Genomic DNA, 72,089 nt, shown 5'->3' on the forward strand with positions numbered 1-72,089 from the left:
TAATAGTACTTGCCTCCCAGGGTCATCGTGGAGGCTAAAATGAAATATTTGTAAAATACTTTGCAAACTTCAAAGTGCTATGTAAGTGCTAGATATTATTATAAGCCTATCTCATTCCAGTCTACCCCTTGACCATTCTGACTTCCTTTCTTTCCTTAACTGTTTTGGGTCTACAGTTAGCTATTTCAACAATGTACTGTTGTCTGCAATTGAATCTCATGCTCCCTTGTCCTTCTGCTACTCCTGCCCTGCTAGTGTTAAAGCCTGGATCACACTCACCATTCTTCTTCTTTGCTTCTACTCCCAAACAGCCAAGTGTCTGCTGAAGGAACCATGTATTTGTACTGATTTGGACCATCACAAATGTATGCTATTAGACATCAACTGGGTTCTCATCACTGCACTGTAATTCTTTATTTCATCTTAGATTCACTCCCTATCACACTTTCCACAGCTGCTGGGTCAAACCTTTTCACAATCCCCTCAACTTTACTTCATCTTCACATTTCAGCAAATAAATGTTAATGACACAGAAAACCTTTTCTTTCCCCACCCTCATACCTTTTTTCATGCCATTTCACCTGCTGGCAATGACCTACCCTCCTCTTTTCTTATCCATCCTTCAAGAACTACCTCAAACCTCATCTCTTTGACAAAGTCTTCCATGGACAGCCTTATCAGAAGTAAAATCTTTCATTGGAACTACCCTAATTATTGTTTTTATAATTCATTTGTCAATTAGTAGCATAAAACTTGTGTACTACTCTCTTATTGTTTTAGTGAGCTATTATTAAATCCTGTGCTGTTATATATTTTTTCATTCATTTATGTCTTATCTCCTCAACTAGACTATTACCTTCCTAAGGACAAGGGCCATGTATTTTTAGACCAATGTGCTTAACAGAGTACCTTGTATATGACAGATGCTGAATAAATCTTGATTGATTGTAAGTCATCATCACAGGCATCCTAATGTACGCAATTGGTATCTTGGATTTTATTCTGAGTGTTTTCTTTTTTTAAAACTGGAACATCATTTTTTTATCTGAAAGTTTGAAAATAAAACGAGAATAGAAGAGTTGGTTATGGAAGTTAAGAATCTTCTTTTCTAGGCAACAGGCACTCTTTTTCTTTTTTAAAAAAATACCACTGAGCATGTGGAGTGGAAATAATTGCTAGAGGAAGCATTGAATGTTCATTCATTTAGGTCACTCGAAGGATGCTTCTGTAATGGAAGTCTCCAGTTGCATGTACAAAGAGAATAAAGAAGATAATAATCTCAGGGACTCCCCTACCTGGATGGCTCTCCCATGTCAATCAGTCAAGAGCCTGATTGAACAGATGGGCCTTGAACTGTGCCCCAAAGGCCAGCTGACTGTGTCAGAGCTGATGGTAAAATAATCTGATCCATGTGCCTTCCACTGAAAACACTGTGTGCCTAGCAGCATGGTTAAGACAAAGGGATTCAGTCAATGAAACTGTTAAGGACACTTAGAGATTGGGGAGAAGGGAACAAAGGTACATACTTTGCATCCCAAAATTTCCTTTGCCCCGTCCCGTGATTGTAATGGTGTAATAATATATTGTACAAGTGGCAAGATTCTGTAATCACAGTGACAGAGATGTAGATACAGGGTTCCTTAAGTTATTTTGGGCCCTCTAGAGCCTCAGAGACCTCTCCAAGGCTTGAGAAGTAGGAAGAAACAAGTTTTTTCTACAGTGAACAAGAGTAACACTTTATAAAGATTTATTTTAAAATATTTTGTATAGTTTGATAGATCAAGAGAACATTAACATCTGAAAGGGCATAGTATGAGCCTAGGCAGGCTCTGGTACAGAAGTACTGGACAAACCAACTATTCTGAGTCTCCCTTAGGAGGTTAGAAACAGAAATATTGCTGTCAGGTAACCATCACAGCAAATACAGCTTCTGCTGCCCTATAACTACAGGAATTGTGGAGGGTACCACATGTCATTTCTCCATCCTTAGTCCACATCAGCTCTAAAAAATAATGGCATCTAAGTGAAGGGAAGCCAAATGTATTCCATTTTTGCTGAAATATTGGAATTAGCCTAAAGAAGAAGAAATACATCAGGCTCAACTAGTTATAACACACAGTAAAACCTTTTAACTTCAGATGAATTGGGGAGAAGGTAATACTGGAATATTTTGATATATTTAATCTATCAACAAATAGTTATTGACCATTTTTTATGCTAAGAATTCTTAATATGGAGTCTGTGAGCTTTAAAAATAATTTGATAACTGCATTTCAATGTGATTAGTTTCCTTTGTAATATTTTGTATTTTATGTATTTACAAACATCATCCTTAAAAGGGCTTCATAGGCTCCACCAGACTGCCAAAGGGGTCCATGGAGAAAAAAAAAAAAGATTAGTACTATGTGAAAGGTGCTATGGCCCCACTTACAAGATCTTATAATTTACCTAAGAGATGAAGCATGAAATGGTGAAGTATTTAAGAAGCTCAATTCAATTCTATTCAATTCAACAAGTATTTCTTAAGGACCTATTAGTTCTTAATTTAGCATGCTAGACACTGGGGATATAAATATAAGACAATCTCTGCTCTCAAGAAGCTTTCCTTCTACTGAGGGAAAACATTATTTAAATAAGATTTCAAAGCCAAGTGAATACAAAATATATATGATGTAGGTACAGAGTAATTGGGTTATGTAGAGAACATGAAAAGGGAGAAAGGTAACAAGGTACAGCCTCATGTAGGAAATGTCACTTGAGTGGAATCTTGAAGGGAGTTATGGATGCTCAGACTATGATCTCTTGAATGTTAATGTTCTCTTTATATATCAAACTATACAAAATATTTTTTTAACTTTTTTTTTTGGCTAGGCGATGGGGTTAAGTGACTTGCCCAGGGTCAAACAGCTAAAAAGTGTCAAATGTCTGAGGTCAGATTTGAACTCAAGTCCTTCTGACTTCAGGGCCTGTGCTCTATCCAATGCGCCACCTAACTGCCCCTATGCAAAATATTTTTAATAAATCCTTATAAAGTATTATTCTTGTTCACTATAGAAAAGACTTGTCTCTTTCTTCTTTCTTCTCAAGCCTTGGAGACCTCTCTGAGGGCCCAATATAACCTAGGGAACTCTGTAGCTACATTTCCAGCCCTGTGGTTAGAGAATCTTGGCACCTGTACAGTATATTCTTGCACCATTTCAATCACAGGGCCAAATTGTAAATGCCAATGTTCCAGTTTTAAATAAAAAACATTCAGAGTAAAATCCAAGATACTAATTGTGTGCATTAGACTTACAATCAATCACTGGAATCCATAATAGAGAGGTGAAGAGGGAGAGCATTCCATTCAAGGGAGGTATCCTACACAGGAACACCGAGAAAAGAAAAGAAAAAGAAAATTACTCAGTGAAGAGTAATGTGAAGTCAATTTGGAAAGAGAGACTAGAGTCAGATTGTGAAGGGTTTTTAATACCAAAGAAAACATTTTCTGTTTTGTTTTATTTTCAAATAGGGGAAAACTGAAGTTTCTTGAATGGGTAGGTCTGACATTTAATAATGTCATTTTGGCAGCTGAGTGGATGCCCTTGTTGTCCAGCCTTCATTCTCAAAGAAGACCAGTAACATCAGTAGAATGATGTCTTGACTTGCAAGTGCATTGGATTTAAGTGAGGCAGAGCTGTGCAAAGTCATCAGCCTCATTCTATCCTCTAGTCACCTGAATCCAGTGACAAGACATAGGTCAGGACAACTGGTGATGATGTCAGGTTCAAGCTAAGGTCTATTCCAGGTCTCAGTTTGTTTGAGGCAATGTCCTTTTAATAATTAAAGGCTAGGTAAGAATTGAGGCAAAAGATGACTTAGTTTGCCTTCAGAAAAGAATCATTCTGGGTGGGGAACACCCTGAGAGTTTCTGGACAGAAAAGAAACAATTACTATTTACATTCTGAGCCATCAAAACTCAAAGAACAGGTGAGATTTGGATTGTGACCTAGCATTGGTCAATCAGTGAAGCCTGAGTGAATCAGATTTAGAAGCATAGTCAAGTAGCTCCATTTGAATTCCAATGGGCTTTATCAAAGCCTGGTTTTCCAGAGCTATATTTCAAGAAATCACAAATGAAAACTACATAAGATGAAAGCGTTAATTGTCCCAGTTTTTTTTTGGGGGGGAATGATAGAATAAATAAATAGGGAAGAAAAAAAATCAATCCCACCAAACCCCAAGGACCTTACTATATCCCTTACTATATCATAGGAAACTGGTGATGTGGGACCAGAATTCAAAAGAGAAATGGGGAAATAATGAGAGGTACATGAATGATGATCCAGCAGAGGAGATGGAGAGTTATTGGTTAGACAAGTAGGGGAAGAACCAGGAAAGAGCACTGTCATAAAAGCCACAGAAGAGAAAGAATCTAATGGAAAGAAGTGGTCAACAGCATCAAACATGGCAGGGAACACAAGAAGAATGAGGACTGAGGAAAGATCATTGGATGTAAGAATTAAGAGATCATTGGTAAGTTTAGAGAGAACATTTTCAGTCAGGTGGTGAAGTTGGAAGCCTACCACTGGGACTTGACAGGGGACAAATTAGTGATGCAGACAGTAAGTGCTAATGGAGTTCAGAGTGAGAGAGAGCACTTTAGAAAGAAATGGGATTTTGTAATTTTCAAGCGCATATATTAATTCAAACTGGGTTTGCCAAGTGTCACCTCATAGAAGTCCTTAGGGAACTTGCATTAATGAATAGATAAGAATGACTCTTGCTTAGCTATGTTATTTTCATTTGAGTTGGTGTTCCTGAAATGCTTGAGGGTCCTGGAAGATAGATTGCTCCCTCACATATTTTAGGCATTTAGACTGGTCTAGTTCACAGGGTAATAGGATCATAGAATCTTAGATTTAGAGCAAGAAGGGACTTCAGAGATATTTTGGTCCCACTTCCTCATTTTACAGATGGGAAGACTTAGGTTCAGAGAAATGAAGTGACTTTTTCAAGGTCACATAACTGGTAAATGGCAGAGCTATAACTTAGGTTTCCTGATTACTAGTCCATTACTCATTCCACAACACTATATTTAACACTAATAATTGATATTTAAAGAAAAAGGGTATTTGTTAATGGTAAAATTTTACCTGTTCCCCTACAAATGACAACAACTTTTTTTAGTAAAGTTTTAAAATTTATATATATGCACACATAGGTTTAGGCCTTATAACCCACAGAAGAGATTGGCTTTAACTGGAGTTTCTTAAGCTCTTTTTTGCTGTAGACCCCCTTAGTGGTGAAGCCTTTGGCCCTCTTTTCTGAATAAACTTTTTAAATGCATAAAAGAAAATGCATAGGATTATAAAGGAAGCCAATTACATTGAAATAAAGTTATCAATATTAAAAGTTTCAAGTTTATGGGACCTATAGAAATCCAGTCATAGACTCTAAGACCCCTGGATCCCAGGTTAAGAACACTTGGCTTAAGCTTCAAAATAAATCTACATATTTGTGAACAATCATTAAGCTAAAGATGCCCTTCAGTCTATGAAATTTTAATGACTATGAGACAGAAAATTGGAAAAGCAACATTGAAACCTTTTTTGTGAAAAATAAACACTCAATTCTATAAACACTGATTGAATGAGCACTAAGGAAGAATCATCTTCATGAGTTCCTCATTTGTAAAATAAACTGGAAAAGGAAACAGCAAACTTTGTCAAGAAAATTTCAAATGTGGTCATGGAGAGTTGGATGTTACCAAACAACAACAAATTAGGTAAACAATCTCATTTGATTTTTACAATAACTTCCTGAAGTAGATAGCTCAGATATTTATTATCCTCATTTTGCAGATAAGGAAATTGCAATTCAGAAAGGTTAAGTCAGCCAATAAACATTTATTAACCACCTTTCAAATTCCAGGCACTGTGCTGAGCACCAGGAATACAAAGAAAGGGGAAAGATCATCCCTGCTCTGGAGGAGCTCACAATTTAATGGGGGAGACAAGATATGCACAACTATGTACAAACAAGCCAGACAGGATAAATTGGAAATAATAAATTGAGAGAAGGCATTGGAATTAAGAGAGATAAGGAAAGATGTCCTGTAGAAGGTGAGGTTTTAGTTGGGATTTGAAGAAAGCCAGAAGAGTCAGTAGGTGAAGATGAAGAGAGAGAACATTCCAAGTATGGGGGACAGCCAGTTTGCAAATAGTCCTGTCAATAATAAGCCATTTAGCAACAAGTCACTTAGCAATAAATTAGGTATGATAGGAGCTAGAATGATGGGGAAGGAAAATAAAGGACAGATAAGAAAAGCCATACAAAGAAGGAAATAATGGGCTGGATGGCTTGCGATGGAAGGAAAGGTTAGGGAGGAATCAGAACTGCACTTTCAGTCCTGGATAACCAGCACAATTGAAGTTGATATAAATAGAAAACATTGGTGCAAAAAGCCACTTTAAAAAAAAGGAGGAAGAGTAACTGATTTAGTTTAAGATGCTGAGTTTGAAGGACTCTCATCAATGTCTGGTAGGTATCTGAAGATATGGAAGTGAAGTGTAGCAGGGGAGAAGTCAGAATTGGAGACATAGATTCAGAAATTATCTGCATAGAAAATTACAGAATTGTAGAATTTTAGGGAAAGAGAAATGTTAGAAATGATATAGTATAATCACTTCATTTTAGAGAAGAAGATACTGAAGCAAAGAAAACTAAAATAAGTTGCCCAAGATCATTTGGCTAGTAGCTGAAACGAAAAAATGTATGAGACCTAAGAAAGAGAATGTAAAGAAAAAATGAGTAGTGGGCCAAGGACTGGACCTGGGAAAGTGTCTATGTTTAAGAGGAAAGAGGAAAAAAGGGAGCCAGAGAAGTAGACAATAAAGTCAGAGAAGCAGAAGGACTAGTAGAGAGTCAAGTAGGCCAAATGAGAAGACAATTCCAAGAAATGCAAGGTGGTCAGTAGTTTAGATAAATGTTACAGAAAGCCCTAGTTGCCAATGACTCCAGTCAAAATGGGTGACTTAAGACCCATGGACTAAGTTCAAAGATGCTCTAATTTAACTGTCTTCTCAACTTATCAGTGAGTTGGAGAAGATTGACCCACGAATCTACATGATAGCATTAGAGTTTTTTAGGATCCATTTCTACTACATATTTCTTCTTGCAAACTAACTTGACATTTCCATAGAAGTAGAAGGGTGGTGGTTGTTGTTTTTTTTAATGGTGTTAAATTCCAAGACATGCAAAGAGTGGTCAATGCTACTTCCTGAATTGAACATTAGATTGCAATCTCTTCCAGTAGATTGCTGCATTATATTGTAAGCACTTCCATTAGACTGTAAGGTCCCTAAAGGCAACTGTCTTTTGCCTTTTTTATATCCCCAGCACTTAACATAGTGCCTGCCACCTAATAAACGTTGATTGATTAATTGAATAGAGCAGATGTCCAGGAAACTTTGCCTCTATTGCTACTCCAGGATGTCTTAGTGCCAACATGCTCTTGTGTTTCAGCCTTTACCTCCCACCTGCAATCCAGTTCTTGCCCTGAGTCCCAGGGCTTCTGAATGGTGAGGAGGCACCACATATATCCCTGAACCAGATCACAACCCTATCTCATAATTTGATGCCTTCTGTTTCATGCATAACCTCTCTTTTCAGACTCTAGCTCTGAGAACAGTAATCAAATTGCAAACTGAGCCCCATAGCCCATTGGTAGGGACTTTTTTCCACATTGGTGATCAATCAATGTAATTACATTATGCCGAGATACTTTGTCTCAGTGGAATTATATTACATTGATCTCCACCAATGAGGAGAGTGTCACACACCAATGGGTTTTGGGACTCGGGTTCCAACATCAACACTATGGCACTGGTAAGGACCCTGTCTAACAATTGCCCTATGATCTTACTCACCATTCCTGTAACTTCCCTGATCAATGCCTTTCTCCCTGGCCACCATTCCCTACAGGTATTGTCTTTCACTATTAGAATGTAACCTACTTTAGGACAGGGATTGGCATGCTGATTTGTATCTATAACCCTAGAACCTATCGTAGAGTCATACACACTTATGTAAAATATGATATATAGATATAGATATATATTATATATGCACATACATATGTATTTCTTACTATATATTAATATATATTTAAGTGCTTACTATAAATATAACTACCATAAAATTAATAATACATAAAATATGTAATATATAAATAATATATCAGTAATGGTAATTACTATGTATTTATAGATATATACAATAAGCAGCACTTAACAAATGCTTATTCATCCTTTAATTCACTCACTCCTCATTCATCATTCAAGTTAACCTGGTACCAAATACAATTGAACATCTCAGAGTGCTGAGGCTACCTTTGAAATGCCCCAGAGCAGCCTGGTACAGTCATTTAGTTATCAGGATCTCCATCTAGAACTTGCCTTGGTCAGGCATCTTAGATTTCATTTGTCTTCCTTCAAAAGGGGTTCCATTTAGAGAGAAGGGTGATGCTGGATTTGAACACTTTTTCATTCCCTAGTAATCTTGAAGGCTGGAGAAGGATGTGTATTCTGAACATTCCCTAGGGGTTCATCATAACTTGGAGCAATGCCATTGTTTAGACTGTTGCTAATAATCCAGAAGTTTTTCCTCATTAGAGCAGGATTGCCAGGGCTCAGGAGGAGGAGGAGGAGAAAGAACACAGGGGAAAGACCTAGCTTTCATTTAGTTTGACCTCCCATCACACAAAAAAAGACCCAGCTTGTCTTCCTGAGCAGCTCAAACTGAGTTTTCATCCTGTCTGACCTCCCAGCACGACAGGCTTCTTGTTGAACAACTGGCCCTCAGCCCCAGTGGGTCTGGGCATCATTCCAGGCTTGGCACATCTCTCAGCTGCACTTGTCCTGTTGGAAAAGAAGAAAAAAGCAGCCATTCAAAAGAGGGCAAGTGGGGAAAAAGAGAAAAAAATAATGGGTCCATTTGGTCTGTGGTCTTTAGGATGCTTGGAGATGGTGTTTGTCCAATTAAGTCTGTCAGACTATCAATGTGGATAACCTTTGGAGCATCTTGATTTGTGTGGCAAAGTTAATGCATAGTGTGCCAGGAAAGCTTGGTCACTGGAGAAAGGTTCAGCCCCACCCAGCTGGAGCCTAACTTCCAACTATAGCTTTCTGCACTTCATCCCACACTTCTCTACTTCCTTGGTAATCCTTCTAGCAGAAACCCTGAGCACAAATTGTTAGAGCCACAAACCATAAGCAAGGCCTTTCCATTTTTTCCTTCTGGTCTAATTCCTTCTAGACTGTAGCTGGTTTCATTTGAATGAAACACGCTATCTCTGAGTATGCCAAGATTCTAAAAGAAATCATTGAGTTCCCTTTTTCCAGATGGTTAATAAAGGGGTTAAGAATCAAGTAATCCTAATGGGCACACCACTGACCATAGTACAGGACTTAGCAGTTTGATAACACTAGTGAATTGGAACTCCCAGGTCAACACCACCCCAGGATCTCACAGGCAAGTGGGCTTTTGAAAGAACATTTTGTTCTTTCTGGGTCTCATTTGTTGTTGTTTTGACCATACTGAATTCATTAAACTTCCTGGTAGCTGTCAATCCAATCAATCAATCAATCAATAAGCATTTATTAAATATTTACTGTGTTCTAGTTATTGTGCTAAGATAAAAATGAAACGGTTCCTGTCCTCAAGGAAATTACATTCTAATGGGGGGGAGAAACACACACATGCTTAACCCTCCTCCCCCAAAATATTAACATATACATATACAATGAGACAGGCAGGAGTGTGCTGTAGTCATCTTGAATGGACTCTCAAGAGCTCATTGTTAAATCATACATATGAACATTTCTACCTTGGAAATCAGCAAATGCTACAAACCAGAGATTGATTTATTGTTCTATTGATTGTCTAGACTTAAGAAAGTGACTGAGAAAATGTTAATGATGCAGATTAAATGAAAATGTGTCATTTGTACTTTTTCCAGTTACTTTAAATATTTAAATTTCTTTAGTTCTTTAAATATTTACCAGCACACCTCTGCATGCATATATATATATGTATATATATATATGTGTGTGTGTGTGTGTGTATACATATATATACATGCATATTATATGTGTATGTTTCTGTATTGTGTACATATGTGTGTATATATGAAATATTCATGATAACTCTGGAGGGGAAAAGAACTAGCACCTGGGAGTATTAGGAGAGTGTTTTTTTTCTAGCAATAAATTTATTTTTTAATATTATTTATTTATTTTAACTTCCTTTTCTTTCAAAATTGAGCTCCAGATTCTTCACCTCCCTCTCACTCTCCCCCTGCCCCTCAGCACTATGAAGGCAAACAAAATAATATCCATTATGTATGTGAAATCATGCAAAACATGTTTCCATATTAGCCATATCTCAAAAAAAGAAGAAAAAAAGCAAATATATTCATTCTAGAAAAAAATATACAAAAATATATTCAATTTGTACTAGTTCTCAGAGATGGATTACCAGGAAAGTAGTACTTGATAGAGCTCTTGAAGGAAACCAGAGAATCCCGGAGGCTAAGTTGTGGCAAGTGACATTCTGGGCTTGGAAGTCACCCAGTATAAAAGGATAGAGAAAAGAAATGGAATATTGTGTGTGAGAAGTAGCAAATAAACTAGTATTGGTGGGCTGGAAGGGACTAATATTAAGTAGAATAGAATGGTAAGAAATGGCCACAAGAATAGCTTTAAATGCCAAACAATTCAAATTAAGAAGTACTTTTTAAGCAACTTATACACAGATAAGTTTTGTTTTGTTTTTTTCTGGACCAAACTTATCTCATTGGAATAGGGATGCCTAAGTGAGAGTCTTCCTCTACCAATATAGATGGATACTTTCTGTGACTTAGAATCTTAGTGAGTTGCCTAGGGGCACTGATTGATTAAGAAAGTAGGCCAAGATCACACAGTCAGTAGAGGTCAAACCCAAGCCCAAGTCTTCCTGACTCTGAGCTCAGCTCTCTATCTACTTCATCATGCTTCCTCTCACAGACACATACACATTCATATATATGAAGAAAGAGAGAGAGAGAGAGACAGAGAAACAGAGACAGACAGAGAGACAGAGACAGATAGAGACAGAGAGACAGAGAATACAGTCTATATTTTTAATCTATTTCTTAACCTCCTGAGGGGATATGAATTTGAACTAGGGTAGTGGGGAAAAAGGGATAGGCATATGAGAGAAACTGTGGAGGTATAATATATACTTCGACAACTGATTACAAAATGAGATTTGAGAGATAAATCTGAGATTGCAAATGAGGGTGAGCAAAAGTCATTTCAACTTCCTTTTATGTGATTTCCCTCCATTAGAATGTAAGCTTCGAAAGGTCAGGAACTGCCTTTCTGCTTGCATTTCTATTCCCAGCTCCTACCACAGATTCTGGTAGTTAGTAAACACTTTATAAATGCTTCTTGACTTGTTGACCAGAAAGATCATAGTGCCTTCAACAATGGCTTTCCAACAAAGATGGGGCAGTCTACTCAAAGCTGGCTTTTGAACACCATGAGAAACCAGTGCTCTCCATAGGTATATCTTCTCAAATGTCTGTAACATGATCTTCTTAGCTAGTTAATTGCACCTTGTGTGTGGTCAAGCAGGTGGCTTGCCCCTCATCTGTAACAGTTCAACTGGCAGTTTAGCTGGCAGTCAGACTTACAGGATGGTAATGGATGGTGAACCTGTCATATCATTAGTGAGGTTAGAAACAGGTCCCTGATTAGATACAAGCCAAAGTAAGCTTTTAGTAGGAATCTGTCTCTGAGGCAAAGACATGGTAATTTGGGGGGAATTTTTCCTCTGATGATGTTAGAACATCTTGCAAAAACAGATCACATTTTCTACACACATAATCTAAGCTTTTTCTTTTAGCAAGCAATGGCTATTAACCTTCTTTTTTGATAGATTGAGAAAAAAGTAACAAGGAAACTTCAGTGAATTGCTTAGAATTATTCAGTGAAATATATGTTCAATTGAACTGAATTGTGAATTAAATTGAATTCAATTCCATTCCCTTCATGAACACATATCAGGTGCCTACTGTGTGAAAGGTGCTGTACTGGTTAGGGACTAGAAACAAAATTGAACAATAAAAAAATAAGTATGCATTCAAAGAATACAAAGAGTATACATTCATTCTACTGGAATGAAAATCTAAATGAGAGGAATGAAAGAAATAAAGAGTGACTGAGAAAGAAGAAAATTCCTCCTGCTTCCCTGTTCTAAGGTGTCTGCTAAATGTCATTCAGAACATGCAACAAAATTTACTAAGCAGAAACTTTTTTAAATAAATTTTATTCATATCTTTTGTTTTTGATTTGCTTATATTTTCCAAATGTTTCTCTCCTCATTCCAATACCAGAGAGTTCTTTATAAAAAAATTAATTAAAAAGAGGGAGAAAACACTTTAGTAAAACTAATATATCAAAAAAAAGTTTATATTGTCAGCAGTGGTCCACATTCATGACTAACTGGCAGGGGAAGACACTTTCTTGTATGAAAGCAAGTTCAGATAAAACAGAAAAGTCATAGAATCAGAAATTTAGAGTTGGAAGGGACCTCATCCATCCTCCCTTTTGTTTTATAGATGAGGAAATGAGGCCCGTAGAAAATTAGGTGGCTACCTAAGTGTATTCAATGGCAGAGCCAGAATCCAAAGTTCCTGACTCCAAATCCACATTTCTTTCTATATTATATGGCTTCAAAAAGTGGAGAATGAGCAAAATTACTAATTTAATGCAAGTTTATCAACTCTTACTTTGGCACATCCTACAATGATTAGTTGTGGGTAAAAATGAACAGTTTCTTTTAGCATTTGTCTTTGATCTCCTGTAGAAAGCGATTTTTCCCCTACACAGTACAAGCAAGCAGAATTGTATTTTCTAGCCCCACTTTGTCTTGTATCTTCTGACATCGGCTCTAAAGATATGCATCACCACCTAGTCATTCAGCATTATCACATTTCTCCATCATTACAAAAATACAAACTGGTTGCAGCTTCAAACCTCCTGAAACAGATTGGGTACAGGGAGCTCCCTGAAGTTAGTTCCTCAAGCTTCTAAATGGCACTGAGCTCATATTTCTCTTTAAGTGCTATGGCCATGAATCACCTTGGAGAACTTTTTTTTTTTAAGCAATGTACTAAAAATGAAAAATAGAGTTCCTTCTGGCTCCGAATGCCTGCAAACCAGGTCATCTTTCTCTGTTTATAGATTCAAGAAATAGGTATTTTCTAGAGTTAGCTTGACAAATATTTTTATCTAAGGCATCTATGGGACTGTTTAGTGATCAGTTCCTTTTCTGATTTTCATAATCACTGTGCATGAGTATGGTGGTGAGGGATGTCAATCAACCAGTAAGCATTTATTAATATTAGAAGACTGGGAGTGTCAATTGACATACATTTTAAAAATAATTTTACTACTATTTCTCCTATCTGCGCAAATTCTTTTTAAATACAAATAATTACAGGCAGACATTGTAATTCTCTTTTGAAATTAAAAAAATGTTCATACCTACTATCTCTATTTTCCTTTTATGATGGGTTGAAATTACATTGTGTCAATTGATACAACTTGTTCCTTTGAGGTTTTCTAAAATTCCTCTCCTACTGGTATATACTATGTGTCAGGAACTGTGATGTGCACTGAGAATAGGAAAGCAAAGAATGAAACCGGTTCTATTCTCAAAGAGCTTGTATTTTAATAATCAGTGCTTCTTAAACTGCGGGTCATGACACCAAATGGGGTCACGACCCACAGTTTAAGAAATATTGAAAGGGTCGTGAGCAGAAAATTTTTAAGAAGCCCCATATATACCACAAGTACATGTAGACAGGATGAACATTTTTTATTTCAAAGTAGAATGCTGAGATTTTCCAATTTAGTTAAAACTTTGAGAAAGCCCTGTCTCTGTCTGATAGACACATCAGCTACTAATGAAGTCAGTAGCTTCAATTACCCCCTACACCTAAATGACTCCTTGGCATGATACAAACAGCAAATGGTGAATTACTGTAGCCATAATACCTCTTCCCATCTACCTAGTGCACTGATAAGTATGGAAGACATCTCAGCACATGTTGAATATAAAATGGAATGCACAAAATACAATAAGATCTTATGGGTTCAGAATGCACTGGTTCTTATCAGTTTAAGCACTAGATTTAAATCCATAGCTGTAGGGTGGACTGTGTATAGGACAAGTCCAGTCAACATGCATTTGTTTATTAAGCCCTTGCTTTGTTCTAGGAACTGTACCAAACTCTGGGGATACAAAGAAATCTAAAAATAGCACCTGCCCTCAAGAAGCTCACAATCTAGTGAGGGAGACAACAGGCAAGCACAATGTATAAACAAGACATGTACAGAATAAATTGGAGATAATCTCAGTTGGAAAGCACTAACATGAAGAAGCATTGGTCAAGGCTTATTGCAGAAGGTAAGATTTTTGCTGAGACTTGAAGGAAACCAGGGAAGCCTGAAGGTGGAGACACTTTGTACTAACTACTGCTATCTCAGTTGCCATGAACATGGACTACCCCCTTAGTATGTGAGATTGGACTATTTCCTCTGAACATTTTTTTTAAGCAATTGGAGTTAATTGACTTGCCCAGGGTCACACAGCTAGTAAGTGTCAAATGTTTGTTCTGTAGCCGGATTTGAATTCAAGTCCTCCCACTTCAGGTCTTGTTCTCTATCCACTGTGCCACCTAGCTGCCCCCTCCTTCTCAATATTTTATTTTTTTTTGTTTGTTTTTGGTGAGGCAATTGGGGTTAAGTGACTTGCCCAGGGTCACATAACTAGTGTCAAGTGTCTGAAGTTGGATTTGAACTCAGGTCCTCCTGACTCCAAGGCTGGAGTTCTATCCGCTGTGCCACCTAGCTGCCCCCTCCTTCTGAATATCTTAGTGAGGGATTTGGGGATTTAGAAGTGGGATGAGGCTTCAGAACTTATTTCTCTATTTGTACATGTTCCTGAGAGTTTGGGCCAGGGAGTCAGAAATAACTTATTTGATTACCCTTGCAACAAAAAGTTAAAGACACTAAAAATTGCATTTTTAGCTATAAACAGCATTCTGGAGTTTGAGACCAAGGATCATGACCCTGTATGGAAGAAAATGCCCAACTAAAAGGAAAGCCATCTTAACAAAGGGGACCACAAACACATGTCTCCTAAACCCTTAGACTAATCAATCAGTCTACACACATTTGTTAAGTACCTACTATGTGCAGTCTGCTGGACCCTGAGGATACCAAAAAAAGGAAAAATTACTACTCTCTGAAAGTTTACATTCTATTGGAAGAGACTACAAGCACAAATGTAAGTATATAGAGAATAAATACACAATAAATACAAGGCAATTAGGCAGGGTGCTAGCAGTTGGAGGGATCAAGAAAGGCTTCATCTAGAAGCTGGTCCTTGAGTTGCACCTTGAAAGAAGAGATGAATATGTAGAACCATGCTTCCTTGCACCAAGGACAAAGATATTAGAGGATAATGGCCCTGTTCTTTTTTCCTCTGGGGAGACTAAACGGAGTAAGAGGATGGATATTATAGGAAAAGGTTTATTTGAAGGGATTTAATACTTACATTTCTTCCCGTATTAAAGAATAGAAACAGAGAATGAAGAGCTGTCCTTAGAAGTAATTGAGTCTAAGCCCTTCATTTTGCAGATGAGGAAACTAATGCCTAGGGAAATGAAGTGGCCCAAGGCCATAGAGCTAGCAAGTATCAGAGCTGAGATTTGGGGCGTGGAGGGGAGGGGAGAACCATACTTTTGTTCAAGGTCCAAACACTGTTGGCTTTGAGGACCATATCCTTCGATTGAGAGATCCGTGCTGGGCTCTTGATAACACAGAAATTTGTCTATGGAAGTCATATTCTATAATTCCAACCCATTAGGCAAGACAGATTTAATTCAGCAAATAATTGACTACTTCCCATTTGCAAGAGATCATAGTCACAGAATTATAGAGTTGGAAGAGACCTTAGGTATTATCTAGTCTAGGGCTTCTTAAGCTTTTTCCACTTGCCACCTCTTTTTTGCATTTCAGTAACATTTGTTGGCATTGTGTGGCCTGAGAGCACGTGCAGTACAAAGTGTGCATGGTTTGTGTTCAGAACCAAGGCTGCAGTGAAGTTGCATGTTGCAACATGGATAAGTGCTGCCAGAAACACCTTGGATACATTAGGGGTTTGATTTTGAAATTATTGTTTGGTTGTTGCACATTCAGAAACCTTTTACTGTTGCCAAATTTTTCACAACTCCATAGGGGGTCATCACCCACAGTTTAAGAAGCGCTGAATTAGTCCAATCTCTTCATTTTATAGATAGGATATTGAGGTTCAGGGAGACTAAGTGAATTGTCCAACATCACACAACTAGTGAATGTCATTACTCCAGAGTCATGACTGTTTCCACTGGTGGGTATTATGTTGTTAAAAGAGCTCTAGGAAATATGATTCCACAGCCTCTTGTACTCACCTATTCAAGTATTTAGAAAACCTAAAGCCAAAAAGTTATTTATTAGAGCTAACCTAATGTACATTTCCCACTTGTCTTGTCCACAGGGAAAAGCAACTAAAAGTCAATTTAATTCCAGAAAGTTTGAATTTCATATCCCTGGTATATAAAACAGCTCTAACAGGTCTCAAATGAAACCTGAATAGTCTACGAATCAGATGCAGGCCCTATATGATACTGGGAAATGTCACCATTGAATCACCATGACCATGTAAAGAAGACCATATTGCTCCATGTAATATAATTCTCTAAATTTGTCACATATATTAATGGATTGTGGACAAAATTTTTAAATTATCTTAAGCATGTTTATGTAGAAAATATATTAAAGCTTTAAAATTAGAAGGAAAAATGTTAACACAGTGAGTAAAAGGCAGAGGCAATCAGAAAACCATGATGCTATTTCTGATTTTGCTACAGATTTGTCTCTCATTATACCTGCTTGTGCAAAATAGATACAGAGTGTTAAATTATGACAGCTTGCTGAAGGAATTAACTTCTCATCTTATAACAATGAAATCACAAGTCTATTTCCTATCCCTTTCTTTTACTTAGGGAAGTTTCATAAATTAACATAAAATGTATTTAAAATGTTGTTTTAAATAGCTATTGAAATACAAAATATTACCCTTTTTCCTTTTTTTTCTTATTTTTCTGGCACAGCCCACCAGAATCAAATATTCCCCATTTATAATGGAATCATAGTTTCTAGCACCCCTTGCTGGACAGTGAATGGAAAAGCATAATTTTCCCAGCATCACAGCTGCATAGCAGATGTTCATTTGAGAAATTGTTGGGGCAATAGCACAGGTCTGTCTAAACAGTGGGAATACTTTTTTTTCCCTCAGTCCCATTTGAAGAAAGCAAACTGGATTGCTGTTTCAGCTGGGACAATCTGCTTCAGAGAGCCTTGCTGGATACCATTTTGCTTTCCTACCCCCTCTCAAAGAAAGAAACACTCTGCTTACCAAATAAATGAAAGCTCATTGGGAGAAGTGTCCAGTTGTAAAAGTGCTGTAGCATTTTACAATTTATCTTTGAGTTCTTTAAGGCAGGTTAGTAAGAGTGTCATTTCTAGGAGGGTGGCTTTTGCCACAGTGGTCAGAAACACAATGGGGAGGGGAGGGCAGAGGCCAAACACAGCTTACAAAAGTGACAAGGCAGCATTTAAGTTATTGGAATGTAATTTGAATATGTTGATATGATACTGAGGGTGTTTTTAAATAGCACACACAATCTTGTGAGAAATGGCACCAGATCTTGAGACAAACAGATAGAAACAGACAAAAAGAGAGACAGAGAGAAATGGATAGACAAAAAGAGAGAGACCAACAGAAAGAAACAGATGAGAGAGAGAGAGAGAGAGAGAGAGAGAGAGAGAGAGAGAGAGAGAGAGAGATTTCAATGAGATGCTATTAACTGAGTCTCTCCCCTCTTTGCTGCCACTTTCCTGTATTTCAGAGGGAAGTCACTGAACTGAGTCTTTTGAAGGATGATTTGAAGCCAATGGACACATAGCCCAAATGTTGGGTAGTTGTTTTTTAATGGACTTGTCAGCAGTCACTCTCATTTGCAACAGAATTCCTTTTCTCCCTTACCCTTTTTCTATTTTGTATTTTCCCAATGCTGTACCAATGTTGAATAATTTACAAGGATAGAAAAAGAAAACTGTCACTATTAGAGTCCCAGGGCTCTACATTCACTCATGTGTCTCATGGTCAAATGTCGTTGGTGCTATTATGTGAGAGGGTGAGATTAGCACTGAGTAGCCACTTTGCCTCTTTCCTTTATCTATTGTTAATGATATCAAACCCACATATATAATTTTTTTCCTTAAAGAGCCAGTTGTGATTTCTGCAGCAAATTGCCCACCTCAAGAAATAAAAATAACCTGTACAGCTCTTTCCCTCTCTTCCTCTTATACTCCAACTCCACCCCTCCTCTTTCTTCTTATCCAGTATTTCCACTACAAAGCAGGAAAAAAAAGTACAAATCCAACATTGTTAGAACTGTGTTTGGAAGAAATGCTAGGATTCAAAGTAAGCTCTGTCACACTGGCTCTGCTCCTTTTTATAGGCAAGCAAAAAAAAAATAAAGTTACCCCAGTTAACATTAATAGGGAACCATGCTGAACCATGGGAAAAGAGTACAATAGACCTCTTGGATGCAGATGGCACATTACAGAAGGGAAGCCAAGTGATATAGCTCTCTGAGGAATTACCCAAGTACAGAAATGCTAATATCTAGAGAGAAAGGGCATAAAATACTAGTCCAGGCTATAGGAAAATAAAGCTACAGGATCAAAGAAAAGCAGAGTTTGAAGAGTGCCCAGGTCACTTAGTCCAACCTACACCTAGACAAGAAATCCCTCCAGGAGATCCAGGACAAGTGTCCATCAAGTCTGCTTGAAAAGCCCTCAGAAGGATTAATTTATTGCCTCTGGACACAGACCCTTCTACTTTAGATGGCTCTAATTGTTAGGAAGTTTTCCTTATGTTGAGCCCAAATATACCTCTCTGAATCCTCCACCCATCACTCCTACTTCTGCCCTCTGGGGCTAAGAACAAATTGAATTTCTCATCCATGTGACAGCCACTTGAACAAAGAAAAGTACCATGTCTCCCATAATTATTTTCTTTTCCCAGAAAAAAAAAACCCTCTAGGGAGTGAAAGCAGCAACTTGCTTGAGCTCTCCCCCAAACCCCTCCAAATACCTATAAAAATGGCTCTAAACAAATTCTAAGGCAGCTTAACCCACAAAAAGATAGAGTAAAACAAATTTCCAGCCCAAGGCAACCTGGATGATTGATCAGAAAGGTATATCCTACCGGGCTGGGAGCTGAGCGCAGCACGGCGTGGGCAGGCAGGCCGCAGCAAACCTGGAGCAGGCCTCAGAGGATTGAATCATGGGCAGCTGTGGCTGTTTCCAGACTCCTCAATCCACAAGTGCCAAAGACAACTTAGAAGGTCAGTGGGAAAAGTCTGTTTCTGTGGTGCTGAGAGAGGAAGGTGAGGTCTCGGCTCCAGTCCCCAAGAGTGTGGCACTGGGGTGGGCAGCTGCTTCCCAAGCTTCTGGCCCATAGACTGAGGGGGAATGGAGTGGCTGATCAGAGCGGGATTGGAGGGATCTCTCTGCTGGTGCTGAGGCAGGAATCTCTTGCTTTTCCCATGCTTGGATCTGGGTCACAGTTCTAGATGGGGGTCTGGGGGTGAGGAGGAGCGCTAGCACGGTGGAGCTTGTAGTGGCTGTGGACAGGAAACTTTCCTCACAGTTCCAGGGCAGAAAGGAGTGCTTGTGGTCACTAATAGACCACAGCACAGGCCAGGAAAGGAGTAAACACCTCGCCCCTTATCATACCGCCTTGGAAGAACTGAAAATTTACGGGTCCCTACAAGTATCTCTGAAAACAGCTATATAAACCCCCGAAGCTTGGGACAGTACATTCTCCATATTGGAAGCAGAATCTTACCTTAACAAAGAGTTTAAAACTCAAGTAATTGGCTGGGATCATGAGCAGCAGCACAAAAAGAGTCAGACTCTATTATCTTACTCTGCTGACAAAGAAGATCAAAATATACAACCAGAAGAAGACAACAAAGTCAGAGCTCCTACATCCAAAGCCTCCAAGAAAAATGTGAATCAGTCCCAGGCCTTGGAAGAGCTCAAAAGGGATTTTGAGAAGCAAGTAAGGGAAGTAGAGGAAAAACTGAGATTGATGCAAGAAAATCACGGAAAACAAGTCAACAGCTTGCTAAAAGAGACCCAAAAAACTACTGAAGAAAATAACACCTTAAAAAGCAGCCTAACCCAAATGGCAAAAGAGGTCCAAAAAGCCAATGAGAAGAAGAATGCCCTAAAAAGCAAAACTGGCCAAGTGGAAAAGGAAGCCCAAAAGATTACTGAAGAAAATACTTCCTTAAAAATTAGAATAGAGCAATTGGAGGCTAGTGACTTTATGAGAAATCAAGACACTGTAAAACAAATGAAAAAATAGAAGAGAATGTGAAATATCTCATTGGAAAAACAACTGACCTGGAGAATAGATCCAGGAGAGAGAATTTAAAAATTATTAAACTATTTGAAAGCCATGATCAAAAAAAGAGCTTAGACATCATCTTTCAAGAAATTATCAAGGAAAACTTCCCTGATATAGTAGAAACAGAAGGCAAAATAGAAATTGAAAGACTCCACAATCCCCCCCTGAAAGAGAACCCCAAAGGAAAAACTCCCAGGAATATTGTAGCCAAATTCCAGAGTTCCCAGGACAAGGAGAAAATAGTACAAGCTGCCAGAAAAAAACAATTCAAGTACTGTGGAAACACAATCAGGATAACACAGGATTTATCAAATTCTACATTAGAGGACCACAGGGCATGGAATAAAATATTCCAGAGGGCAAAGGAGATAGGATTACAACCAAGAATCACCTACCCAGCAAAACTGAGTACAATCCTTCAGGGGAAAAAATGGTCATTCAGTGAAATAGAGGACTTTCAAGCATTCTTGATGAAAAGACCAGAGCTGAATAGAAAATTGGACTTTCAAATACAAGACTCAAGTGAAACATGAAGAGGTAAACAGGAAAGAGAAATCATAAGAGACTTATTAGGATTAAACTGTTTACATTCCTGCATGGAAAGATGATATTTATAACTCATGAGTCCTTTGTCAGTATTAGGGTAGTTAGAGGAAAAAAATTATATGTATGTATAGGTAGATAGATACATATATACATACATAGATACACAGATAGAGGGCACAGGGTGAGTTGAAGATTAAGGGGTCATATCTGGAGAATAAAATTAAGGGATGACAGAGGATTATATTTGGAGAAGAAGACAGGGAGAGGAAGAATAGGGTAAATTATCTCACAGAAAAAAAAAAAACAAAGAAAATGCTCTTGCAGTGGAGGGGAAATGGGGGAAGGTGAGAGGGAATGAGTGAATCTTATTCTCATAGGATTTGGCTTAAGGGGGGGAATAACATACACATTCAATTGGGTAAGGAAATCCATCTTACCCTATGGGAAAATAGGGGGAGAAGGGGACAAGAGAACAGGGAGATGATAGAGAAGAGGGCAGATTGGGAAAGGGGGTAATCAGAAGCAAATACTTCTGAAGAGGGACAGGGTCAAAAGAAAGAATAGAATAAGTGGGAGGGCAGGATAGGATTAAGGGAAATAGAATTAATTTTTCACAACATGTCTACTATGGAAGTGTTTTGCATAACTGCACATGTATAACCTATATTGAGTTGCTTTCCTTTTCATTGAGGGATGGTGGGGAGGGAGGAAGGGAGAAGATTTGAAACCTAAAGTTTTAAAAACATATGTTTAAAAAAATGTTTTCACATGCTACTGGGAAATAAGAAATACAGGAAATGGGGTACAGAAGTCTGTCCTGCCCTACAGTAAAATAGAAAGGGAAGGGGATAAGAGAAGGGGGGGAGAGATAGAAGAGAGGACAGACTAGAATGCATGCCATCTTGGGGTGAGGGGAGGGGTTAAATGGGGTGAAAATTTTTAACTCAAAATCTTGTGGAAGTAAAGATTGAAAACTTAAAGTAAATAAATTTATTTAAAAAAACCCTCTAGTTTCTTCAGGCAATTCTTCTGCAGTGTGGCCTTCAAGTTTTACTACATCATGGTCACTCTCCTCTTTGTAGTTTTCTATTTCTCAGCATCTTTCCTAAAGTGTGGTGCCTAGAACTGAACAGAATACTCCACATATTGTATAATGAATGCAGATAACAGGACCATAATTTCCTTCATTCTGTAGGCTGTGCATCTATTATTTCAGTCTAAAATTGTTTTGGTCTATTTTTGTCAACAGTATAATGTGGCAGCCTTTAGCTGGAAAGGGGTGGGGTAGGTGGAGGCAGAAAACAATTCTTTAGAACTTCAGAAGTTTGGTGGGCGCCCTAAGCAGCAATGTCAGATGGCATGCTCCATCCCCTTCTTACTGTCCACTCCCCAAGTGGCTTTGTAGGCAGTTATTTGTTAGTTTCTAGGCCCAAAGATTTATCTCCTCATGGTCACACCTAGTCACTTAGCTAATAACAAAATAGCAATTAGCATTTATGTAGTACTTTATGATTTGTGAAGTGCTTTGCACTTATTATATAAATTTAGCCTTAAAGCAATCCTGTGAGGTAGGTGCTATCATTATTTATTTTTCAGAGAAGAAAGATGAGACTAAGAAAGGTTAAGTGATTTGCTAAGTATGTGAGCGAGATAGGATTTGCATTCAAGACTTCCTGACACTTAAGTCTAGTACTCTGCCCACTTTAATACCTAGCTAGGGTAGTCCTGAGCTGGAAGACACAGTCTGTCGCTGGATTTTCACTCTAAAGTCTTTCTAGCTTGGCAGTTGCTGCTAAGTTTGGGATTCACTAGCATAACCTTTGAGAATTTAGGGTAACCTCAACATGATGAAGAGGCACTGGAGTAGGATTTAAGTAACAGAGAAAAGAATTGGTGAAATAAATTTAAAATTTAGCAGAATTATGACTCCTTTCCAATATTAATGGGATCAAATCATTGCTAACATTGTTATTTCTTAAGTTCAATCTACATAAAATTACTAGAGTATACCAGGAGACAAAGAATGGGTCAAACAATCTGCCACCAATTTATCATGTGACCTTCAAAAAATCAGCTGATTTCTCCTGGCCCAGACAGACTGATTAGACAGAAATGCAACCACTGTGCCATACCCAATCATTGACAAAAGTCTAAGATATTTGGTTACATCAGATGAATTTTTTCACCATGATAATCCAATCTTTGCCTATAACACACTACTTGATCAACTTTCCTATCCTCTCTTCTCTAGTTGATTCCACCCTAATCTGGGCAATCAATTGCCCAACTATGGACATAGGTAAACCTTTTCAAGGGGCAGCTAGGTGTTGCAGTGGATAGAATGCAGGCCGTGGAATCAAGAAGATTCATCTTCCTGAGTTCAAATCTGGCTTCAGACATTTATTAGCTGCATGACCCTGGGCAAGTCGCTTCCATTTCTTTATCTACAAAGTGAACTGGAGAAAGAAATGGCAAACCAGTCCAATATCTTTGCTAAGAAAACCCAAAATGGGGTCACAAAGACTTTCAGTCACAACTGAACAACAACAACGACCTTTTCAGAGTGGGAGGATTTTGGGGGGGCAAACATTTATTAAGTGCCTGGTGCTGTACCAAGTGCTTTGTAGATATTTTCTCATATGACAATGCTTTCTTCTGCTTTGTTTAGACTTATTTGGGGAATATCTCAATAGCTTATCTCCTTTGATATAGTAGAAAGGTAGATGAAGATACTTAGCATCTCCTCTCACTTTAGTTTCTTTATGAAAGCAGACAGCAACAGAGAAGATCCCATATCTCATTCATTGCTAGCAGACATGTGTCTTCATAATTCTACAAAGTCAAGTCCCCAAGGAACTTAAATTGGAAAATCCAGCATCTCCTGTAGAAAATCAAGATGTAACTCTGGGGAGATTTTTGAAAACATTTACAGACATCTAGGACCCAGAGCCTGACCCCTAACATACAGGTATCTTTCTCCAAATGTCAAAAGTTATCTTGGAGTTCCGAGTTGATAGAGAGCCTGTAACATTTGGACATAAAGACAGAGCTTGGCAGTGATGCTTCTCTGAGATGTTATCCATTGTGTGATCATAGTCATTGATACCACCAGCCACAGAGGTGCAACTGCTGCCTGCTTAATTAATTGATAGAATTCAGTGTAGTCTTTCATTTGCTCCAATAACCATAATTGCTTGTCACTTTTGAGATGGGCATTAATCAAACAATCGAGGTACCTGTGGTAGAGACAGCTAGGTAGCGCAGTAAGTAGACAAAGTGCTGGGCCTGGAGTCAGGAAAAGCTGAGTTCAAATTTAGCCTCAGAAACTTAATAGCTGTGTGACCCTGGGCAAGTCACTTAACCTATATCTGTCTCAGTTTCCTTAACTATAAAATGGGGAAAGTAACAGCACCTGCCCTATAGTGTTGTTGTGACTATCAAATGAGATAATATTTGTAAATTGCTTAGCACAATGCCTGGCACATAATGGGTACTTAATAAATGCTTGCTCCTTTCCTTCTTCTTATGGGGTGAAGAATTAGGAGATCTGGGAGGCTCAAATTTATGATAATTCATTAACATGTCCTTGGTCAAATCCTTCAGATTTTCTGAGTCACTCAGAAAACAATATATACATATGTATATTCATATGCAGAAGAGCTAAACTAAGTTGTCTTGATTTCTTCTAATTCAAAATTCAATCAAGAAAGCAAGCAAGCAATGGGTAGAAAAAGACTGAAGTGAAATATTCCCTATTCTCAGAAAGTTTATAGTTTAATGGAAAAGATAACAAGAGCATATATACGTATATACAAAGCATATGCATGTTTGTATATATATATATATATGTGCATATGTATGTACATATATATTCATACAAATGTATATGATAGATGTGTATATGTAACACATCTGCATATCTCTATGTACATTTATGTAACACATCTGCATCTGCATTTCTCTTACTACATAAGTGTAAACACAGAAAGCAGATGAAAGGTAATTTTGGAGGAGAAGGCTGGGGGGAAGACCTAACGCAGACTTAGGTGTTTGAGCCTAGTATTGAAGGCAGCTAGAAATTTAGTGCTTTTCCTTGTTGATTATCTCCAGATGATCCTGTACATAACTTCTTTGTACGTGGTTGTTTACATGTTAACTCCCCCATTTAACTCTGAGTTTCTTGTGATCAAGGACTGTGTTTTACCTTTCTTTTTAACCCCAGCAGTCACTTAATAAATTTTTATTGACTGACTGACCAGAGGGAGAGTATTCCAATCATGAGGGGAAGCCAGTATGAGAGAATGGAAATGAGTAATAGACTTTTGCTTGTGAGAACTAGCAGGAAGGCCAGTATGGTTGGACTTCAGAGTTCATGGAGAGAAATAAAAAGTAAGAAGTTTGGAAATATAGGAAGGGACCAAGATGTAAAGAGTTATAAATGTTAGAGAGGACTGACTTTTAGTTGATTCTAGAGGTAACAGGGAACCATTGGAGTCTGTTGTGTAGGGGTCTGATATGGTCAGATTTGTGCTTAATGGGGAAACCTGTCTTCCCCTTAGCATACAGATAACACTGTGCACACACACACACACACACACACACACACACACACACACACACTTATTTCCACTCTTTTTTAGAGTGATGCCCACAAGGATCCATATCAATAAGTCCCAGCAAGGCTGGGTAGTAGATTTGGCCTTACTAAAGGCGTGATCTTTTAGAATATAGTCGAACCTGGTATGGCCTTGACAAAATTTACCTTTTGTAGGATTGGCCCCTTTCAGAAATATGTCAGGAATATTGCCAAGCAAGCAAAAGCTGGACATATATTTCAACTAATGACATACTCATTTGTCCTACTGGTAGTAATGATGGTGGGAGGGGTAAATCTCTGAAATGTGGTTTTCCTTTTAGCTCCATAAAATACTACAAATATTTCTCAAATTTCAGAGTAGATGGAGATATTTTCACATGGAAATGTTTATCAGGATACTAACTAATTTTATCAGGATAATTTCCTAAAGAAAATTTCTTGACAAGGGGTCCTCACCTGCAGTTATAGGTGAGTCATTGCAACCTTCCCATGCTTCATGGGCAATTGAAAGCTTTGGGAACCTTAACCTTCTCAACACAGCAAATCCACAAGTGCTTTGTTTTGGAGATTCACTAAAAATGCTACTGCAGTAGCCTAATCAATCGCTGCTACTGTTAAAAGTCAGCGGAACAAGCTTCCAGAAAACTGGATTAGAGGGAAGCTATAAGCTTCTCTTTGGAAGGGAAACTGAGAAAGCACTGAACTATGGCCTTGCTTGGCCTTTCAGAATTCCTCATTCTTATTCAGAGTGCCCCCATTACAGTTCTCTACATTGTTCAAGAGACTTTTATGTTTCTCAGTCTAATCACATTTATTTGTAGAAAACAAAACGATATTATGAAAAATATGTTAAATAGCATGCAGATAGGCACACTGAAAACCAAGTTTTATTAGCTTGTGGGGGGTTGAATAAAGATCTGCAAAATATAAGGGGGAAAACTATTTCGGTAAATTGGGATTTCTGTCACACCCATTCCAAACCATTGTATTCATTCCACTGGCTAACATCAAATCAATCTTTTTTTTTTCTTTAAAGTCTCAAAGACTTTTAAAAAAATATGCCATTTTAAATGAGATCACCACTTGTATAAGAAATATTACAAGCCATGTATTATTTCAAAATGTTCTTATTACCTGCAAAATCTTATATTCTAAAATTTTAAATGACTCTAGTGCTTTGAAAGATGTTAGGTTGAAGTCCTCTGCTAAGCCAGAGAACAGGTCTTTTTTTCCTAATGCTGAGAAGGAATCCTGAATGTACAAATGCTTCCTGAGCCGTTGGTACACTGTTTGCCTTAGAAGTAACCATTGCGTCCTTAAATTAATTCTATCACCAAAGCCTTTCATTGCTGTAGGTAACATTAATTCTTTGGGGTAGCTTCTCCTGTCGGTACAATCTTTTTGAATGTGTCCAATTTCTCCAAGTGAATAGCATTTCTGCTCATCTATATAAGTGGTGCAGTGGATAGAGAACTGGGCCTGGAGTCAGAAAGACCTCAGTTCAAATCCAGCCCCAGACACTTACTAGCTGTGTGACTTTTGACAAATCTTAACCCTTTTCTGCCTCAGTTTCTTCATCTGTAAAATGGAGATAATTTTAACCCTAGGTAACAGTGTGAAAACCCTTCCTTCCCAGAATTGTTGTGATGAGCAATGAAATAATATTTGTGAAGCACTCTGCAAATCTTAAAGTATTATATAATGCTAGGTCTCCTCTTCCTCCTCATCCTCCTTCTCTTTCTTCTCCTCATTATTGTTATCATTATTTTTTATGTTGGATTTTTTAAGTCTTTCATTTCCTATCAGGAATCCACACTCACCTGGCACTTTAAAGTAGTGGCTTAAAATAATGTTACCACAATAGACTTGAATTAAGCAAGTGAAAAGTTAGAAACATTAACAGAAGCATAACTAATGAATGTTAATAGCTCCTTCTTGCTTGTGATCTTATAAAAAGTTTGATCTTTAGTGATAAGAACATGAACACACCTGCAAATATAGATAAGTGAGATATACTTAGATTGATAATGACCCTAAAGACATGAGATTGATTCTATAAACTGCCTACTAAATATGTATACAAACCATTTTCCTTGTTTTAAGTGTTTCTGTTCATTTTATTAATATTATTATAATTGTTACTTAAGGGGGAAGGAGACAAAATTCAGTCCCATAATTCTCAGTGTAGTGAGGAAATCAAAAGGATGGAGACCAGACTTGTGATTTTCTTGACATAAAGAGTTCATGGATGAGACAGCTCCTTCTACCAATACACATCAATACCTTCTACCAGGAGAACTGAGAGGTTGGGTGTCTTTCCCAGGTTTATATAATCTATCAGTAATAACACTTGAATCCAGGTTTTCCTAGTACCATGGCCAGCTCTTTATTCATTTTTGCCATACTACCTCTAAAGGAAATGTGACACAAGAATGAAACTGAAGTTAACTTTAGGATCACAGATCTGGAGCTGAAAGGGGCACATTGAGTCTAACTCGCTCATTTTACAGATGAGAAAAGTGAGAGGCAGAATACCATGACTTACCCAAAGTCATACCAGTGGCAAAGGCCTCAGAAGTGAGCTTTGAACCCAGATTCTCTGACTCCAGAAACAGTATCTGTGTTGTATATAAAAAATTAATTTACATAATCATTCATTCCATAAACATTTAAGTGCCTACATATTAGCAAAGAGTCCAGTCCTAAGTAAGTGCTTAGGGAGAGACAAAATTTAATTGACAATAATTTAACCTTATGGAGTTACTCCTCATGGAGTAAGTATAGCTAGGGGATTTCACAGAAACACAGACAGCCACAACATACAATATTTCAGGATCAGTGCATTAGAAGAGTCAGAAACAAATATTAAAATGTTTGCAGAAGTGCAATTGACTCTGCAGATTGTCAAATTTTGGTATGGGCATTTGAAAATTTTCTTTAAAAATAACAATTAGGGAATATCATTATTTTACTGGACTAGGAGCTTTTTCATTGTCTCATTCCTGGGGATGGACTCATACAAAGAAAAGTATTTCAAAAGATAGATTTCATTTAAATAAGAAAAGTAAGAATAAAGTGGTCAGAAGAGCAGTGGGTTTTGATACTACCATATGGAAGACTAACTTGGGAAGTCTATCAAGTATAACTACCCATATTATAATATTTAATGACTGTACATTTAACAGAGAAAACTCATATACTTGCAGTAACTTGCCAATTATTTTAATCACTCTGTTAATATTACTATCAAATTGTGTTTATTTATTTTTAAAATGATCTTGTAAGTTAAACTACAAAACTAATTTTGTTATGTAAAGGTTATATGACCTCTTCTTTGAGCCCTGACTAATTGTATTTTTACATTGACTAATTCAAAGTTAATACAAACTTCAATCTAACCCAAGTAGAACAATCTTATATCTCTTTCAGTGGAATCCAAATTTATTGTATACCAACACATCATACATACATATGCATATATGTATATGTACATGCACATATATTGTATGTTCATTTTATATATTATGTGTAATATGTACATATATATGTCAGTATAGTTTTTATATGATTACAAGTTTAAAATGGCATTAAGACTTTTGGAATACTCTCTGTGTATGTGTGTGTATACCTTTCATATTTTGCTTGGTCCTCTGTCTTTCCCCTCATTTTCTCCCCCTTTCTCTTTCTCTTTACTTTCCCCTTCTCTTTACTGTTTCTCTTACCTTCTCTCTCTTTCCCTCCCTTCATTCCCGTTCTGTCCCTTCACCTTCCCTCCCATTTTCTTCTTCTTCTCCTTCTTCCCTACCTTTCTCCCCACTCTCCCTCTCTTGACCATCCCTGGCCATTTTGAGCCATGTAACACTTTTGTATTCACCATATTTTGACTTGTCAGTCATCTAAAATCTGCAACTTTCAAACATTTATTGAGATACTTGATTGATCATCTATTGAGTACCAGGACTTTTCTTTGATGCTACACGAAATCAGGAATATGCTAGGCTGATGGAAGGCACATCTAAAAGAAAAAGATGAAGTCTTTGAGACAAGTGATGTACTGAGATAGCACACATTGCTGTTTCTGCACTAGGACAGCCAGTGAGGAATTATAGAATATTAGCCAAAGATCTTAAGACTGTGGTGCTTTCTATCTTTGCATGACAGATCATTTTTACAAATGAGCCACTCTTCCTCTATAGAATGCATTATAATTCACCCAAATTCCTGAAACTAGCATGTCTCTATATACTGGTATAGAAACAATAATCAAGTCTCAGAGCAAGAAAAATGACGAGCATATGGATGAAGAAGGCAAAAATTTCTTGAAAGTGTATAAATTGAGGACTGTAATTTTTAAAATGACAAGCCATTAACTGCCTGAAACGGAAAAATATATAATTCACAGAAAATGTGCAAAAATATACATTCATACTTGTTACTTTGTTTGGATCTGTGGATAGATTGTCGGTCTTGAAGTTAGGAAGACTCATCTTTCTGAGTTCAAATCTGTCTTCAGACATTTACTAGCTGGGTGACACTGGGTGAGTCACTAAACCCTATTTGCCTCAGCTTCCTCATCTGTAAAATAAACTAGAGAAGGAAATGGCAACCTACTCTAGTATCTTTGCCAAGAAAACCCCAAATGGGGTCACAAAGAGTCAGATGTGACTGAAAATGAACAGCAACAAGTAACTCCCAGTGTGGAAACTCCCTCCACTAATGCAGATCTACAATATGTCTATCATTTAGAGTCTTACAGAGCTGCTAGAAACCTAAGAGGTTAAAGTGACTTGCCTATGTTCCTACAGCTACTGTGTGTCAGGATTAGTAATTGAACCCAAGTTTTCCTGACCCTGAGATTGGCCTTCTCCCATTCTGCTTCCTCTCTAATCCACAGCTAGGTATCACAGTGAATAGAACAGTAGATTTGGAATTAAGAAGACTTTAAGTTCAAATCCAGCCACAGACCATTCTACAAGTTTGTGTGACCCTGGGTAAGTTATTTAACCTCTCTGTCTGCCTCAGTTTTTTGAGTTTGTAAAGTGGGAACAATAATACTACCTAAGTTAAAGTAGTATATAAATGTTGCTTTTATCATTATGCTTTAATTTATGTATTTATAGAAAAAAATATCCAGTCTACAAGCCAATGTGACATAAGAAAGTTTCCCTCAATAGCTATTTAATCAACTGATAAAGCCATTAAAACATAAAATCAGTAAACAATCACTTTTTTATTTGAAAAAATATCTCCTAATAATAGCATCATATACAATAGCATTAAGTCCACAGAAATCAAGTTTTTCTACTGTGTGTTATGACCCAGAAAAGAAGAAGCCAAAATCATTCAGGACTAAGTAGAAAATGTATAATTCTCAAGTGTTATTTAATACTTCACTGACATTTAAAAAAATCAAACCCCATAAATTAATATATTTGTGATTGGGAAAGATATAGGTATTCTCAGTATTTAATCTGTTGATTACCTGGCCTCTAATACCATGGAAGCTGGCTCTAACTTCCTTCTCCACTAATCCTCTCTGTTTAGTGATCTTATCTCTTCGACATTGGCTGGGCAGTTTTCTGGGTTGGTCTTAGCCTCAGGCAGAAGAGCAGGCATGGTGCCTTTGATTTGGATATCTCCATGTATGACAAGGATGTATTTCTCTGCTCCCTAAATATACTTTAGGGAAGGCCCTCTTTGATCCTAGCCCTCCTGTACCCTGCCAAGTACAATACTATAACAGATCCCCAGTCTTTCCAAAACAATGCTGTTTTGGATGGTGCCTGTAAGCAGCTTGTATTTTCTTAGAAAGATAATCAGAATAGGATTTCGGCTCACACCAGCAGGAAGGGAGGTCATTTGTCATTTTTGTGGCCTCTTCAAGCCATCCTGCTCAGAGGGTACATGTGTTCTCCACTAGAGTCCACCAGTAGATGTCACTTCTTTGGTGTGCCCTCTCATCATTTCCCATTGGCACTATACTAAATCATTAGTGCTTGCAGATTGTATATGTTGATCTCCATATAACTATATTCCCTCTTTTTAATTTTTTCCAGAAAAGAAAACACAGTAGTAATTAATGCTGTCCGTACCTTGATATATTCCCTTGCATGTTGGTGTTCTTTGGAAGCTATAGTTATCTGAGAACACAGGGACTCAGGAGACACAGAATGAGCATGGCCAGGCTATGATTCTCAGCTGTGCTGCCTGATCCACCACAATTTCTGTAAATGGACTAGATTAATAACCATGGAATTTCCTGTCAAAAAGAATGCATATTAAGGGGCAGTGTGGTTTAGGGTAGAGAGCACTGGATCAGGGAAAACCCAGGGTTGAATCCTGCCTCAAACACTTACTGTGTGATCCTCAAAATTCAGCAGAAGATTTATTAAGTGGCTGCTCAGTGCTGGTCACAAGGAATACAAAAGGGAAAATAGTCCTTGCTCTCAAGGAACTTGAATTCTACCAGGGGAAATGATATTCAATGATTCAATTCAACACACACCAAGCACCCACGATGTGCTAGGTGCAACACACTTAAAATCTCTCACCCTAAGTTTCTTCATCTAGAAATCTTGAATAGTAATAATATCTACCTTCGGGTCATTTTGAAGAAAAATGCCATGGTATATGTAAAGCCTATTGAAGATATTAAAGTGCTACAGTAAAATAAGTTAGCATTATACCAGAAGTACACTATATATCATTGTATGCACAGTGGAGACATGATTTGACCTAACACATAATTGAACCGCTGGAATGGTCGCATATATTTTTAATAAAGTACTAATGTAAAGCATCCAAAAATAAAGGAAAATATTCCACTTTTAAGAACTCAGTATAATGTTCCAACATTTAACAACATTCATCTTTAAGACATTTCTCTTTAAAGATAAAATAATAGATTTAAATTTAGAAAAGACCTCTAAAAACATCTAATCCAACCTATTCATTTTTTAAAATGAGTAAACGGAGGCCAAGAGAGTTTAAAAGACTTTCATAATGTCACCTAATTAGTTAGGTGACCGAGCTTGGATTATCACTTAGATCATGGCAAACAGACTACAGTGATTTAACCAAGAGATTATTCATTAAGAACAACTTAGATTTATACTTCGGATGCTTAGATGGTTCAACAAAAACAATCAGTATAATTAACCATACTAAAAATAAAAGAAACCAAACTACATGATAATCTCAATAGATGCAGAAAAAAATCCTTTGACAAAATACATTTGTTTACGCTAAAAAAAAACACCTTGCAAAATATAGGCATAGAGGACCTTTTTTTAAAAAAAATTCATAAATTGTACTTATCTGAAACCAAAAGCAGTCATTATATACAATGGGTATACATGAGAATCTTTACAAATGCATACTGGAGTAAAACAAGCATGTCCACTCTTCCCACTGTTATTTGATATAGTTCTGGAAATCCTATTAATAATACTAAGACAAGAGAAAAAGATGAAAGCCGTAAAAATAAAGAGCAGGTAAAACTATTCCTTTTTGCTATTGATATGACAATTCACTTAGAAAATCCTAGGGAATCAGCAAAGATAGCAACTGAGACAATAGCTTCTGCAAAGTTGCTGGTCACAAAATAAATCCTTAGAATTCAATAGCATTTCATATAATAATAACAAAATATAAAAGATCATAATAAAAAAGTAAATCACATTCCAAATGACTACAAATGCATAAACTATCTAGTTATAAATCTATCAAAGCATACAAAATACTTATACATATCCAATTACAAAGTGTTTCTTAACAAATTACAGAGCAGCTTAAGTAGTCAGAGGAATGTTCAATGCATATGGCTGGGCATTGCCAATAAAATAAAAATTACAATCCTACCGAAGTTAATATATACTTTTAATACTATGCCAATCATATTATCAAAAATATACTTTGCAGAACTCATTAAAGTAACAAAAGTCCTTTGCAAAAATAAAAGCTCTAGACTATTAAGGGAGATAGTGAAAAGAGATAGGGATGAAAAAGGAAGTAGCACTTCCAGTCCTCAAGTTATCCTAAAGTAGTCACCAAAACCATCAAATATTGATTAAAAAAATTGAGAAGTAGATCACTGGAACAGACTAGACAAGGGAGAATCAGAAATAATGAATCTCAATCATCCAGTGTTTGATTAATCAGAAAACATAATTTACTTAGGAAAGAACTTTCTATTTGGTTTAAAAAAATGCTGTTACAAAAACTAGGTAGTAGTCTGGCAGAAATTAAACTTAGGCCAACACCTTCCACTGTGTTCCACAAAGTGTTATAAATGTACATGCTAAATTAATATTAAGGATCATACTGTAAACAATCAGAAGAAAAGCAGATCATATATCTCTCAGAGTTATAAATATGAGATGCATTCTTAAACAAGGGATAGAACCATTTACAGAAGATAAATAATTTTCATCATGTGAAATTGTAAATCATCTGCAGAAATAAAATGAATGCACCTAAGATAAGGAGGAAAGTGGTCAAATGGGGGAAAACATTTCTACCAGATTTTTCTGATAGACTATGGTATCCAAAAGTAATTAACTCACACACACACACACACACACACACACACACACACACACACACAATACCAAAAACCACTTGCTTTCAAAAGAAAATTTCCAACTATTAATAACCATATGAAAGATTGTCCACTAATAATAACAGAAACGAAAATAAAAACAACCCTGAAGTCTTACCTCACATCCTGCAAATTGGTAAAGATGGCAAAAGACAGTAATGGTTTGGGAATTGTGGGAAGATAGCAACACTACTGCATTGTTGATGGAGCTATGAATTGATATAATCGTTTTGGAACACAGTTTGCAATTTTTCCAATAAAGTGGCTAAAATACCATACCCTTTGACCCAGATATTTTTTAACTAGGCTATATCCCAAGGAATATATTGATAATAAAAGTCTGCATAAACCCTAAAATATTTATAGCAGCACTTTTTGTGGTAACAAAGAATTGGAAAGAAAGTAAATGACCATCAGTTGGGAAATGACTAAACTAGTTGTGCTACAGAAATGTAATGAAATATTACTAGAAAATAGGAAACATAACATCTTTCTGAACTGATGTAGAGTGAAGTAAACATAGTTAAGGAAACAATATATGTAATTATTATAGCTAAGGAAACTATACATAATGACTACAGCTACGAAAATGGCAAGTTTAACCACAAAACAAAATCAGAAGAGAATATTGCAAAATTATGAAGAAAAAGTATGGCTCAAAAGAAAATAAAATATAAAAAGACAACTTCAACCCAATCTTTGCAAAGTTGGGAGGTCCATAAGTATTGGACATTGCTCATATTTACAGATTACTTCAATGTACTGATCAATTATCAGTTATGCTGACATTTTCCTCTTTTTTTGTCTTTAAGAATACTATTTTTATAGGGAGTAGTTCTATGTTGATGGTGGGGAATGAGAAATGTTGGAGGAAATCATGGCAATGTAAAAAAGTAAATAAATGAATGAAAATGTATTTTTAAAATACAAATGAAAAAATAAATACATTGCAAATACTTAATAATAATAATAACAACTACCATTTATATAGCAATTATTATGTGCCAGGCACTATGTTAAGCTGGGGCCCAGAAATTTGAAAAAAATGAGAGTAGGGAGGTAGAAGAAGGGACAATTCAAACCAGTATTTCATCTCTCTAAGGGGCTGCCAGGTAAGGAACTTCTCCCACCCATGCAAATAGAAAATTCATGTGCAGTTGGAGCTTGGAGAATGTCCTGGAGACTGAGTGGTTAAGTGATTTGCCCATGGTCATACAGATTGTGTATACCAGAGTCAGGACTTTTACCCAGATTTCTCCTATTATAAGACTGGTTATTATGCCCTCCTGCCTCTAAGCAGTGGAAAATAGAGCTCTAATAAAGGCCCAACCAAGGCCAAATAAAATGGGAAGGCCAGCTCACAGTCTCTTACTGCCTTTATAGGAAAAGTTGCCTTTACTTTCATTTCTTATTTCTTATATACTTAAAAAAAACAAGATTTTAGTGATTCTGGAAACATTCTTAAGGGACCAGGGGTCTCATTTTTCAGTCAGCAAAACACATTCGCTAAGGAATGCACACAAACTCAGGATTACTACAACATATCTGTAAGAACTTTCATCATAGAGCATGGAATTTTGTTGTGTCTTGAGCTGTAAGGTACCTCTATAAAGCCTTTCATATCTGTGTGCCCAAATATGAGTGCTCATTAGTGATGGAGGGTGAAAATAAATCTTCAAACTCTCTCCACAACTATGGACACTGATTATACCTTTCAATCGGCTGTGGTAGGACAGGACATATTTTTAAAGCACCCACCGGAGAATTTCAAATTGCCCCATTGACAACAAACTTGCCTTTCTTCCCACCTTTCCTTAAACGTGCTTGGAGGAATATGAGAAGCTTGATTTTCCACCATGTGTCTGTTTTCTCTCACCCTTTGCTATTTATCAATTAGAAGGGCCAAAGTGCTTATCTTAGGAAGGCTATAAATGGGAACTTTTCCCATGTGTCATTAAGAAGGCATTGGTTTTAGCCCTATCTTTGAACTGGTGGGAACTTACCTTTCTGAACCTCTTCACCTTTGTAATCCCTAAAACTCTATTTATGTGCTCATTAGTGGCCGGACACAGCTTGAGAGAAGGTCATGGTAGTATTGCTAAGTATTGTGACAACAGGGCATTGTGGTCAGGAGAAGAAATCAAAGCCCTTGCCTCAGGGGAAATAAAAAGTGCATTGTGGTAGCATGCTTTACAATTAAGGTGTAGCTTAATGAACCTAAGGATGAAACATGCTGGCATTTTCACTGACTAGAATGAGTAAACAGCCCTGGCCAACACACTGAATGAGAAGAACCGCCTCAGGACTGTGGTTTGTGTCTCCCTCAGTTTATAGCTAATAAGTGTTTATTTCAGGATTGGTAGAAAGCTCATTTCCCATTTGTTATTCCAGGAATGTCACTGTACCAGGAATGATAATAATAACTGACATTTTGGTAGCACTTTTAAGGTTTACAAAGTACTTTACAAACATTATTTCACTGGAATCTTACTGGACCCAGATGGCTCTGGAGGAGCTCTACCTCACTTAAATCCAATTCACTTGCAAATCATGGCATCACCTTCCTGATGTCATGGTCCTCTTCGAGAACGAAGGACAAACAACAACAACTCTCAGGCAGGTGCTATAGAAATTGTTATTCCTATTTTCTAGACAAGGAAACTGAGGCTTGGCAAGGTTAAGTGATTTACCCATGGTCATATAGCAAGTTGGCATTCAACGAAGGTTTCAAACTCAGTGTTTGAAATCCTGGCACCCTAGCCAGCATAGAAAGGTGGCTCCACAAAGAGTAAGCTGTCATGACTGGTGGTAGATTGCATTTAGTTGCTACCCAGAAGGATACTGTAGTACAAGGAGAATTATTTAAGAATGATGAGTCAGGAAACTTGTGTTCTCTAGGGAAAAAACTGAACTAGACTTGAGTCAGGAGACCAGTCGATGCTGCCCCTTATTGGCAGTGAGACCTGGCAAAATATTTAATTTTTCTGAATCTCAGCTTCATCACCTTTAAAATGAAGAAGTCATTTTAGTTTTATGATCTAATTACAGATTTGCCATATACTAGCTATGAAATTTCTAAGGTCACTTCTAACTCTAAAGTTACTGGAAAATATAATTACAATCCATGCCAAGGGACAAGGAACAGCATGATTCCATTGAAAGAGTGCCATAGTGGAAGAACCTTGGTTCAAACCCTTGCTATGCCATTACTACCTATATGGTCTTAGGCAAATCATAACCTCTCTGGATCATTTTTTTCATTCCTAAAATGAAGAGGGTAGATAAGATGGTCTCTAAGGTAGGTAAAAGGTAGCCCGGTAGATAGAGTGCTAGTCCTGGAAGCAAGAAGACCAAAGTTCGAATCTGGCCTTAGATGCCTACTCATTGTATAACCCGGGGAACATCACTTAACCTCTGTCTACCTCAGTTTCCTTAACTGTAAAATGGGGATAATAATAGCACCTACCTTTGCAGGTTGTTATCAGTATCAAATGAAATAACATTTGTAAAGCTCTTAGTGCTATGCCTGGTATACCATAAGTGCTTAATAAATGCTTATTTTCTTCCTTCCTCTAAGGAGGTCCCTTCTAGTTCTAAATCTATCATCCTGTAAGCAAGATCAAGTGTAAGCAGGTTCCCATTAGAGGCACATGGCTGGTCTCCAACTCACCTACTTTGATCTTTGGTACATTTGTTTATTTCCTGTGCTAGCCAGTCATTCTAAGTAGACTTCCTTGGAAAGAACTTCATAGCTCTCTCTAAATGTTGTCTTCTCCCACTTTGAGAACCAAAGTCTCAGAAGTAGGAAAATAATTCAATAACACTAATAGCAATGATAATAATAACTAAAACTTATATGTAGTGCTTTAAGGTTTGGTAAATATTTGACACATACTGTCACGTTTTATCAAATGAGGATTAGCAGAATAGGGACTGGCCAAGGGGAGGTTAGAGTCTTCCAGTTTTCTGATTCTAGACAAGAAGGTAGGGAGAACGAGAGTACAGAGTCTATACTGTAGACAATTCAGCTCTCGAGAAGCTCCATAGTCCTCTGAGAACACTTTTATGTATGGGTAAAGTTATTTTCCTGTGGTTACAATAGATAGCATTTTGACAAAGAGGTGTCAAACACATAGTCCCACTGCATTACAGACTTACATTCCAGAGCTGAACTAGATTAAAATGTAACTGGGAAATAGTTAACAAAATAAATAAAAATACAATTTTGTGGTTTTTCAATCTCATCCAACTCTTCAGGACTCCATTTGGGGTTTTCTTGGCAAAGATACTGGAGTAGTTTGCCATTTCTTTCCTGAACTCATTTTACAGATGAGGGTACTGAGGCAAATAGGGTTAAGTGACTTGCCAAGGATTACATAGCTAGTAAGTGTCTGAGACCAGATTTGAGCTCAGGAGATGAGTCCACTGTGTCCACTGTGCCACCTACCTGTCTAAAAATATGACAGAACATAAACAATCTTAATTTGTGATTTTCTAAGTCAATATGTATCCTGCAGGGATCTTCATGTGGTAGCAACTCCATTTCTATTTGAGTGTGAAAACTTTACTCTAGGTAATTCTGCAGGACTATAGGTAATAGAAAAAGTATTGACCTGAATTGATGGAGGGAGCTTCCTTCCCCTGGAGTTCCCTCTAACAATGAAATCACAAGTCCAATTCTCTATTTGTATCCCTTGAAAATACAGAAAAAGATCTTGCTCTCCTTTACATTCCTGCTATAGTGGTATTTCTTATCCTTTTCTTCTTCTTTTTGCCAGAATCCCACCCTTAATCCCATCTTTCATCCTAATCATGCAGTCTCAAAATTTACAACTTTAGAGTTATCTTTGATTCCACCCACTTCTACAGTGCATACATGTACTCAGACATCAAGGCTGGTGTCTCAGGTTCTTTCCTTCTCCCTTTCCACTTCCACATCTTTTGTCCAGGCAGATACTAATCATTTGGGGCCCAAATTGATTTAATAGTCCCTAACCAGTCTCCAAATGCCTAGTTTCTCCTCCATCCCCTTAACCCAACACACTACTAACAAATTAATCTTTCAACTGCATGACTTTAATCAAATCATTCCTGCTCAAGAATGTGATTAGAAATTACTTGCTTCTGAGTCAGAATATTTGAGTTTGAATCCAGGTTCAGTGATTTAGTGCCACTGTAATCTTGGGAAAATTACTTGAACTTTTTTTTTCACCTTATCAGTGAAAGGAGGGATTTGGCCTAGGCCAGGGTTGGGGAACTTGAGGCCTCAAGGTCACACATAGCCCTCTAGGTCCTCAAGTATGGCTCTTTGACTGAACCCAAACTTCATAGAACAAATCCCCTAAATAAAAGGATTTGTTCTGTAAAACTTGGACTCAGACAAAAGGCTGCACCCAAGGACCTAGAAGGCCACACGTGACCTTGAGGCCACAGGTTCCCTACCTCTGGCCTAGGCCATCTCTGAGATCTCTTCCAGATCTTAATACTATTATACTGTAACTAGGGAATCAAGTCCAAATGTCTTCAGTTGGTACTTACTTAAAACCCTCCAATATTCTGGCTTTATCTTGTCTCAACTTTACTTTCTACAGCTCCTCAACATATACCCTCTAACCTAGGCACAGTTAGCCTGCTCAGAATAATTCCATCTTTGAAGTTTTCCTCATGGCCTCTTCCTTCATTTCTACTTGTTAAAATCTGACCCATTCTTCAAGGTCAAGTTCAGATTTCATATCCTACATAAACCCTTCTGCTATAAATCCACACTGATCATTCCTCTTTATAACTTCCCATAACAATTATAATTTGTGCCACATATTTATGGGCTAATTTATAATTATATTTTATAATTACTAAATTTAATTTACATATGTTTTTATTAATTCTATTTTTGTTAATTTATTCTAAACTATATCTGCTCACTATAAGTTTATTATTTTATCAAATATTCATGCATTTAAATATTTGCTTTATGTGTTACTTAATTTATATATGTGGCCAGGTCTCCCAAACTCATGGTTTGTAGACTCCTTAACAAGAGTCATGTTTACTTCCTTCTTATCCCTCCCAATGTGAGTAGTGGGAACATCTTGGGCATATTTTCAATGCTTTCTGAATATATGTCAAAATGAATTGAATTGAATTGGATGGACTACTCCCACCTCAGATTAAAGGTGTCAAGTATAGGTAAGTGTAGGTAAATAACTCTGCCTGAATATTCTTGGGTAGCGTATTTCACTCTGTCTTACCCAGGTTTGAAATGCCTTCTTTAAAGAAAGGATGTTTTTTAGTGAAGGGATGAATGTAGCATCAGTACTTAGTAAAGTGTCTGGTACATAGTAAGCACTAAATAAATGCTTGTTGATTTGACATGAAGCACAACTGTGGAAATGATTGTGAACCTGCAAAAGGTTTGTTTGCCCATTTAGAATTTGTTCAAGATCAGCAGGATTCTCAGAATTAAGATGAATTTCATTTAATGCACCACACCAAGAAGTAGGAACTTGTGATTTCTCTTAATTACTTCAATAAAACAAAAATGTTTTCTTCATTTTTATTAGCTTGGTTTATAACAGAAATATCCCCTCCTTCCACAAAAAAAATTATAACATCCTCTGAAAATGTTTGAAACATCCATTCCAACACAGAATGTCAAAAGACAAAACTGTAACTTGATTAAAATAAAAAAGCAAAAGGTAAAGAGCATAAATGGTGAAAAAATAAATTAGATTTCCAAACTTACTTTACTTTTGATCATTGCAGCCGTTATATATTATAATTTGATAGCTTTGAGTGTGACTGAACTAGCAAATTTATAGAGCATCATTCCATTTAAATGAACAGCAGGATGTATTTGAGGAAACAGATTAATGTTTCTTGGAAATTTATTAACACCTGCTTGTTTTTCTAGGCTCCCAGTGGTATGTGGGTTTGCTATCTATCATATATAAATTCCATTCTGATTTTTTTCTATGAAAAAAATAATGAAAACTGAAAGCTCTATTTCACACCTTACAGCTAGTGAAAAATATGGAAAAAAATATATTCTCTGCCTCATTGTTAGGATGTGTAAAAACACACACAGACACTTTTTGGGTAGAGTTGAAGAGTGAATATAGTAGAAAGGCAGAAAGGATGTACTTTTGGTGGCAGGGTGGAGGAACAATACATAAAGTGGGGTACATTATTTATATCTTCCTGAGAGGAAATGCTCTGACTCATGGATCTGACAGGTGTCACAGGGGCTGCCAATCTATGTTTCCATGATGATTTCTTGGAAAGGGTCCAGTAACAATCCCATCACTTAGGTCAATAATTCAAGGATCTGTGATTTTAGTTTTGTGGGTGTTCTCTCCACTGATACAGGTCACAATCCCCTTTACACTAGTAGATAGTGTTCATGGGCTGCTACAACCAAAAAAAAAAATTGCTAGGCTGGCTGACTGGGGACAAGCCACTACAACTAAGCTAGGCTGATCCTCAGATGACAGGTATTCAGTCCATTCACAAAGCCCTTCCAGCTTGTTAGAACCTGCCAAAGCTTGAACTCCACCAGCATGTTCTTCAAAAGCAGTAAGGTACTACAGTGGATAAAGTGCTGGACCTACAGTTAGGAAGAAATCCTGCCTTTGACACTAACTAGCTGTGTAACCCTGGAAATGTCATTTGCCTCAGCTGTGAAATGAGCATAATATAGTACCTACCATTCAGGTTTGTTGTGAGGAACAAATGAGGTATTTACAAAGTACTAGCATAGTAACGGGCATATCGTAAGTGATATATAAATGCTTAGTCCCTTCCCCCAAAGCCCCAGGACCAATGCTGATCCACTATGTATCACTACAGAAGGACTTCAGCTGAGGGATGATCTGGTATGGTAGAAAAATACAACTTTCTTTTGATTCAAGTTTCTTTTTCCTCAGCATTTTTCCTTTTCAGAGCCTTATGAGTACTCTTGCAACTGAAGGGAAGAATAGCTATAAAAGAACCCTGCTTACCAAATTAAGCAGGGCATATTCTTTTTCCATTTGCATAAACCCAAACAAGGCGTTCCAATTTTTGACAACCAATCCTTCATTCACTAAGAGGGGAAATGAAGTTCAAGGTGATATATAACATTTTACTTTGCCTTTAACAGCAATAGGGTAATTCAAGCTTCCCAAGTGAATCCATTTCTCAATTTGTCATTCCTACTATTTCAGCAGTCACTTTAAGTTCTTTTTCTTATTCTAAATGATCAATCAATCCAACAACTATTGAGTGGTTACTATGTGCCAAGCACTGTGCTAAATGATTTCAGATGAATGAGGCACAGTAGAACCCATTTATGGTGATGATATCCGGAGGCAGGGCAAATGTCCCTTCTTATTAATATGAGGTTATATAGTTATGTTTTAGAAGGGGTGATCTGACCTGTGGTATATCCATATAAAGCATCTATATGATCTGGGTCATGATATAAACCTCCTACTCAATATTCAACTCAGATGAATTGCTGATATCACTGGTGTGAATGCCAAAGATGTCAAAGCATCCATCCATGGCTACTCTCCTCATGTGATTCTTGTCTGTGGCCTCCTGTAAATTCAACACAAGGGTTTATTCAAATTTCTGGTGTGTGTTTTGGGGGAGAAGGGGTTCTTCTTTGCTTTCTCCTGATGTTTTGAGGATAGCTCATCCATTTCTTAAATGACACTCTTTATTCTGGTTTGAATTTGTAGTTTCTCATTTGTTATATGTTGCGAACTGCTCAGACCCACCATATGCCTTTCTGACACCTTATGAGGAATGATCTTTTTTTTAACTCTTTAAAGAATGAAATGTTCTGTGACCCACAATTATATAACACTAGTAGAATTTTGGTATTAAAAAGACCTTTTGTTCAGGGGTAAAATGGGGGAGGGAGTCAATAAAGGATCTTTTTGATAACTAAAAATAATCCAGCCTGTCTTCTTTCTTATTTGATTCTGGGTACAATTCAGCAACAAAAACAACAATAACTAGCATTTTTGTAGGCTTTAAGGTTTACAAAGTATTTACAAAAATATTCCATTTGTGAGTCACAATAACTCTGGAAGACAGGTGTTATTATTATCTCCATTTTACAGATGAGGAAACTGAGGCAGACAAAGATTATGTGACTTATTCAAGGTCACACATCTATTAAGTATTTGAGGCAGTACTTGAACTAAGGTCTTCCTGATTCCAAGACCTCTCTCCATTCACTGTACCTCTTAGCTGCCTAATATGTGCATAAGCTTTATAGATTTTCCATTTAAAGCAAGATATATTCTTTACCCACTTGGGTACTTGTGTGGTAATAGGTATGTCAAACTTTTAATTAAAAAAAAAACTCTTCCAAGATATTGTGCATTGTTTTACGGCTTAATGCAACGAGCATAATGCCTTCTGAAAATAGAAGCTTCTGTAGGACCTTCCTAGGAAACCTTGAAGTGCTACCTAAATGCTAGTTATTATTACTGTTGCTGTTATTAAATTATCTATAGAAAATTCTTCAACTTTAACTTCATTGGATCTCATTTCTTGCAGTTGTAAATACCTTCATCAAACATATATATATATATATATATAATATATATATATTATATATATATATATATATATACATGTTTTATGCTTCTCCCAAAGTTATTAACCAGAATGTCAAAGGCAAAGCAGTTTGCCAACCCCTTCAAAGGACTAGATAAGTGAGAACTGTTATTATTAATATAATCTGTTGTTCCTGATTAAGATACCTGAAAAATGTTCATGTGTGAAGATATGATGTCTTATTGGGAGAAAGCCTTTAAGGGGGTGTTGTGTTCTAGGAAACAAAATGTTATTTTATTTTAAAAAATAACAAATAAACACAACAATATGTTGTACTCTGTACATTTTTCACTAAGTTATAAAATAGGAAACATGAAAATCACTGTTATGTTACTTTTGTAAGTCTGACTGTTCTCTACTAGTATCCTCATAAACAATGCCCTGAATATCTTTATCTATTCTCACAATAATTTTATATAGATGGAGAAGTAAGTATAAAGGGCAATAGTTATTGATTTTCTCTCATTTGCCTCTTGGGGTGGTGTTTATAAAAAAAAAGTCTCAGATTCTCTTCACACATTTACTATTTTCTCTTCCTTTAAAAAATCTGACCCCTCAAAGACTTCAAAACCATGCCCCCTCCAGCACATCTCTCCTACATATGCACTTAGACCAATCTGGATGCTTTTGCTTCTTTGTTCTCTTTAATACAATTTTAATCTCTTGTGATAAGTACATCTGAGATGGTGATGTTAGAATCTTTGATAGTGAGAAAAGTTGGTTATAACAATCTTTGCTGATTTCTTCTTCCATTTTCTTTTGTTTTTTTTCGCCTTCCAGTAACATTCTTTAATGTTCTCAAGAGGGCTTCACTTAGTTGGATGTCTCTCCAAACTGATTTTACATCTCTATTTTATTAGATTATCACATCAAGCAATAAATCCATCAACAAGCATTTATTAAACACTTATTATTTGTCAAGTTCTGTGCTGTACATTTGGGATACAAATACTACTCATAATTTGCCAAAATATTTTACAAATAAGTTTATATTTTAAAATGATGTTCTCTTGGGATGACCTATTTCTCCATTTGGCTAGCAAGTTCACTTTTTTTCCCTAAGGCCCTTTAAGACTTTTTTGTCTCTTATTACAGGAATTTATTTCAATTATTTGTATATACATATACACTTACATATACATACATGTATGTATGTATACACACATATATGTATGTATGTGTGTGTATATATATGTGTGTGTATGTGTATATTATATATATATATACACACATATATATATATACATATATATATATATATATATATATATATATATATATATATATATATATATATATACATATATACACACACAGAGAGAGAGAGAGAGAGAGAGAAGAGGGAGAGAGAGAGAGGGAGAGAGAGGGAGAGCTCAATTGAATTTAGCCCTGATTTAAACAAGAGAAGAAGGATCCCAGATTGCCTTTAGGAAAATGCAAATTTCTTTTAATTACTTTAAGATTCTTCCTGAATCAGATATCCATCTTTTAAATGGATTTTACATAGACATGTATTCATATACGTTTGTGTATGCAAATATGAATATACAGGCATTCATGTATTGGACAATAAACCCTTTTTCATTCACTTTTTTTTCTCTTGTGAATAGTAAGGCTAAACTCTTTAGAGTGATTATGGATCTTATTTAGGAGACTCTGAAATGTTTCCGGGGCTTCATGCTATCATCACAATACCATCTTTAAATAGTCACAAAATATATCAAGGCTCTTATCTCTCTTCTGTGTAGAATCTGCCCTAAAATGCTTCCATGACAATGTTCACCTTCAGCAAATATTCTGTTACCTATTTCATGGTTTGCTTGATATTAATGATCAGAGGGTCATCAAACAAAGTTTCCTCTTGTGGAAGCTCATTAAATGCAGAGACTATTTCATTCAATGTGTTTATTTCTCCATTATCTAGAATAGTGCTTGTAGTTAAGGTTCAGTAAATGCTTGTTGATTGATTGACTGATTGATCGACTGTTCTATCTTTTAAGGCCCCTTGTTTAAGGTACTTACACTAATCGTTATGGTGGAGGAAGACCTTTAAGGCGACCTTTTACTCTGCCAATTCACATAGTCTTTTATGATTAACAAATAATAACAGTGGAATCTTGCATTCTGGGCATCCTTCAGTCAATTTAATCATGTTTACCATGTGGCTTAATGTAGATGTAGATGTAGATGTGGCTTACTGTAGAATATTATTTGTAAAAGCCTTCATGTTACCTTCTCTAAACCTCAAGACAAAATTTTTCTACATGTGCATGTAGCTTATTCTCATTTGAAAGAAATAATTCCGTATAAATGGGAAAGTAGACATACAGGTTGCTAGTGGTGGGTGTTCTGGGACTTTTTTTTCTATTCCTTTGGTATATTCCTTTCCTTCAGCCAGTTTGAAAATCAATCTCTCAGTGCCCTCAAAGTTGTGTCACTTTCAGCATGAATAACTTCCATGTAAACCAGGTACAGTCTGTCTGCTTTTCCCAATGTCCTTTTCATTAGTGCCATTTCTGTCTCCAATAGAAGCACATCTGAGACTCTGATATTAGAGTTTAAATATGATAGTTTCCTTGTACTTTATGATGAAAAGATTTTTTAAAAACCTCCAAAATCCCTTAAGGTCTGTCCCATCTTTCCTCTGTTTGATGTCCTCTATCCTATTTCACCTTTAAGGACCCTTGGAATGACCTTTGCCTAGTTGGGTCCCTCTCCAAGCCTTTTGAAAAAATCAATTTTATCTGCCATTGTTCCTCTCTGTTTTATGAGGAGACATTGCTCCTAATCTTCAACCTTTCTGCTCCGTAAGATTTCACAAACGAGTTTACATTCTAAACTAAATTCTAAACTCAATTGATGTTGTCCTTGGTTGATATCTCTTTCTGTGTGTTTTTGGTTCATATATGCTAGCAAAAACCCTGTTTTAGATTATTTTTGTCTTTCAATTAGGGTAACCTATGCTGTTTAAACTTTTGTATGAAAGTATTACTATTAATGTGTGTCATTTCCTCCATGCATTTCCTATTTTTGCAATCAATAACTTCTTTAAATAAGTCAGATTGGAATTGTTTAATTTCCTAGCACATCTTTTGCTTATTTTAATTTTTCTCATCTATTGATTTTCATCTTTTTGATCTTGTCTCTTAATTATGGCAATTTATTTACAGTAGTTAAATTTTTGAATGTTATTTCCTTCATGTATTTCCCATTTTTACCATCATCAGCTTTAATTTATTTTCATTTCTCACAATATCACTTTATTATTTTTTTACAATTTTGCACCGAATTTTTTTTCTTTAATAAGTTGGTAGTTGGACTATACTTAGAGAGCCAATTCAAGAATTACATCAGTAATGTGTCCTTTTCTGTCTGTTAAGATATAGTAAGATTCATTTATTGGTAATGTTATTCTGTGCTTACTATGCTCAATACCTCCTGATTCTTTTCTCAAAGAAAGCATTCTGCAGTATACAAGTTTTTGAACTCTCTCATACCTTACTTCTGGGCTATTCTTTCCAAGATTTTTCTTAGTGATTTCAATTGCTCCTACCTTTGCATTGAAGGAAAATGATCATCAAAGTGTATGCTGATTTAGTTTGTTTCTGTTTTCTCTTTTGAATTTACATTTTTCTTTCTGAATTTTGACAATAATAATAACTAGCATTTATATGTTCCTTTAATGTTTGCAAAATAATAGACAGATAGGTATAGATAGGTAGACAGATAGATAGAAAAATAAAGAGATGATAGAGATAGATGAGAGAGAGAGAGAGAGAGAAGAAGAGAGAGAGAGAGAGAGAGAGAGAGAGAGAGAGATGAATGCTATTATTGATGAAACTGACTGAAAGAGGATAACTTGCTGAGGATAACACAACTAGTAAAAAGTAGGATTTTAAGCAAGAAAGATCTGACTTCAAGTCCAGTGCTCTATCTCACTGTGTCTCCTGGTTGCCTCTAAAATTAACAAATACCGAATAAAATGAGCACTTCCATAGAAACAGGAGAACAGAAAAAAAAGGATTATATGTGAAACTATGAATCTCTGTTATTGATTTAATTTGTATAATTTATTGATGTTTTTGTAGAATTTCTTTCTTTATATCCTCTGCAATAAATGCTGGTGTGTAAACTGTGATGATTTGCATATATTTATTATGTCCATTGCAATATAGGGAGCAGGTAAGTCACCATAGCTGAAGCAGCAACGTATCCTATGAGAGACAGAGAGAAGGCAGCAGATGCCACGCAAGTCAAACCGTCAGTACCACCTTAACCATCATCGTTTTTGATGAAGACAGTGTAAGATTCTGAATCCAAGAGCCTTAGGAATAGCAATAGATCCCTCAGACCATCAGACCAGCATCCACTCTAGCCCCCAGATCCATCACTGAGGGAACAAATCATTGAAAAGGAGCCCATCTTCCTCATCAACACCAGCAACAAATGCTGATCAACTGGCACGAAAGGGAGATAAGCACAAGAAGCCTAGGGTATTGGCAGTACCCTATACCTGTATTGCCATCACATTGGTCCTGGCCTCAACCCAGCCCTGGTGACCTCATCCAGGGAAGCAACTCTTACCAATTGTCACCCAGAGGGCATACAGGCCAACCTAGCTGAAGCATCAACACACTTTATGAGAGATAGGAGAGGGCATGTGCCAGGCAAGTCAAACCATCACCACCACGACCTTGACCATCATCTTCTCTCAGACCCTGATGAAAACAGTCCAGGACCTTTAACACAATAGCCTTGAGTGTAACACTGCTTCCAACCCAGAGCCTATAGCCATCATTTTAGGAAGTAAAACCTACAGGGATGCACCTGGCAACTGCTTCTGCAGGTCTTGCAGTCATAGCTATTAGAAACCCAGAAAAGAAAGCTCTTGCCATCAAAGCCCTTGGCATTGCCAAATGGTTCAATGTCAGAAACCAATACAATTTTTTCCAGTGAAAATGGCATTAAAGAATATGCATTACTATCTGCTTTGCTGCTGGACCCTAAGGACTGCAGGACTTTTCCATCTGACTTACAGCTGAAATATTCCATATTTGTTATCTCCCTCATTGAATGTGAATTCCTTCAAAGCAGAGACTGACCTGATTTCCTATTTGTATCCCCACTGCTTAGCACAGTGCTTTATGTATAATATATTCTTTATAAATGTCTTTGATTCATGTATTCATTCAATATGTGTTGATCAAACATCCCATAAAATGGTCTTTCTTGACTTGAGACACATGATCAAAAACAACTGTGCCAACTCCTTTATTTGTCTTTCCAAAGAGACTCTGTGAACCATCCTTCCATTTAATTGCAAATTTTCCTTTAACCTGATTTTATTTAAAGGGATAGTATTCAGATCAGAATAATTCATTTCCTTGAGATGGTGTCTCCACTCATTGTTCATTGGATAAGGATTTCATATTTAGCTTGTGAAAAGCTCAGTTGTCAATTTCATTGCAGAATTGGAAGTGGATCTTATAGGACCAAGGGGCATTTTGTGTTTTTTCTTGTGTCATGGGTTTCCATAGCCAAAGAATTCCTCTATTGGCCAGTCTACTGGTCAAGAGCTTCTCTGTAATTAGCTAGGCTATTCCTCAGAGTGTTGCTCTTGAACACAAGCCTTCCTGACAACAAGACACTCCCTCTTTCCACTATGCTATGTTGCCTCTTAGTGATTCTTATCATCTTCATTTTATAGATAAGGAAGCTAAAACTCTGAAAGTTTAAAATCATCTAGTCAATTTGTGGCAGTCACATAGCAAGGCCATTACTTAAAAATTCAATGCTCATTGTTAAATCATATTTTCTTCTTCCTCTCTCTCCCTGTGAACCAATTCACTTGTTCATATTCTACATTTTTTGAGTATAATTTGTCTTTAAAGACTAGTTCAATCCAGGCTCATTTTCTTTCTTCCTCACCTGCTGGATGCTTTTTTCAAAAAAAAGTACAATTATAAGAACTATCGCATCAAATTTGTTGAATGAACTCCGGCTACTTGTGTGAATAGAGATAAGGCGTCAGATAAAATAATATAGCCCAGACCTCTCTCTTAATTGCTAGATGCTTTTGCTTGGAACTTGACAGTCCTAGGAGGGTTAGCCATACAACCACCCCTATGCGAATGACATTACAGTACAAAATTGGCAGCCTGGAAGCATTTGCTTAGTGTCCCTGAAGCTGAATAGATACTGAATAACTCCTGCTGTACTTATCCTTTAAAGAGTGCAATAGCCCCTTCCACAGACCATTCTCTCCTTCTTCCTACTTCTGACCCAGATCATTCTCTGTATGAGAGCCCTTCTGGTGGATAGACTCAAAACAGGTATCAAGGTGAAACTCAGAGAAAATAATTTTAAAGAAGCTTTAAACTAGATGATGCTTATTAGAATGGAATTGGAATGCCCAAAGATGATCATTATCAACCCATATTCATTTATCCCATAATATCTATCGGTCACTATGCTAAGGCATAGGGAAACAGATGATCTTTGTGTGGTTTTCTATTTACAAAGTGTCATCACATATATTATCTCATTTATTACTCAAAAAAGCCTTGTGAAGTATGTATGGCACATATTACAATTTTTTTTTTCAAAAGAGGTCTTTTTATATTAGGAGGCAACTAGACCCAATGAAGGTGGGGTCTAAGTACAGCAGTGCTTCTTTGGATAAAATATAAACTCTTTGAGGGTTAGGTTGTTTCATTTGTGTATTTTTATCTCCAGTGTCTAGTGCAGTATCTAGCTCATAGTAGGTAATTGATGAATGTACCTTGATTGATTTTCTTTCCAACCTAGAGAGCCAGTTTAGTAGCTGGATCCTGATATATCCTACCCCACAGCTGTAGGGGTTCATCACTGCCTAGACCCATTTCACCCATATTCCTGAAATCAGATCTGAGTGTTTTCTGTAATAGGTCTGAACTGAGAGAATGCCAACTCTATGAATCAAGCCTGTAATATAATCTGTTTTGGGGTTTATTTGTTTTTTTAGGCAATTGGGGTTAAGTGACTTGCCCAAGGTCACACAGCTAGTAAGTGTCAAGTGTTTGGTCTGAGGCCGGACTTGGGCTCAGGTCTTCCTGACTTCAGGGCTGGTGCTCTATTGCCCCTCTGTAATATAATCTGAAAGCAGTCTCATTCCTACAAAATGCCTAATTTTCTGATGATATTTACAAATTAAAGTCTAAATTTTAGACGTATGGCCTGTAACAGCATTTGCTTTTCATGGTATAAGAAAATATACAAAGTATAAGAACAATAAATGAAATATATAGGATAAGAAAGCATGTATATATACCTATCCATATGTTTGTGTGTGTGTATGTTTTCATGAACCTATAAAAATGTAGGTAAGGTACTCCCTGTTTTTAATGTGGACATTTTATTTATTGAAAGGGGCATAGAAAAAGGACATTTATGTGAGAAATATTGAAAAATAGCTTGAGGAAAAATATGGCTTTGAGAGGACCTGAGAGAAAGCACCCCCTCATTGACTTGATTTAACTCATAGACAAACGTAAGGACTGATAGGGGAAAAATAGCTGCAAGTATTGTTTCCTTGTAGCTAATTTATATATGAGTGTTTTTTAGAACCAAGAAGGTTAATGCTGAGAAATTCTGAATCAGAAAGTTCAGAAGCCCCCAAAATCTAGACATGGAAGACTGTTCCCTAAAGACACCAAGAACATCAGGAAACTAGATGGCGCCTATTTCCTGGTTACTGGTCATGAGCTTCTCTGTAATCAACTAGGCTATTCCTCAGGATGTTGGTCTCGAACACATGCCTTCCTGACCACAAGGCACACCCTCTTTCCACTATGCTATATTGCTGTCCAAAGTTGTGAGTTGCTGTGGGCACGTGAGTTTCCCTCTTCATGTGCCTCACTGCTAGGTTTCTCTAAGTTTGTGCCCATCATTGATGCTGTGTACAGTGGAAGAAAAGAATAAACCATATTTATAGGTGCACTATAATTATTTCTGCTTTTGTCTTCTTGCTTAATAAATGTTTCATGATCAAAAGTTAATGGTGTCACCTTGGCTGATTTGTTTAAATGAGAAGCACACCAGCAGGGTCTCACGAGCTACAGTTATGATTAGCAAACATATATCTTCCCCTCATACCAGGTTACTCTTAGGACCATGAGAATGAGGTGTAGAAGAGAAGCATGGTCACTCCTTAGGGGAACCACTTTGACCAGCCAGTGTTGGTACCATATATCCCATGCTACATGTGTATTTATATATTGTCATCTACAGTCCCCTGTAGAAATTCAACCATGTTTTTAAAGAGGCTGATTATTTTTCCTAAACATGTGAATCTTCCATTTCATTGACTTGGAAACAAATATTTTAAAATTAATTTCTATTTTTAAGACAGTGGGGGTTGGATTCTAGCCTGTCCACCTATCAGCACAGCAGGTTTCTATTAGGAGAAAAACAGATTAAGAAAAATAAGCTATAATGACCCCAATGATATCAAGCTATTTCTTCCTTATTTTAAAAATCATAATATACAATATTATTAGATACTAACCTCTCTCCACCACCCACTCAACTGTAATCTTATCATTTTTCTCCTCTATTTCTTTCTCCTTTTCTTCCTCAAAACTGTGTTTGTGATACATCAGCAAAGTCTTTCTTCAAAAGCAAAACAAAGCAGCTGCAGCTGAGTGGTGTTTGTTTCACATACCTTCTGGTGAATTTTTCAATGCAAATGTCCATTTACACTTCAGTCCTGAAAGCTTATAGGGGGATTTCCTACTTCTTTCTGCCTTACTTGGAGACAACACTAGTATGTGAATGTATGTCTGCCTCCACACGTGCATGCCTGTGCTTAGCTAACATCGTGTGAGAGAGGGGTGACTTTCAGGGGATCCATAGGTAGACTAACCTTTTTGACAAGGGGATAGATAAGTCAGTGCACATTAAAGTCAGTCATTTACTATAAGGGAAACAACTAACATCTTTTTTGCATCATTGCATATCAACAATGCAATTAGGGCAAACTTCTTGGAGAATTAGATTGAGATGGTAATTAAAGAATTGTGTTGTGAATTTTAATGTGATAGTAAAGAAATAAATTATTTGGTATTGCTCTGTTCTCAGAATTTCCAGAGAATGCATTATTTATCACTTACTGAGATGAGACATTTAATTTCAAGAAATCCAGTATTCTCATAATCTGGGGCAAGGGACTTAGCAAGAAGCAACTTGCCAAAATTTCAAACAGCGGTGAGCCCTACTCCATTAAGTCCTATTTAGTCTTTTGCTGGATGGGAAGAGAGTAGCAAGTTTAGTTTCTCTCATTCTGAGTAATTTTTCTCATAAACCCGGAGATAATTGCTTTGGTCAATTAGTGATCAATCATTCCAATTCCTTACCTTGAAGCAAGTTTATATCTTTTCCACCTAGGTAGGTTATTTTTAGTCTCCTCTTAAAGATATCTGTGAGGGAAGATCTTACCAACACCCTGAGAAAACTGTTGCAGTGTTAAGTAACCTTTAAATGATGTATCAGAAATACTGGTCTTAAAAGAATATGAAACAAAATCCTAATTCCATGGCCTTAGCTCTGATACCTTTAGTTTCCCAACTTTTCCAGCCACATGACAATCTATTAGTTATTGTGAACCAATGTTAATCACTGTGAGTTTTAAGTACAATAATTACTAATTTTGATAACTAATTCATCAATAATGCCCTAACACCAAAATTTTGGAAAGATCTTCCCCTCACATCAGGGTTACCCATATAGGAATCTGAGAGCGAAATGTAGAAACACGGTCATCCGTTAGGGGAATTACCTCAACCAACCAGAATGGGTACAGGTAAACTAAAGAATACAGCTCCAGCTTAGAGAAAGAGGAAAAATTGAGGATTGGCATCCGCATGTCCCATGCTAATTGTATATTTATACATTATGCATTTAAGGTCCCCTGTAGAAACTTAACCATGTTTTTATGGAGGCTTGAACATATAGGGCCAAAAGTTGTTCTCATGTTGATCCTCTCCTTTCCCATCTGTCTTCTATGTCATCCCCATTATGAATCCCAGGAGCCAGTGGTTCTTAAAGGATCCAAGGTTCTACCTGTGCAGTGAGTCTTGGGGAAAGAAAGAAAGAAAAAAGTGAAGGAGAGAGGGCAGGAAATGAGAGACAGGAATCCTAAAGTGTGTATCATAGGCTCTGGAGGACAGCTGCCTGGAAACCCTTCTTTGCTGCCAACTTAAACACTTGATGTGCTATAATTCCTAATGGTAAAAAATAGTGTATCCAAAGGGGAGAGAAAAAAAAAGTTTGAGAATCATTGCCTAGAATTGAATAGTTGTTGTTTGTTCTTTGTTCTGGAAGAGGACCATGACATCAAGGAGGTGATGCCATGACATTCAAGTGAATTGGATTTAAGTAAGGCGGGGCTGTGCAAAGTCACCCCCCTCACTTTCTCCTCCAGAGCCATCTAGGTCCAGTGGCAAGATGTAGAACAGGACAACTGGAGATGGTCCTAGATGCAGTGGGAGACCTTGACCTTTTTAAGGTAAGATTTTTAATAGGTCTCAGTTTGACTGAGGCAACACTCAATCAGTGATTAAGGCTAGATAAGAAATGAGACAGAGAATGACCTCTTGTACCTTGTCTAAATGTACCTTCTTGCTATTCCTCACACGTGGCACTCCATCTCCAGCCTTAGTGACCTTGCACCAGTTGTCCCCAATGCCTTGAATGCTTTCCCTCTTCATCTCTACTTCATGTTTTCCTTCAAAACTCAGCTCAAATCTTACCTTCTATCATCCCCTCATTGCCTCCCCAATACCTTCCCTCTGAGATTACTTTCTATTTATTATATTATTATCTATATTATTATATTATTTCTATTTATTACATATTGACATTTGGGAAATTGGGGAAATTATGGAACAATTTGGGGAACTATGGAATTCCACTAACCCCAGGATAGACTTTACTTGGGAAACTATACCTTGTATAACTGAACATATTGTGGACTTCTTCAAAAACTACTAGTGAAACTGTGCAAATTTGAGTGTGATCCTCTAGAGGTTGCCACATCACAAAGAAAAAAGAAAAGTAAAATCTACATCTGCCCAGTATCTAAGGGTGAATGTTAATTTTCATGATTGTGCATTATAATCATTATGCATAAGCACACCTCTATAGACACATGTATAATAAACACATGCATATTTCTATGTGTGCATCCATTTAAACAAGTCTTTAATATCTTATTGTTGTTCAGTTGTTTCTGTTGTGTCCAACTCTTCATAACCCCATTTGAGGTTTTCTTAGCAAAGATTTTGTAGTGATTTGCCATTTCCTTCTCCAGCTCATTTTTCAGATGAAGAAACTGAGACAAACGGAGTTAAGTAACTTGCCCAGAGTTACACAGCTAGTAAGTGTCTGAGCTGGATTTGAACTCATGAAGTGAATCTTCCTGATTCCAAGCTCAGTGCTCTATATACAGTGCCATCTATAGACCAATTAATCAAAAAATTTGTTGATTACCATGTACAAGGCAACTTGCCATTGCTCTCAAATATCTATTTGGAGCATATCCATGCAGAGGTATTCATACTTCAGCTTAGAAAACGCTATTGGTAGCTGTTCCCTGAACGCAGTTTTCATCTCCTACCACTGCACACTTGGCAATTTGCCACCCATTTCTGAAACGTGCTAGCTCTTCATCTCTTCTGATTAGAATCTCAGGTGCCACATCATCCATGAAAATATCCCCAATTGTCCCACTTTATCAGATCATAGGCTCGTTGACATACACCTGGAATGGAACATTGAGACCATGTAGCCCAAACCCCTCATTTCACACATGAAGAAAATGAGGCCCAGAGATGTTGTGAATGTCAGAACAAATCCAATGTTCTTCTGTATCATGTTGTATTGCCTAGCTCATAGAAATAAGTCATTTGCTTTATGTTCTATAAAGTCACCTATACTTTTTGTACTCTCCTTCAGTGAAGTGAGTAGTTTGCAGTCCAGTAGTGGTCTGAGATCATGATAAATTGTCCAGATGTCTTTGCATAAGTAGGTTATCCAAACCTAGAGGCCTGTGTGTTAATGGCAGAGGAAATGTCATGAAAAGGTGTCCAGTACTCCAGACGACCAGTTACTATTATTGGTTTGTAAAGAGCACTGCCCCTGTGGTATATTTGATCAAGTCACACCAGTTTCTCTCATGTAATCCCATCAGAATGTGTGTCATTTATCAATAGCAACATCCATGGATTTTATAGATCAAAAATGCAGAATTCCAGAAATAAATATCTGATCTAAAACCTAAAGCAGATAATTATTGAATTAGATATCCCAGTAAGCAATAGTTTTTAAATAACCATAAATATTGGGATTACATGGATATTTATGTTTTTGGCACTTTTTTCCCTTAGAAATAATGATGAGTTGTTTTCTAAGCCAGTCAGTCAACAAGCCATACACTGTGCTAAATACTGAGGAATAAAAAGAAAGGCAAAGATTTCCCTGATTTCAAGAAGTCCACATGCTAATGGTTGAGACAATATTCAAATAACCATGTATATACAAGATATATGCAGAATAAATTTAAAATATTTTCAGCAGAGGAGAGAGGGACTAGAAAAGCTCTCCTGAAGGTGAGATTTAAACTGAGTCTCAAAGAGAGCCAGGGAAGCTAATAGTAAGAGATAGGAAAGAAGAATATTCCAGGTTTGGTGCACAGCCAGTGCAAATGCATGGAGTCAGGAGATAGAGATCATGTTCAAGGACCTACAAGTAGTCTGGGGTAGCTAGGTTGTAGAATGTATGGAGGAGAATATAACATAAGAAGGACTGGAAAGGTAAGAAGGGGATAGGTTGTAAAAGGCTTTAAATATCAAACATGGGATTTTACATATGAGTCTAGAATAATAGGGAAGCACTGCAGTTTATTGAATAGAAGTGTGACACTATGGATCTGAACTTTTGGAAAATCATTTTGGTAGCTGAATAGAGAATTCATGGGAGTGGGGAGAGATGAGACTATGAAACCAATTAGAAAACCATTGCAATAATTCCAGTGAGAGGTGATGAAAACCTATACAATGGTGGTAGCTGCCTGAGTGGAGGAGAGATATGTATGTGTGTGTATGTGTGTATGTATGTATGTATGTATGTATGTTTATAGATACATCTATCTTTCTCTCTCTCTCTCTATATATATATATATGCATATATATATATATATGCATACATATACATATATATATTTAATGAATAAACTGTCAAGATTTGACAACAGATTAGTTTTATGGGGTTAGTGAGAGTGAGGATTTGAATGTAACTCCAAGGTTGTGATGCTAGGTGCCTTTGAAGATGATGTCCTTAACAGTAATAAAGAAGTTTGGAAGAGGAGAGAATTTTTGGGGAAAGATAACAAGTTCTGTTTTGAATGTGATAAATTTGAAATGCCTATAGGACATCCAGTTTGGGATATCTAAGAGACAGTTGGTGACATGGAACCATAATTCAGAAGAGAGTTTATTGCTAAACATACAGATCTAGTAATCAATTACATAGAAATGATTGTCAATTTCATAGGACCTGATAAGATCATCCAGTTAGATAGTGAGGGGTGAAAAGAGATGATGGCCCAGGACCTAACCTTGGGGGACACCCATCATTAGTAGCGTGACCTAGATGACAATCCAACAAGGGAGAATGAGAAGGAGTACTCAGACAGGCAGGAGGAGAACCAGGAGAACAGAGTGCCATGAAAACTTAAAGAGGAGAGAGTATCCTAGAGAAGAGAGTGACTGATAGAGTCAAAGGACACAGTGAGGTCAAAAAGGCTGAGGGTTGAGAAAAAGCTGTTACCTCTGGCAATTAAGAGATCACTGGTAACTTTAAAGAGATCAACTTCAGATGAATAAGATCAGATGACAAAATGCTGATTTTTGGAAGAGAGTGAGATGAGGGGAAGTAGAGGCACCAGTTATAGAAGGCTTTCTCAATGAGTTTATCCATGAAAAGGAGGAAAAATTAAAAACAATAATTAGCAAGAAGAGTCAGATTGTGAGGATTTTTTAAAGATGGGGAGATATGTGTTTGTAGGAAGGAGAAAGGGAGCCAGTAGATAGAAATAAAGTTAAGATTAGAGGAGTTAATCAAGAAAAGAAATATACCATTTAATCAGCAAAAGTATGAATTTCTATTTCTGTACATATCAAAACCAGAATAAGTCCAACAGCATGACCACACCTGGATAATATTTAAAGTCTGAAATGTTTTCTCATTTTATTTTTTTAAATTTTTTTTTTTTAGGCAATTGGAGTTAAGTGACTTGACCAGGGTCACACAGCTAGTAAGTGTCAAGTGTTTGGTCTGAGGCCACATTTGAACTCAGGTCCTCCTGACTTCAGGGCCAGTGCTCTATCCTCTGTGCCACCTCACTGCCCCTTGTTTTCTCATTTTAGAAAAGTTACTTTGTTCATCTTCCTCCACATGATGGAGAATATTAATAAATATATATTTCTATTAATAAATAGTATTTATTTTATTTATATAATATATTGTTATGATATACAATGTTGTATATTATGTTATATTGTATATGATATTAAATATAATATTAATTTATATAACATGCTTATATAGAAATAAATATTAATAAAGTATTTCACATTCTGGGTATTAATTCTGCCTTTATTGTGAGACTTACTCAAATTATTAAACTTCTAAGGGCTGTTGTATTTTCTCTATCAAATACAATATCTACAGACTCATTAGAAAATTATAGTTCTAGATTTCTTATGTTTTTGCATTCCAAATGCAAGAATTGGGCTTTTTAAAAAAAATTACTTAATACTTCTGACTCAAAATTACCTAACAGAATGTTAAGGGACCAGGGAAATTCTTAATCAGACAACATCACAAAATATAGGAACACAAAAAGAGGTAAAAGACAAAAATGAGTTAAATATCTTAAAAAATTAACTTTAACCTTATTAGTCACCCAGTTTGCCACCTATTATGTCTCTATTCCTCATTATCATCAATAACAAAACTATTCTTATTCTTCCTATGCATTTAGAGATGGAAAGGTTCCTTGTGTTAATGCTTTCAATATATAATATGCCAATGATGGATATCTATAAATAATAATGGCTCACATAGGTTTGGTGTTTTTTTTTTCTCATGATAACAATTGAAAACACATCATGTATATATTTTATCACCATTTTACAGGTGAGGAAATTGAGGCTCAGGGAAGTTGTGAGTTAGCCAAGGTTACACATGGCTAGGAAGTGATGGAATCAAGTCTTTTGACACATCTGGTGCTCTTCCCACTCTACTTTCCTAAGGATCTAGATCTCTGGCTCAGTATATAGTTGCATTCAGTGTTCAAGGTAATACCCCTCCTGGTTATCACCTATGCCATCGTTTATTCTAGACCACAATGAATGCTTCATTAAGGAGGCTGAAGAGTTATGAAGAATGATTAATCAGCTAATTTCAAAAGGAGTTTTGATAGGTGATATAAATTTGAAGATCTTGCCTTTGCTATTATCTCATAATACATAAAACTATCTTTTCTCCTATTCTACTTTCTGAGTTTTTTTCCTCTTCCCTATTAGAATCTTCAATTTTTTAATTCCTATAGGATTATATAATCTCAGTCATGGATTTCCTCTGTATGTAAACTACCCACCAACTCTTTCAGATTTCATTTTCTTCAGGGGCATTTCTAGTACCTTATTAAATTCTTGAACGGTCCAAATACGGTGACTCTTTTATCACTGGTGAGGAAGATAGAGTGCTCTAGATATGCTGGTGTAATCATTCCATTTCACATCTATGTGTTGTCCTCATTCCGGTTTCACTTATAAATGTTGTTGGAATAAACTGGTTTATTTGAGTTTCATGCCAAGCTTTTTGCAATCTCATTTTCCACTTCACTGTCTTTCACTATTACATAAGAGAAGACTGCTGATAAGCTTTTGTCATGTTTCCCTGTAACATTTTGCAAATAAACTTGCATTCTTAACATATGTTTCCCTTGACTGCAATATCTCTCCACTTGGCAATGAATTTAAGTGTTTGCTGGCTGAGGTAGTTTCTTAGTTTTTTTGGCCTCCTCACTGTGGTAGTTCTTAGATAACAGTTAAACATCTGTAAAACAAACGTGCCAATAATCAGAGTCAATATCTTCACTTTTATCTGTTTCTCATTTTTCAAACTTAAAAGTAGATTTCAATAAGTTGGTTGGAGCTGTTATAATCACATGTAGTATTCTTTTTTATCTTTATCCTTTCTTCTAATTTGGCATTGTTTTTTACTTTTACAATAACCATTCGATAATCTAACTATGTATTATGCAAAGTAGCTAATTCTGAAAAAACTCCCCTATCACTAACAAGTTATCTCCTAGAAATAAAATCTTATTATTTTTGTTATTTTCTTTAGTGTTTGCCTGGTGCTTTCTGACTTTCTTTTTGAAGAAAGTATTCATGATATATAGGGTTTCCATATAATCAACACAATTTTGGTATCTTTTGTTTCTTAGTCCTGAGCTACATTTTCCAACATGTTTTTATGTTCACCTTCATGTTGAAGATGTCAAACATTAAACTATTATGTTAGTTTAGTTCGTAAGATTTTTGCCAAGTTCTTTAAAGAATTTCTGTACTGCATCAATCTGCAACAGATGCTGGAGTGCAATTGGAAACTATTTTCACAATGACCCCTTGTCTATGAAAATACAGGCAAGATGAACAAGTAATCTATGAATTCATATTTCTTCTTTTCCTTAGGCCCATAATGCAACCAGAAACATTACCCTTCTGAGGAAAACCTGCGAGCCATTCTTCCTATTATTTGCAATTTATTTATGTCTCCCATTTTCATCTACAACGAAAAAGTCAATATGGTTGTTGTTTAATTCTTCTAGGAGTGTGTCAGAAGCCAATAGGTTGTTGGATGGACCTCACATCTAGAGTAGTGACCAATTAATTTTTGTAGAAGATATAAAACATGTGTGATTCTTAGGATCCACTGCTCCCTTGTTCCCATTTATTGTCATGGTAGAAGTGGTGGAGGCTGTACAGGATGTAGGGTCATTTTATATTTTTATCAATTTTTTGGATGACCATGGTCAAAGAATTCTTCATTCAATAATCAGCCTGCTGATTTTGTTTAGTTTCTCTGGTCCTTGGATAGTGGGCAGAGGCTATTACTGAGACAATGGTAAAACCTTTACAGGTTGCTAGAAGTTATCCAACATGGTGTCTGTGGGCATAGATGTACCCTATGAGCCAATGTCACTAATAGGCTTTAAGTAAGGGCTCTTATAGGTATTAACATTGTGACAAGTCTAGATTTTGGATGATTAATTCTATGTGCATCAATTTTCAATGCATGAGTTTTAAGAAAATATTTCTACTTAGATCCTGAATTAAAATGGATTCATGTTGCTGTGAATGAAAAATAATGGGTGGTCACCAGGTACAATTATTAAGATTTAAGAATATTATACTTTGATACATGGAGGTTAATTTTCAAAAAATACACTAAAACTAGCAATTCATGCTTTAATATAAAACAATCATATTAAGCTTAAATTAGACTCAGTCATTATTGATGCTATTTCAATAGTTATTAAAATCTACTTACTGGTATTTGGCAAGGAGTTAGTATGTATCCATTACTAGAAGTTTGATCCTTAGCATATATCATACATCTTAAATAATCAATTGGTATTTATAACAGAATCTACTTGGAGAGTACTTAATGTTAAGTTAAAATTAATTACTACTAAATTACCTTGGAATTTCTATAAGCATATCTATTACATCCAAATGAATAGCAGCCAAATACATTATAATTTCAAAGGAATTGACTATTCATTATAACTTTGAACTACTATCCTATTAACATTAAATGAAAAGTGCAAATTGAGAAGTTCAACTAAAAGAATGAACATTTTTCACCCCAATGTTTTGTGTGATTTCACCTAAATGAACATGGCAGTTAATTCTGAGGTCTTCAGCTCTTTCTCCTAAGTCCTTTAAAATTTGCTTCCATCTCTGGAACCATAAGTGAATCAAGCACTTTGGAAAATTTTATTAATCTATAATGCCCTTTCCATGATGAAGAAATTAGGAAAGATCTTCCTGCTAACCTTTTGTTTCCACAAAACATGCAATATAAATTGGACAATCATTTGTTAAGTGCCTAATTTGTTCTTTGATTACAGATTATAGCAAACTTACTTACTGAAGTTCATAAGAAAATACATTGAACACAGGAACTACAAAAGCCAAGTGATGCAAACACAAAAGTAAGAATGTATGTGTGTATATGTGTGTATGTATGTATGTATGTATGTATGTATGTATGTATGTATGTATACCCATATGTGTGAACACACACATATATATCCTTACATTCACATATATACATTTTCTATTATACTAATATATGAGTATATCTATTTGTACATTATATATAGTATGTATTAAATAGTATAATATATACTGTATGTTATAATGTATACTTATATATTATATGCCACTTAATATATACTATATAAAACTTATCAGTAGATATACTATTATGTGTAGTATATATGCTATATATACATATATGTGTATATATAGTATATATACTATATATACATATATGTGTATATATATACATACATATATATGTATAGTAGATATACTATTACTAGACTATCATACTATCACATATATATACATCACTGTGAGTGTTCATATATATGTATATGTGTGTGTGTGTATATATATATATATGTATATATATACATACATATATATATATATACACACACACACACACATACACACATACAAAGATATATTTCGAACATATTTATATGTATAAATATGGTACTGTGCAGAAATTTAGCCATTCTTCTAAAAAGTCTGATTATCTTTCCTGAATATATAGACTCCTCAGTTAGCTGCCTTGAAAATAGTCACTGAGAAAGTAATCAACCATCCCTTCTTGGCCTATTGAGGCTAAGATCAGGTGTAGGATGTAGCCTACCTCCTAGCTTCTATCACAGAGGTTACCTCACACTTATTCTTTATATTTACATCACTTGGTCTGAAACAGAGAAGGCCCTTGATAAATGTTTGTCAAATGCTTTGAATCAAGTTATTGTCTCTGCATCGTGCTGCATAACAGGCCCTTTCATTATGAGGAGCCAAAAGGTTAGTGCCACTCAGGGTCACTTATGAATTCTTCCATTTGTATCCCTAGGAAAGCCTCCTAGAAATCACACACCACACTGTTTATCACATGCCAAAGAAATTCCAGAGTGTCTGCACCCCCACTGCCACCCTCCAGGTCTTATCACCTCCTGTTGGCATGACTGCAATTGTTTACTAACTTATGTCCTTTAGTCTTCACTCTTTCCAATTCCATTCTACTTTTTATTAAGGTCAGATTTATCTTCTAAAATGCCACCTGAGCCCACTATAGCACAATTAACCTTGTTCCTTTCGTATGCAGGCCACACTTGCTTTTGTTTCTGTGAGTTTTGCATATTCTGGTCTTCCACTCTGCAATACCCTTGTCCTTCTCACACCTTGCCACAAATCCAGAGAGAATGAGTGAAGTGTATTGAAAAAAGTCCTGGATTTGGAGTCAGAAGAACTGAGTTTCTATTCTAGCTTGGCTGCTTGCTACCTATATGACCTTGGGCAAATGATACAACCTATCTAGGTCTCAGTTTCTTCATTTCTAAAAATGAGTGGTTAGACTACCTGATTTCTGAAGCCCCAACTGCTCTTAGTCTCCTGTTATTTTCTTTGGGATTGTGCTCAAATCCCTCCTTCTTCATGAAGCCTGTCCTGAGTGTTCTACTTGTTGGTCAAAAAATATTAATTAATTAATTAAATTTATATAATTAATTTATTTTAATAATAAATTAATACTTAATAATTAAATTAATTTAATAATAAATTAATAATTAAATTAATACTAAATAATTATAATTGGCCCCTTCTATGGGCCAACCATTGTATTAAATGCTATTGCTACAAATATGATAAAGAAAAATAGTTCCCACCCTCAAGGAGCTTAGAATGTAATGAGGGAAAACAGCACACAAAAGGGAACCACAAATGAGAAAGAGAAAGAACCAGGAAGTTAAAAGGAGTGTGGCTGGGTGGGAAATGAGAAGATAGCTGGCCTGGGTGCCCTCCTTAAGTGGAAGATTTGAGAGGAACTCTTCATTCCATCCCCCAATTAGAGGGGTCCCACGGCAAAAGGTCCTGACATTGATTACCAAGGTTGATGGAATCTTGTTGGATTATCAGATCTCTGGTGATGAAGTTCCTGGGTGCATGATGGAGAAATTCAAAGGAGTGTAGCCAGGTGAGAAATATCTTGACATTCTCTGAATGTCTATAGCGATAATAATCTGTGGCACATAGTTTTGCACAAAATACTGCTTTATGTTATTTTATATAGTCAGGGAACCAGTTCCAATTAAATAAATATTCCAGTTAATTGAAACTTGCTGTATTTATCATAAATGGATTACTTACATCAAAGAATTAGAATGCCATAAATACATTAATGCTAAAATATGCTTAGCATGTATAATTTCATCTTCCTATGAGGAATCAAAAAGCACTTCAGTGTGTGCCTTTACCCAAATGATTCTTGCACTGCAATGTTACCTTTATAAACAATCACATTAATTAGACAACATTAATAATCAACATGAAAAAATAACCACGTGCTTTTTGCTATTATAGTATTACTATCGATTTTTGTAAACACCTACAATATCCCATCCAGGCCCCATTACACAGGTAATAACCATTCATTTAATTAATACTGAAGCACAGTGAAAATTCAATATGAGTACTTATAACATCCACATTAATATCAAGGGTTCATTAGAATTAATACTGCAATAAATATCAAATGAATTAGTAATGATTAGGCCATTATTTTGAAGCATTCTTAGTTGTACTCCTGTATTTGCTTTAATCACCATTACTCTAAATAGCAATTAACAAAAGCTAAGCTAGACATATTTATCTGAGCACTATGAGGGTGTGTAAAAGCCACTCAGTGCAGTGGCTGCGTATTTTAAGCATAACTTTGCTTCGGCATACCTAACAGATCCAAGAGACCAAATTAACTCTTCCTGTCCTTCATTCCCATCCCATCCCATTCCATTCCACCCCATTCCTTCTGCCTCCCACCATCAGAAGCACATTCCCCACTTTAGCCTGGCTAATGGTATTACTCTCCTACCTGTGATTCTATCTATTTTTTCCTGATCGAGGGAACAAAGAACTAAAGAAGGCAAGGTGCTTTGCTAAACAGATATCTCTCTGCTGCTCTCTTGACATCATTTCTGAATTAACTTTATAAAATCCCATTTTGGCCATAAAACTGAAGACACAAGTTTTTTTTTTATCTACATAAGATCATAGATCTGAAGCTGAAAATGAACTCAGAGCCCGTCTAGTCTAGCCCCCCTTTCCCCTTATTTTACCAATAAAGAAACTGAGACACAACTAAATCACCTAATGTCACACAAGTAACTATTATCAGAAGTAGGATTTGAACACAAGTCTTCTAACCCAGGAGCCAAACATCTTTCCACTGTGTTACATTGAGTCTCCTCGGCTGGGGGGGGGGAAGGGGAGAGGTGTTTCTCACCCTCTCATCTTCATCTGACAAAAAGCAGGGTCACTTTCTTGTCTAGGTAGCTGGCCTTCCCCCTTTCTTCCACCCCTTGCTCGTTACATAGGTATATCTCTACAATACGTGGACTGAGTGTCAGGTTGTTTTCCTTTTTTCCACCAGTACGAAAACACTGGCTTTTTCAGCCATAGCTAGAGAGTACTTTTCATAAGAAGCTTCAACTTCAGGTATTAACACACAGAGAGTATCCCAAAAGTCTTAGTGCAATTTAAGGCTTTAACATCTATTAAAGATGATGATTATATTTAATAGATATTTTTAAATGTACTAAGACTTTTGGGACATCCTGTATACATATATGTATAGGTAGATTTAGATAGATATGCATCTATATAAATCTATCTATCTATATACATACACATATGTGTAATAAAACATATTTAGTATCCTAAAACAAGTGAAATAAGCTAGTCTGTTGCTGTAAGCCACCAATGGCAAGTTTAGGTTAATAAAGCAATTGATTTCATTGTTTTAAAAAGGACCAGTAGGGAGCTAGATGAAGAAAGCAATATATATGAGGTCTCTTTCATGTTCCCTGACTCTTTTCTCCTTTCAAGAAAGTAGGAAGTTAGCCAACTAGGATTATCAAAATAAGGGAAAACAAAAAAAGCAAGAGAGAACACAGATTCACCACCCTTTATTTGCTTCAAAATGATTTGGTTTTGCACATTAGTTTTGGATCAAGCTTGGGTTTTGGTCATTAATTTTTGGTATCAGCTGAGCTAAAGTACCCAAAATAACAAACCCTTCAACAATCCCAAACAGTGAATTTCTCTGATGCACAAGCTTTTGCAAGTTGGATGAAATAATGTGGGTGCATGCTTAGGGGGATGTGAGGTATTAAAATGAGAATTTTAATACTGTCTAGGGTTGGTATGAGCTGTGGCTCTTTAACTGTCATTTGTCACTTAAATTTTGCTGCATGCTTGCCATACTGCGCTTAACTCCTTGACTCATCTGGCCTTTTCCTCTCCCTCATTTTCTGCTCTTACATATTGTGCTGCTCAGCGCCTAGCTGAGAAAGCAAGCATAGGCATTCATGGCAAAGTTGTATGTTTTCTGAGAGTGGGAGCACAGAAAACCTGAGAAAATAATGAGCAAGCAGACATTTATCTGAAAGCTGGACATTAAGAACAGATAGAGAAACAAACCACAATTTATTATCTTATTGATTTTTTAATGACTAATGCTTTCCCTTTCCCTAAAGACATATATTGAATATGTTTTGTATGTACTACAGCAAGAATGTGGAGCCTGCTTGTAGCAGAGTCACTAACACTGTACTGAGGGGGTAATTTAGAAAATGGTGCTCATATGTATGGTCCACGACGTGGGCAAGGTTAAGGAATGACACCTCAATAAGAAAATTCCATAGGGATTTTTATTCCAATTTGAGTAACTAGTGTTTTTTCCCTACTTTTGCTTTTATTATGAACTTAAAAATCAACAAACATGAAAATTTAAATATACAAAGAATAACAAAAAAGAATAGTATAAGATACTGTGAATTTCTATTGCTTACAGTTTTTAAATGTTTATTAAGTTTTACATAGAAGTAATGAAAACTACTCTGGATCCCCTTCTAAATTTCTTTCTATCTTATATTTTAAAGTTTCAGTGAGTTTATTATAAATATTTTTTAAATACTTTCTGTATGTTAGGAACTTTCCTAAGCCCCAGGGATACCAATGAAGGCAACAAACAAATCCCTTTCCTCAAGGAGCTCATCTTCTTTGTTGTTGTTGTTGTTGTTGTGTTGTTGTTGTTGTTGTTGTTGTTGTTATTAAGTTGGACATGACTGAACAAAAAAAAAACGTAGTTCATAAGGGCACAGTGCAATGCCAGGAATGCTGCCAGTGCTTTATAAATATTTCTTCCCTTCTCCTTCCCTGCTTTCTCCTTGGTAGTTTCCTTATGGTACAAGGCACTGGGCAGCTAGGTGGTATAGTAGACACAGTGCCAGGGCAGAGTCAGAAAGGCTCATCTTCCTGAGTTCAAATCCAGCCTCAGACACTTATTAGTTGTGTGACCTTGAGTAAGTCACTTAACTCTGTTTTCCTCAGTTGCCTCATCTATAAAATGAGCTGGTGAAAGAAATGGCAAACCAATCTAGAAAACCCCAAAAGGGGTCCCAAAGAGTGCTACAGGATGGAAAACAACTGAACAAGGGCATCTGCTATGCATCAGGCACTGTGCTAGATGATGCTGACAAAACAAAACTGATAGGACATGCCACAAGTACTTCCTGCTGGCACCTTTTTACAGCTGTCGACATCATTATAGTTGGGAAGCTTTTCATTTCCAATGGATTGACTTTTTCACCATCATCAAAAAGTATTTGTTAAGCACCAATTCAACATGTGAAGTGCTGTCGTAGGCATTACACAAGGTTCTTTCAGCTTGGATGAGAAAAGAGAGGCCTAGTTTTCCATTTCCCTCTGGAACCAGATCATTGCTGCATTACTAAGGGTCCTCTAAGACAGCTCCTGAGCACCCTGCTACAGACCAGGCTAAGCTTAGGGTACCATGCCATGTGCTTCTTTGGGGTGGTGAATAGTGAGAGTAAGGTTGGGAAGAGTAGAAGGAAAAGAATCAGAGAAGAAGGAAGAATTTATATAAAGAAACCTCTAAATGAAGGGATGGACAAAATAAAACTAAAAACAGAGAATCATTGGTCCTAATGCTGTCATTCCAGAATCACATTAGAGAGCAGAATCCAGGAGTTTGGGTACACTGAAGAATCTTACCTTTTAGTTTACAGTTCCCTCAGTTGCTGAAGACAATCCTGCTTTTTTGTATAAAAAATTTAAAAAAGACCTATTTGGTGTTTCACCGTCGGCCATGAACTCTTAGCCCTGTCCATGTAACTTTGCTCAATACCTGTGATTGTCAAAGTTCATTTTTAGGGCCCTGAGGTTAATAGTGTTCTTTTGACAAAACAGTTGTGGCTGGCCTGTTGACTTTGTGTCAGTTTCCTTCCTACTACGACAACATTCCTCAGGGTTAAATTCAGAGCTTAGGAAAAATCCATCAAGAGGGTGAAAAGAAGATCAATGAGAAGGCTCTTGAAGTAGTTTAGGTGAAAAGGGACATAGGTATGAAAAAAGTACCTGCATATATAGACATGCCTATTGAGCACAGGCCGGAGTCCTAGAACTCAAAGGGATCTCTGTGGCCATCTAGTCCAATACTTTCATTTTACATTTGAGGAAATTGAGGCCCAAAGAGATGCCGGTCTTCCTCTTTGGAACTCAGAATAGCCCCAGAAACCTTCTTTAAGATCATTAAGACAAATATGCAGTCTCCATTTATCCCTCAGATAGCCCTGTGAGTTAGAGGCTACAAGAGTTTTTTTATTATCGCTTTGCAGATAATTAGGTTGGGGCTCAGAGAGGGTAAGGTTGGACACAGCTAAGGTTCTTTCCAGGATCTTATAATCTGATGAACCTATGATCTAAACAATTCCACAATTTATAAATAAACAAGACTATAATTAATAAGAGGAAGAAGGGAGACAAGCTGGAAGAGTTACAGGAAACAACGTAGTAAACTCCCCCAGACCCCACTGGAAAGCAAAACAAAACAAAACAAACCCAAAACACTTCCTCCAAACAGACCTAGAAAATACACCAGATCGAATTCTGGTGGTGAAATCCAAGAAGAAGTCACAGAACATTTTTCCAGCCCTTGTTGTCATAGAGAGAGATGAAGAAAGAAGTCAATAGACCTAGGGGATGGAGTCTGGCCAGGAACATATTAATAGAACACTCTAACAAGAAAAGATCCCAGCCTCATACTAGGGCACTTCAAGGTACAGAAACAGGTCTCAACTGGCAGCTTTGTACCTCACTAACCGGTTCTAGGTCGTAGATCCAGGGCAGATTGTCAAAGAGGATTCTGCTCAGGGTGGCTTTCCTGGGAAGGAAACATTACAAGTCCTAGGCTGAGAGGAACAAGTTCAGAGGCAAACAGAAGCAGTGTGACTCACCCCAAGAGCAAACCAGGGTCTTAGTTCCAACTTCTAGCCCCATCTGAAGCTTGCAGAGAAATAAACAGGGCAAAGGGGAACATGCAGAACTGGGTCTCAAAACCAGCAGAGCTTCCCATCTGGCTGTTCCTAGCTGAATCCAATATCAATCTACTATTGCTAGCATCCAGACTCAGAGTAGGAAATTACAGAACTCAGATTAGGAGGGCAATAATCAGACTTTGCCCTAAATCAAACTACGTTGGGGTTAGTGAAAGCTTGCAGGTCCCCAGGCTGAGCTGTGCCTGAGAGCCTGCAATAACAAAAATCAATATTCCAAGAAAGCAGTGACATGACTAGCCCAAGACTTTGCTCCAGAAGTGTGCAGAACTCAGCACAAATAAGTCTAAAGTCAAGAAGTCAACTGGATGAATGAGCAAAAAAAAAAAATCCCACCATAAAAAGCTATTATAGTGACAGATGCTCAAGACAAACTTAGAAAAAGAGAATGATTTATAAAATATCTACAAGGAAGGTCTCAAAGGGAAAAAAAAAACAGCTTGAATACAAATTCTTAAAGACATGAAGTTTTTTTTTTCAAAAAGGAGTTAAAATATTTTGTAAATAAATGAATAGTAAAAGAAAAAATGGAAAAGAAATGAGAACTATGGGAGAAAAAATTGGGAAAAAAGATTTAGAAGCTTTGTTACAAGAGGTACAAAAACTTTAATAACCAAAAAACTCCCTGAAAATTAGAATGGAATAAATAGCCAATGAGTTCAGAAGAAGAAGAAATATTAAAGCAAAGTCCAAAGATTTTTTAAAATAGGAGAAACTAAGGTATCTTATAGCAAAAACAACTAACCTGGAAAACAGTGAGAGAAAAATGTTAAGAATCATTGGGCTATTTGAACACCATGACCAAAGGAAAAAAAAAACTTATAAGATATCATATATCAAGAAACCTTAAAAGAAAACTGCCTAGATGTCTTAGAAGCAGAAAGCAAAATAGAAATAGAAAGAATCCATCAGTCACCTCTTGAAAGAATACTCACCTTTCCTTCCCTGCCACACACCTGCTCCTCACACAAACCTCCCTCACTTTCTCCCAGAATGCCAGAAATTTATGAAACAAGGGACAAAGTCTTTCATTCTGTTTAGAGAATATTAAAATGCAAATATTAAAAGAGGTAACACATCGATTCAAAGTCATGCTAAGGTGTAAATGACTGACATCAGATCAAATGAAAGACATTTCTTTGAGGAGGTAGGAAAGACAACAGAAAGCTATTGAGTACTTAGTGGAGAGGGAGATCTAAGGAGAGAGGTCAATGGGGTAGGGTGGGAGAAAGGTACAAAAAGAAGGCTAGGATTATATAAGCTAAATTTCACAACTCTGTCTAAGTCAAAGAAGGTAGGCCTGACTAAGAAAAGTGAGGCATGGAGAGGAGAAATTATTTTCCCAAATGGTGAAGAAGTAACAAAGGCTATTATACACAGTACATGGTCAGAGCATTAATTTCAGCTGTCTTAATGATCGACATGGATCACTGAACAATTGATTAGGTTGTGATGATTGGTATTGATCGTCAAGATGCCTGAAATGAACAGATTGGCTATGCCATGCTTACTCATTTCATGCATGTAGAACATAGTCACTAAATCATGAATGGATAATTCCACCAGTTCCTGGTCTCACACAGAGCCAATTGTTCATTTCACTCCATTGTATCCTAGGGGAAGAAGAGATTTTCATGGCTAGCAACCAGATCTGGGAACCCATCTGATAAATCTTAGGATAAACACAAACTTACACACACACACACACACACACACACACACACACACACACACACGGAGAGATATATGTGTGTGTTTATATGTATGGTGTGCTTTTAAAAGTGTGTGCTAAAACTTTAACCCACCCACACCCTGGTTATAAAACCCTGTAACATTTTCTCAGAGATTATGTCAGTTGTCTCCCATATTTTGAAACTTAGATCTCAGGAGGGCCACTGTTTACATAAATAAATTCAAGAAATTCTGAGAAATAAACAAGAGATAGCCACCGACATTTTGCCTAGTCTAGTAAATGCCCAAAAAATGTTGATAGATTTACTGACAGATTAAGCAAGACAATCCAAAACATGGTCCAGTATATTTAGGAAGACATTTTGCAACAGTTTCCCAAACTTCTTTCTTCTTTTCCCTGTGGTCACTTTCTCTCCTCCTACAGATAATGCCCACTGAAAAGTTTCTTTTCACCTCTTCTTACAGAACATCAAATTGATGTACTCTGTGTTTCAATGTATTATGTTATTACAACCACTGAAGGTTTCTGAATCATTTTCATTGCCAATTACCCTCTGCCTAGAAAGAACTGAAAAAAAAAATCAGGCTTTTGTACACAA

The sequence above is a fragment of the Phascolarctos cinereus genome, unplaced genomic scaffold (assembly GCF_003287225.1).
Source record: "Phascolarctos cinereus isolate Bilbo 61053 unplaced genomic scaffold, phaCin_HiC Scaffold_4;HRSCAF=312, whole genome shotgun sequence".
NCBI lineage: Eukaryota > Metazoa > Chordata > Mammalia > Diprotodontia > Phascolarctidae > Phascolarctos > Phascolarctos cinereus.